General features: G+C 46.4%; 1 protein-coding gene across 1 annotated transcript; it reads right to left on the bottom strand.

Moving 5' to 3' along the window:
- Positions 1-35,825: 35,825 nt before the first annotated feature.
- On the bottom strand, positions 35,826-57,761 carry AGRP (agouti related neuropeptide). The gene is made up of 3 exons (XM_075326733.1): positions 57,590-57,761; positions 39,137-39,225; positions 35,826-36,162 (listed from the first exon to the last, which is right to left on the bottom strand). The coding sequence occupies exons 1-3, from the start codon at positions 57,759-57,761 to the stop codon at positions 35,980-35,982; spliced, it is 444 nt and encodes a 147-aa protein (XP_075182848.1). The 3' UTR covers positions 35,826-35,979.
- Between the last annotated feature and the right edge of the window lie 14,328 nt (positions 57,762-72,089).

The raw sequence follows: 72,089 nt of genomic DNA, 5'->3' as shown, positions 1-72,089 counted from the left end.
TCGGCACACCGACGCCCGTCCCACAAAGCACGTGGGCGTCCAGGAGTCATCAGCGTGCTGACGTGCACGGCAGATGGTCCTGGTGGACGCCAGGTGCCAGCAGGAAGGGCGTCAGGGAGCCAGCGCGTGCACAGGCAGGAAGTCAGAGGTTCCATTGGAAGTTCGGGCAAAGTGTGGGCAAACATAATAGTAGTCCAAATATATATTATATAGGTCGCCTTGATATGTTGCATGATGAAGATGTTTAGTCATATAAATCAGGAACCATTATCTTTCTTCTGACCGTGGGAACCGCCGGATCTATAGAAATAGTATAAAAAGTATAAAATGAATGTCATGGTACAAACGTGATCAGACCCATCATCTACTAAACCGCAGTGTCATAATTTACATATCGGATACATAGTATCAAATAACTCACCATGAGTATATCATGGAATTATATAGGAGGCATATAGATTTAAAGAAACATGGTGGAAATAGAGCAGGATTTATTTTAGAAAGGGCTTAAAACTCACGGCATCGTTAAGACCCCTAGGTTTAACGGTGTCAAGGATAGTAATCCAACGAGCCTCCTTATTATGTAGGTTGTTGGTAACATCACCCCCTCTAGCTCCCATGTTAATCTTGTCAATACCCCTAAACTTCAACTGCCTACAATTACAACTGTGCCGCTCCCTGAAGTGTCTTGGTATATATATTTTTTTTTTTAATTGAGCTATTTCTTCTGGTTCCTGAGCCTTTACAGCATTTGTCGCGGGCGGGGAGGAGGGTGTCAGCACACCGCGCTCACCCCTTCTGCTCGGGTCCGGCAGCTGCTCCTGGTGGCTCGAGCTGTGGGCCGGATCCCGGGGTTTCTCGAGCGACACTCCTCGCCCGTGAGTGAAAGGGGGTGTTTGTGGTTGGATGTGGGGATTGTTATAGTTCGTGACGCCACCCACGGTTGTGGTGATTGCACCACCGCTGCTCAATATGGGGGTCCCGGGGATGGTGATGCGGAGCAGCCAGGTGTTGTCTTGCCCCTCCGTGGGTAGGGGTTGGTGATCCCGGGGCCCGGTGATGAGATGTGAAGTGTAGGGCCTGGAGGGCGCAGGGACGCGGGGGCAGCGCTATGCCTTGCGGCACTATGGTACTCACTCAGCCTGACACACGGACACAGTTTGTATGGTAAACCAAACGGCTGGTAGGACGGTCCCACAGACGGCTGCACCTGCACTCCCGGTAGGTGACGGTGATGTCCCTCTTCCTTGCACCTTTGTTTGACTTGTGGTATCGGTGGATTCCCTCCGGTTACCCGCTCCCCGGCTGCAATCTGGGCCGGAGGAGCTCTACACTTTGCCCGCAGGCGCTGGCCCTGGGGAAACTGGTGCCCTGGCGGTGGCGGTGTCTCCCCGGTTCAGGTTGGGCTGTTGCCTTCACTCGGGACTTGGTTGTTGGGGGAGCTGCGTCCCCGTCACTGACGGATTTGGCAAATCTGGCGACTCCTAGCCTTGCCGGGGTCCGAGAGGCCCCTGCCCTGGTGCTGACTGTCCTTCGGAACACTGCTCCAGACCACCGGGCACACAGCCAACGGGGTCCTTCCAGGAACTTCCAAACGGTCCCCCTCCAGACAGTCACCGCCGTTGCTGACCTTGCTATTCTGGCCCTCACAAAGCTGGACCCTTCAGGCTGTCCTTCTCTTCTGTCACTTTACTTGCTTTCCTCCTTTACTACTTTCACTTTCACTTTCTTAACTCCTCCACTTAACTCAACTTCACTCTTGCCCTGCCTGGGCTAAACTCTGTTGTTACTCCTTCCACTTCCTCCTCCTAGACTCATCTGCCTGGTTTCTTCCTGCCTCCAGAGCTGTGAGCTCCTTGGTGGGCGGAGCCAACCACCTGGCCCACCCCCTGGTGTGCATCATCAGACTCCTGGAGGAAGGCAACAAGGATTTGTAGGTTAGCTGTGATGTGCCTACCTGGAGTGTGGGGTGTAGTGGTGTTGTGACCTGTGTCCCCTGGCTTGCCCAGGGCGACACATTCCCCCTTAGCAAAATGCAGACCGTCCGCGGGCTGCCGTCCTACACCGGTTTTATTTTTCTGTAAAAAGGGGTAACAGGGTTAAGCAAACATAAATACATTTTTAATCAAAACTCTTCCCAAGACGGGAGGCACATTTACTTAAACGTTGCAACGGTATACGGTCACGGTTTCCGCTCTCTCCCACCCAAGCAACCTGGCCCTGATGCTGCCCCTAAAACCCAGGCAGCACCCCTTGACCCACAGTCCAGCACAAGTTACCCGAGCGGGATCTGTCTTTCCCCTCCAGAGGGTGGCCACCGGTTCCTTTGGTGGCTGGGCCCTGGCCTGCTCTGCTCAGGGCCCTCCCTCCAACCTGCCTCTCCGGAGACGGTATTGCGGAAACGGTAACGGTACCCAACATATTTACAAGCCACTTAACGTTTGTGGTGCCCTGCAAGTTCACGGGCTTGTCCATGGATAGTTCCCATGCAAAACTTTTAAACAGTCCCCACGGGGACAACGGTGCCAGCTCCTGCCGGTTCAATCATAAAGCAAATCTGGTTACTGTTCGGTAATCATTTTTCATCATTCTTTTTCAAACTTTCAAACAAACAACAACACTCTTTTACATTTGCGGACCCCTTTTACTCATAGAACGGTCTCCCGGTACCTAAGTGGGGGCCTACCTAGGTTAGAACGGGTGGACCTTCGGGGCCCGGTGTCAGTGGTGCTAGACAGTGGGGTAGAGGGAACAATCGGTTCCTCCTCCCTGCTATAGTGTGGAGCAGGCGGAGGTGCAGGGGAGCTGGGTACAGGTTCGTCCCTGGGCACTGGCACTGGTTCTGGCTCACGGTTAACCGCTTCAACTACTTCTTCATCCACGGGTTGTGGGAACAGTATCACTGGAAGAATCACCGCGCCGTTCTGTGTAGGCCAGTTTGCTGAGAAGTCACCCATTACAGTGTGGATTACCTCTGCTGCCTTTTCCACTGGTGGAGGAACCGGTACTTCAGCCTCTGCCTTCAACGCTGGGGGGCATTTTTTTAGATGGTCCCGAGAAACTGTGGCTAGGGTGCCCCCTTGGTCACGACTGATCTGGTAGGTCTTCCCATCTCCCCATTCTGTGGGTTGTATGACGTAAGGGACTTGCTCCCACTGATCATCCAGCTTGTGGGCTTTTCTCTTCCGTTTCAGCACCACATCTCCTGGCTGGAAAGGACCTGCGGGCGCCTTCTGATTGAACCGGTGCTCTTGCTGTTCTCGACTTCGACTGAGGTTTTCTTCCACATACTCCTGGATTTGCCGGTATTGTGCCCTCCTCCGACTTTCCCACTCCGCCGTTGAAGGGAGTGCTTCCGGGGCTTCCAATCCCATCTCCAGGTCCACCGGCAGGCGGCCAGGCCGAGCCCTTATCAGATACGCTGGGGTGCACTTCGTCGAGCTAGACGGGATATTATTGTACATGTCGACCAAGTCAGGTAGCTTTTCCGGCCACATGTTCCGTTCTTCCAGCGGTAGTGTCTTGAGGAGCCCCAGGACCAAGTGGTTCATTTTCTCGCACATGCCGTTGGTTTGGGCGTGGTACGGAGTGGTCCGGATCTTCTTGCAGCCGTACAACTGGCAGAATTCGTGAAACACCTCTGCTTCAAAAGCCGGGCCTTGGTCAGTCAGCACCTTCTCGGGGTACCCATGGGGTCGGCAGAAATAAGCCTGGAACGCTCGAGCAGCGGTTCGACCAGTTAGGTCCTTAACGGGGACTACTACCATAAATCTTGAGTAGTGGTCTACCATGGTCAAGGCGTAGGTGTACCCACTTCGGCTAGGGGTGAGCTTGACATGGTCCAGGGCGACCAGCTCCAGCGGCTGATGGGTGACTATGGGATGTAACGGTGCCCTCTGGCTAGTCTCGTCCTTTCTCCTCAGTGTACAAGGACCGCACTCTCGGCACCAGGCTTCCACCGATTCACGCATCCCACTCCAATAGAACCGCTCCCTCAACAGCATCTCCAGCTTCTTCCACCCGAAGTGGCCAGCACCATCATGGTATGCCCGCAGGACAGTAGCGACCTCAGCTTGAGGAACGATCAACTGGCATATTTTCTCATGGGTCTTCGGGTTGATCAGCTCACGGTACAGCCTCCCTTGGTGTAGGTAAAGTCGTTTTCGTTCCTTCCACAAGCGTTGGGCTTCAGCTGGAGCGCCAGGGTCTATTCCCATAGCACCTTGTTCCACCAGAGTCTTGACAAGGCGGACAGCCGGCGCTTGGTCCTGGGCGTCCTGCCACTCTTGACTAGGCCGCGGGTCCAGATCTACCCTTTGCTGGCATACTTGTACCCTCTCAGTAGGTGGCTGGTGAAACGCAGGCAACTCGATCTCCTCGAGGTCGTCATCCTCGCACCCCTCTTCTGACAAATGGGGCATCCGGGAGAGTGCATCAGCATTTATGTTGACACGACCAGCTCGGTACTTTATGGTGAAATCATAGTTGGCTAGCCGGGCTACCCACCGCTGCTCCAGTGCGCCCAACTTGGCTGTGTTCAGGTGAGTCAGCGGATTGTTGTCCGTAAATGCGGTGAAGGTTGCTGCCGCCAAGTAGTGGCGGAACCGCTCCGTGATAGCCCATACCAACGCCAATAGCTCAAGCTTGAAGGAGCTATAATTCTCGGGGTTCCTTTTGGTCAGCCGGAGTTTTCGGCTAGCGTAGGCAATCACCTTCTCCTTTCCATCCTGGACCTGGGATAGGACCGCTCCTAGCCCCACGTTACTGGCGTCCGTGTGGAGGATGAACGGGCGCCCATAGTCAGGGTACGCCAGGACCTCTTCTCCGGTCAAGGCCGCCTTCAACTGGCAAAAGGACTCCTCATGCTTGTCCTCCCACGACAGTGGAGCTCCAATGGGTCTACCACCTTTGGTCTGTCCCACGAGGAGATCTTGCATGGGGGCAGCCATCTTCGTGTACCCCTTTATAAAGCGCCGATAGTACCCCACCAGACCCAGGAACTGCCTTACTTCCCTCACTGTAGTTGGTCTCGGCCAGCTCTGGATGATAGTGATCTTCTCAGGGTCGGGGGCGACACCATCCGCACTCACCACATGCCCTAGATACTGCACCCTGGGTTTCAGCAGGTGGCATTTTGAGGGCTTCAACTTCATCCCGTACTTGGCAAGGGGCGCGAACACCTCGGCCAGGTGCTCCAGATGGGCTTCATACGTCTGGGAATAAACAATCACATCATCCAAATACAGCAGGACGGTCTCGAAGTTTAAATGTCCCAGACAGCACTCCATCAACCGTTGGAAGGTCCCGGGGGCATTGCACAGCCCAAACGGCATGCTATTGAATTCGCAGAGCCCCATCGGGGTGGTGAAGGCGGTCTTCTCCCGGTCCTCTGGGGCCACGGCCACTTGCCAGTATCCGCTGGTGAGGTCAAGGGTCGAGAAGTAGTTTGTAGTTCTCAGTGCAGCCAAAGACTCTTCAATACGAGGTAATGGATAGGCATCTTTATGGGTTATTTGGTTGATCTTCCGGTAGTCCACACACATCCGCATGGTACCATCCTTCTTCTTGACCAGTACCAACGGAGCGGCCCAGGGATTACAGCTGTCCCGAATAACCCCTGCCTCCTTCATATTCCTCAACATATCTTTGGCACACTGGTAATGTGCAGGGGGAATAGGTCTATACCTCTCTTTGATAGGGGGATGTTCACCCGTGGGAATGTGGTGTTGGACCCCCTTGATCTGCCCAAAGTCTAGGGGGTGCTTACTGAAAACCTGTTCGTACTCCTGCACCACCCTGTGTACCCCTGCCTTGTGATGTGTAGGGGTATCATCAGTGCCTACATGTAACTGTTGGTGCCACTCCTTTGCGTCCCCCTGGGGTGGGGGAGTGCTGACGGTAGGTGGGAGTGTGGATGGACTGGCTTCATGGATAGTGTGAGGGTCCAGGGTGAGCAGCTTGGCAATGGTGGCATACCGGGGGAGCCTGACTTCTTCCTCCCCACAGTTCAACACTCTCACGGGCACTCTTCCTTTCTTCACATCTACCACCCCGCGGGCGGCCACTACAGTGGGCCAGTGCTCGGAAGGCATGGGCTCCATCATCGCAGGGTAGTCACGCCCCTGAGGCCCTACTGCTGCCCTACACCAGATCATCATCTCACTCCTAGGGGGCACAGTCAATGGAGCAACATCCATCACTCTCACTCCACCAATCTCCCCTCCTGTTGAGCTCACATGCTGGCGGTACATCAGGGCGCGGATCTCACGCTGCACAGCCCTCTGCCGGCTCCCCGCCGCTGTAGCGGCTAGCTGTTGCAATAAGTTCAACACATCAGCCATGCAGTGTTCCATCACATTGGTTCCCAGCACTATTTTCGGGTTATGATCACTGGGTTCATTCATGATCACAATCATACCCTGGTGTTGCAGTTCAGCTTGCCCCACTGTCATAGCCACTTGTTTATACCCCACCTGGGTCAATGGGAGTCCATTAGCGGCAATCAAATTTATACTATTGTCTGGAGGTGCCAGCTCGTCTGTGGCCCAATACTGCTGATACAACGTGTACGGTATGGTAGTTACCTGTGATCCAGTGTCCAAGAGAGCCATCACCGGTATGCCGTCCACAGCCACGGGGATGATAGGGCGGGCCCCGACATATCGGTCTCGCCAGTCCGGGGGGCCACGGTGTTCTACTCCTGAGGATTGGCCCGGGGCCCCAGTGGTTGCTCGTTTAACGGGCACTGTCGGTAGTAATGGCCCGGCTTACGGCACTTGTAGCAGATCGGAGGTCTGCTCCGCGCGTTGTTAGCGCTTTTCCGCTGCATCCAGGGAACATCTTCGGGACTGTCAGCAAGCTGTATCTGCGCTGGGGGTTGAGGTCTGGTCAGAGGTTGCAGCGCAGCTAGGATTTTGGCAAGGTCTCCGTCCATGCGACGGACCTGGGCTGCCAGCTCTTCTACTGTGCTGCTCGGGGCTGCAGATATTAGGGAGGTTGGTTTGGTTGAGGCCGCCACAACGGGGGCCGTCTCGACGGGCCACAGGACAGGTTCCAGAGCTTCAACAGCTGGGGGCTGTAGTGCTTTGATAGCCCGCTCCTTTAACACAGCAAAGTCCACATCAGGGTGTTCCAGGGCCCAGAGCCGGAGTTGTTTACGATCCTCAGGGGACCTCATCCCCTGCGCAAATTGCTCCACTAACATCTTGTTGCTATCCGCCTCATTAATAGAGTTCACCCGCTTCAGCGTGCGGAGGGTGGTCTGCAGACGTAGAGCATAGTCCCGAATGCTATCCCCAGCTCGTTGCCGGCACTGGTAAAACTGCATCCTCAGCTCCGCTTCAGTCCGGGTCTCGAAGGCAGTCTGTAGCTTCTCGAAGATGGTGGCTACAGAGAGCCGGTCCCCCTCGGTCCAGGTCTCCGCTTCCTGCTCCACCGCACCGGTTAGCTGGCCTAGCACTATCGCTGCACGTTGCTTATCAGTCAGGGGATACAGCTCTAGCAACGGGTTAAGCTTTTTCCGGAAGGCCTGTAGGGCATCCGGTTTCCCGTCATACTGCGGTAGCCAGGCAGCTCCGGGCGCATAGGGCAAGGAAAACGGCATGACCTGAGCAAGCGCGGGGGCCGCGGCACCTCCCGCCGGTACGGCTGGGACCTGGGCAGGCCCATTCCCATCCGCGGGTGCCGCTGCGGCTGCGACCACCGCTCCTCCAGCGGCTCCGTCGGGCGCAGACATCTTGTTTCCGTCCCCCTTAGCTCTTTCTGGCCCCTCCTCTCTCGGGGCGGGGTTTTGGCCTTCGCGCCTCTACTGCTCGAGAAGACGCTCGAGCGGGAACTTTTCGCGCCAAAGATGGCGGCTTCTGAAATTTTTCTGCCGGATGCCTCCGGCGGTAACAAGGCGCACCTCTACCTGACGGCAGAGCGGTAAGATCCTGTTCGTGACGCCAAGTTGTCGCGGGCGGGGAGGAGGGTGTCAGCACACCGTGCTCACCCCTTCTGCTCGGGTCCGGCAGCTGCTCCTGGTGGCTCGAGCTGTGGGCCGGATCCCGGGGTTTCTCGAGCGACACTCCTCGCCCGTGAGTGAAAGGGGGTGTTTGTGGTTGGATGTGGGGATTGTTATAGTTCGTGACGCCACCCACGGTTGTGGTGATTGCACCACCGCTGCTCAATATGGGGGTCCCGGGGATGGTGATGCGGAGCAGCCAGGTGTTGTGTTGCCCCTCCGTGGGTAGGGGTTGGTGATCCCGGGGCCCGGTGATGAGAGGTGAAGTGTAGGGCCTGGAGGGCGCAGGGACGCGGGGGCAGCGCTATGCCTTGCGGCACTATGGTACTCACTCAGCCTGACACACGGACACAGTTTGTATGGTAAACCAAACGGCTGGTAGGACGGTCCCACAGACGGCTGCACCTGCACTCCCGGTAGGTGAAGGTGATGTCCCTCTTCCTTGCACCTTTGTTTGACTTGTGGTATCGGTGGATTCCCTCCGGTTACCCGCTCCCCGGCTGCAATCTGGGCCGGAGGAGCTCTACACTTTGCCCGCAGGCGCTGGCCCTGGGGAAACTGGTGCCCTGGCGGTGGCGGTGTCTCCCCGGTTCAGGTTGGGCTGTTGCCTTCACTCGGGACTTGGTTGTTGGGGGAGCTGCGTCCCCGTCACTGACGGATTTGGCAAATCTGGCGACTCCTAGCCTTGCCGGGGTCCGAGAGGCCCCTGCCCTGGTGCTGACTGTCCTTCGGAACACTGCTCCAGACCACCGGGCACACAGCCAACGGGGTCCTTCCAGGAACTTCCAAACGGTCCCCATCCAGACAGTCACCGCCGTTGCTGACCTTGCTGTTCTGGCCCTCACAAAGCTGGACCCTTCAGGCTGTCCTTCTCTTCTGTCACTTTACTTGCTTTCCTCCTTTACTACTTTCACTTTCACTTTCTTAACTCCTCCACTTAACTCAACTTCACTCTTGCCCTGCCTGGGCTAAACTCTGTTGTTACTCCTTCCACTTCCTCCTCCTAGACTCATCTGCCTGGTTTCTTCCTGCCTCCAGAGCTGTGAGCTCCTTGGTGGGCGGAGCCAACCACCTGGCCCACCCCCTGGTGTGCATCATCAGACTCCTGGAGGAAGGCAACAAGGATTTGTAGGTTAGCTGTGATGTGCCTACCTGGAGTGTGGGGTGTAGTGGTGTTGTGACCTGTGTCCCCTGGCTTGCCCAGGGCGACACACATTTTTAATATCTCGCAGATGTTCCAGCACTTGGACTCTTAGCTCTCGAGTGGTTAAGCCTACATAAATGAGGCCACATGGGCTTGTGTGCATTGTTTTTAAAATTCACCTTTTGCACTTTCTGTGTGTTCCTATGTCGCATTGCTCTACAAATAAAATATTTTGTATTTTTGCAAAAAACTTTTTTTGCACATTGCCGTTATTTTCTAAACATGTTAACAGAGTCAGTTTTAGTTTAACTACTGTTTATGGTGACTTCTGAAAAAATATAAATTGTTCTTGATATGGATCAGTGTATTCTTCTGTGGCTAATATATTGTATCTTTTTGGTGAATACAGATCTCCACATGGATTTTCGTAGTCGCGATGCGAACTGGGCCGCACAGGTCAAGGATGTTTTTGGTACAGACGTGAATCTGTCTACCACCCCTGAATCTCCTCCGCAGTGTCGTGAGTTACAAGTTAGATTAAAAAGCTTTATGCATGAAAGATTAAAGGCATGGTGGAATAAAGCCTCACTCGAACAATACCTTAGTAAAGATATCATCCCTCGTGGATTACGTGTACATATTTTTCCATCTTATGCCGTGGAAGATCAGACATTTAAAATTAAATGGGAGGAAACATGTAAAATTTGCTCCCGTACTATGATAGAATTATTAATTGGGGCAGATAAACATAGAATAGACGAACTTGAGATAGAAATAGAGAAAATAAATGGAGAAATTAAACAACAATTATCTGGAACATGTCTTACATCCTTTGAAGATGAACTTACTAAAGACATGGATAAATGGGAAAACGAAATTAAACAACTCAAAGGTCAAAAATTTCAAAGAGATGTAAATGATTATAAAAACGGCACTGTGTTTAAATGGCACCATAATTTTACATCCAAAACAAGCTCTGCAGGAAGATCTGTATCCCAAATTAACACCGAATCAGCATCATCTGGGAAAGGATCGTTCAGGATGCTAGGCCAAAGAAAAGGGCCGGGGAAATATGGCTATACCTTCAACAGAATGGAAACAAGAAACTATACTAAAAAGAAACAGCAACGTCAGGACAAGAAGAATAATTATGATCAACCTGATACTCTTAAGGTAATTAACCTTACAGACAGAATTTTAACTAAAGATCAGAAAAATGTATTGCAACTGGGATTGTCCTTCTCACCAGTTGCCAATTTTGATCCTTTTATTGCTATCAAGGATCTGCATCTTTTCAGTCGAAAAGTTCTACTCAAGAAATATTTTTCTAGAGGCACCAACTGTATAGATGCAGACCTCTCAAAGAAAGAACAGGAAGCCATTCAAATATTAGAATCATTGTTGGCAGAACAGGATAATATGAGTTCGGTACACTTCCCAAGTTCAGTAAATAAACGTTCTACCACCTTCCCGCCCCTATCGGCCTGCCCACCTATTGATCTATTCACTAAATTAGTTTCCAAAGAATTAAGACAACTGCCTACTAGAAGAACACATGATAACATGAGCAAACAACAACGTAAGGCTCTTATGGAACTACAAGCAATGGAAGATCTGGTGATTAAGCGGGCCGATAAGGGCGGAAATGTGGTTTTATGGTCTAAGGCACAATATGAGGCAGAAGCCTTTAAACAACTTAATAGTGTTTGTTACTCCAAACTCAAAACAAATCCTACTGCTAAATTCCAAAATGAGCTGTCAGATATTCTTCATCTTGCCTATGACAAAGGTATTATTCCAAAATCTATATTGGAAGGACTACTGATTCAGTTCCCAACAATTCCAACTATATACTTTCTTCCAAAAGTGCACAAAGATGCAATACGCCCGCCTAGAAGACCTATAGTCTCCGGCAATAATAATCTATGCGAACCTACCTGCAAATTTTTAGATCACTATTTAAAACCCCTGGTGATCACACTACCCTCATATATTCGAGACTCAACAGAATTTCTCAACAGACTCGATGGATTGGTGCTCGAAACTGATATTATAATGGCGACCGCAGATGTCGAGTCGCTTTATACCTCAATCAATCATGCTGATGGTCTTGAGGCTGTAGAGTTCTTTCTTCGAACCACTAATCTCGATGCTCAGCTGGTGGACCTCCTCCTATTATTATTACGTTTTATTTTAACCCACAATTTCTTTTTATTTAAGGACCGTTTCTATCTCCAAGAGAGAGGAGTTGCAATGGGGGCGTCTTGTGCGCCCTCATATGCAAACCTCTTTCTTGGATATTGGGAACGGTCCATCAATTTTCCGGATTTTGATTTTGGCGCAGTCCACATGTGGCTGCGCTACATTGATGATATTTTTTTAATTTGGCAGGGGGAGGTCCATCAGCTAGATACATTTATGCAATATCTCAATAATAACTCTAAAAACATTAATCTTACTGTTACCCACAGCACTGAGAGAATCGAATTTTTGGACGTTGTGGTCACCAGGGGTCAAGAGGGTGAATTGTGCACTGATATATTTCGGAAGAAGACTGCTATCAACTCTGTTCTGGATGCCAGATCTTCCCATCCTTTCAAGGTAATCAACTCAATACCAATTGGACAATTTCTTAGAGCGCGAAGGGTTTGCTCAAATGACTCTCTATTCGAAAAACAATCTTTGGATCTTGAAAGACGATTCAAAGCTAGACACTATTCATCTCAATCTATCCAGAAAGGATATGAAAGGGCGAAAGGCACAACTCGGGAAGAGCTTCTCAAGGTGAAAAATAGAACTGATAATGATACACTACGGTTCATCACTCCATACCACGCACAATGGCGTGAGATGTCTGCCATAGTTACAAAATATTGGCCAATACTTATGGCAGATCATGATCTTGCTCCCATCCTCCCCCCTAGACCAGCTATTACCCCCAAAAGATCTAGGACTATTGGGGGATTTGATTGTGAGGAGTCACTATATGCCACAAAGCATCAGCAATCCCTTCTCCACTCGAGGTTCTAAGTGTGGATCCTTTGCTTCTGGTGACTGTGGAGCCTACCCCCAGATGGAGCGAGCATTTAAATTTTGGGACTCTTCACAATCAAAAACATACAATATCCTCCAGGTCATTAATTGCCGTTCCATAAACGTTGTCTATTGGGCATCATGCCCATGTGGCCTCATTTATGTAGGCTTAACCACTCGAGAGCTAAGAGTCCGAGTGCTGGAACATCTGCGAGATATTAAAAACGCTGTAAAGGCTCAGAAACCAGAAGAAATAGCTCAATTAAAAAATATACCAAGACACTTCAGGGAGCGGCACAGTTGTAATTGGAGGCAGTTGAAGTTTAGGGGTATTGACAAGATTAACATGGGAGCTAGAGGGGGTGATGTTACCAACAACCTACATAAAAAGGAGGCTCGTTGGATTACTATTCTTGACACCGTTAAACCTAGGGGTCTTAACGATGCCGTGAGTTTTAAGCCCTTTCTAAAATAAATCCTGCTCTATTTCCACCATGTTTCTTTAAACTCTATATGCCTCCTATATAATTCCATGATATACTCATGGTGAGTTATTTGATACTATGTATCCGATATGTAAATTATGACACTGCGGTTTAGTAGATGATGGGTCTGATCACGTTTGTACCATGACATTCATTTTATACTTTTTATACTATTTCTATAGATCCGGCGGTTCCCACGGTCAGAAGAAAGATAATGGTTCCTGATTTATATGACTAAACATCTTCATCATGCAACATATCAAGGCGACCTATATAATATATATTTGGACTACTATTATGTTTGCCCACACTTTGCCCGAACTTCCAATGGAACCTCTGACTTCCTGCCTGTGCGCGCGCTGGCTCCCTGACGCCCCTCCTGCTGCCACCTGGCGTCCACCAGGATCATCTGCCGTGCACGTCAGCACGCTGATGACTCCTGGACGCCACGTGCTTTGTGGGACGGGCGTCGGTGTGCCGACGCGCGCCACTATTGGCAGGTAAATATCAGAACCGGGGATTTAAACCACCGGCAGCACACTCCCTGCACCTCCCGAAGAAGCGGAAGCGAAACACGTGTTGAGGTGCAGGGCAGCGTGCATAGCTGGGTGACCAATAGGAGGGTTATCGGTACTTCCCTGCAGGGTTTTTCTCTGTTAAAGCATGTGGCTTTAAACTTTTTTACTCCTATTGCTGCCATTATTAATTTCCACCATATTATGACATGATCTTTTGATAATGTAATGGGATGCAATGTTACTTTGGTGATAGCTGACCAACTTATATGCATACCGCTCATATGTAAATAGCCTCTGATTGCTACTATACAGATAAATAACTACACTGGTATATATGTTGCTGTTAGTAGTTTTTTTCATATTATCTGCTATTGTACCATGGTGATATAAAGATACCATTCAGGCCATTAACGGCATATCACTATAATCTCTATTGCATGGTATATTTCCATTATAACTGTCATTGCAGTCTTAACCCTGCATTAACCCTGTAATTGTCGATGATTTAACTATGTGAGACCTCTAGTGGCCAGGCTGGTTACATTGAGACTACTCATAATAATCATGTAATCAAACAGCCGTCCACCCTGACCATTTTTCTGATCTCCCACTAACTACATTGATTATACAGATGAGACCTGTACATATATGTAATCCTGACATGTATCGCTGTCCTGTTTATTGTGCTTGTGTGCATTGTTTTTAAAATTCACCTTTTGCACTTTCTGTGTGTTCCTATGTCGCATTGCTCTACAAATAAAATATTTTGTATTTTTGCAAAAAACTTTTTTGGCACATTGCCGTTATTTTCTAAACATGTTAACAGAGTCAGTTTTAGTTTAACTACTGTTTATGGTGACTTCTGAAAAATTATAAATTGTTCTTGATATGGATCAGTGTATTCTTCTGTGGCTAATACCCAGAGGTAGGTAGTTGGGTAACAGTTAGAAGAAAAGGTAGGGGGAAAAGTGTCAGGGAGCCTAGTCCTGACCTGGCACAACCTAGTAAATATGCCTGTTTGGCTGATATTAGGAATGAAGGGCCAGGACTAGGGTCACTACAGCAGGACGTTGCTCCTAGCAACCAGGAAAACAACTGCTGTAGGAAGGAGGGAAATAGGAGTGCAGCAAAGCCCAGACAGATGTTAGTGGTAGGGGACTCTATAATTAGGCAGACAGACAAGGTTATCTGTCGCCGAGACAGTGAATGCCGAACAGTGTGTTGTCTGCCGGGTGCTCGGGTTCGGCATATTGCGGATCGGATAGACAGATTGCTGGGTGGGGCTGGGGAAAACCCAGCGGTCATGGTGCACATTGGTACTAATGACAAAGTTAGAGGCAGGTGGAAGGTCCTTAAAAATGATTACAGGGAACTAGGAGAGAAGCTGAAGTCCAGGACCTCCAAGGTGGTGTTTTCAGAAATACTACCGGTGCCACGAGCGTCACTAGAAAGACAGCGGGAGCTTAGAGAGATAATACGTGGCTTAGAAATTGGTGCAGGAAGGAAGGGTTTGGGTTCATGGAGAACTGGGCTGACTTCTCAGTCGGCTGCAGGCTCTACGGTAGGGACGGGCTGCACCTCAATGGGGAAGGTGCAGCTGTGCTGGGGGAGAAAATGGTGAGACGGATGGAGGAGCTTTTAAACTAGGATCTGGGGGGAGGGAGGGCAGTGGAGCAAAAAAGGGGATAGAGCAGATAGAGACACTGAGATGGTAGGGGTCAATGAAGGATTAGGGGGGGGGGATGGGACATGCAAGGAACGTAGGGAGGCTAGGAGTAATAAAGGTGTTAATAGAATTAAATGTCTACTGGCAAATGCAAGAAGTCTTGCAAACAAAATGAATGAATTGGAGACTCTTATGTCAACCATGGATTATGATGTGGTGGGCATTACGGAAACCTAGCTGGATGAAAGCCATGACTGGGTGACAAACATACAGGGTTATAGTACATTTAGGAGGGACACGAAAGACAAAAAAGGTGGTGGGGTCTGTATATTTATCAAATCTAACCTAAAACCTGTGTTGAATGATGACATTGGGGGGAGCTGCAACAATGTAGAGTCAGTATGGGTAAATGTACATGGGGAGGGGAATAATGGAAAAATGCTAATTGGAGTTTGCTATAAGCCTCTTAACATACCTGAACAAATAGAGGGTGAAATGCTGGAACAAATTGAAAAGGCAGCTAATAATAATAATCGTGTTCTTATTATGGGGGATTTCAACTATCCAGACATACAATGGGACATAGAATCTTCTGGTTGTGCTAAAAGCTGTAAATTCTTATCTACCATTCAAGACAATTACCTCTCTCAGATGGTAGATGAACCGACGAGGGGAGATAATTTGCTAGATTTGGTCCTGTCAAATAGACCGGATACAATTTCAGATCTACAGGTCCGGGAGCACTTGGGCACCAGCGATCATAATATGGTAAGCTTCAACGTAATATTCAATAAAACATGTCAAAGGGGAAATGCTAAAACCTGGAATTTTAGGAAAGCTGATTTCAATAAATTAAGGGAAGAGCTTAAATGTGTAGATTGGGACAAAGTCATGGTAACTGGGGATACTGAACATAAATGGGGAAAGTTTAAGGATATACTGCTAGAGTCCTGTAAAAAACGTATACCCTCTGGTAATAAAATGTCCCGAAATAAAAAGAAACCACTATGGCTAAATAAGACTGTACAAAGTATAATAAAACAAAAACAAAGGGCGTTTAAAATCTTGAAGGCTGAGAATACAGAAATAGCATTTCAGGAGTATAAAGATATCAATAGGCAATGCAAAAAAGAAATCAAACAAACAAAACTAGCTACTGAAACAAAAATTGCCAATGATATTAAAATAAATCCCCAAATCTTTTATAAATACATTAATGCCAAAAGGAAAATAAAGGATAGTATTGGCCCCTTAAAATATAATAACAAGTTAGTTATAGAGGACAAACAAAAGACTGAGATATTAAATAGGCATTTCTCTTCTGTGTTCACCAAGGAACTGACTGTACCAGGCATCATTCAACAAGTGAAAAATCAAAGTTCACCACCCGATTTAATTAATTTAACACAAGAAGAAGTACGCCTACGTCTGAGTAAATTAAACATTGACAAATCCCCAGGGCCAGATGGCATTCATCCACGAATATTGAGGGAATTGAGCTCCGTAATTGACAGACCGCTGTATCTTATCTTTTTAGACTCGCTTGTAACAGGGTTGGTGCCTCAGGATTGGAGGATTGCTGATGTGGTACCGATATTTAAGAAAGGTAAGAGGGTAGATCCAGGCAACTACCGTCCAGTAAGCCTGACATCAGTAGTATGCAAAGTTTTTGAGAGCATTTTAAGGGATGACATGCAAAAATATGTTGCAGAAAATAATATAATAACTGACAGACAGCATGGATTCATGAAAGATAAATCGTGTCTAACCAACCTGTTGGGGTTTTATGAGGGGGTAAGTGCAAACCTGGATATTGGTAATGCAGCTGATGTGATTTATTTGGACTTTGCAAAGGCATTTGATACTGTACCACATAATAGCCTTATACTAAAGCTCCAGAAGCAAGGACTAGAGGGGAACTATATGCAACTGGGTAAGGAATTGGCTAAAAGATAGGAAACAAAGAGTAGTCATAAATGGAACATTCTCTAAATGGGCCATAGTCAGCAGTGGGGTGCCGCAGGGATCTGTGCTAGGACCGATTCTTTTTAATCTCTTTATTAATGACCTTGTGGATGGGATTGATAGTAAAGTGTCAGTCTTTGCTGATGACACCAAACTATGTAGGATATTAAAAACTGACCTTGATAGTATAATATTACAAAAAGATCTGGATAAGATGTCAGAATGGGCAGATACTTGGCAAATGAGATTTAATGTTGATAAATGTAAAGTAATGCACCTAGGACGGAGTAATCCTATAACTGCATATACATTAAATGGAAGTAAACTCGGGATTACAGAACAGGAGAAGGACTTGGGTATTCTCATTACAAATAAGCTGAGCAGCAGCACTCAATGTCAGGCAGCAGCTGCAAAAGCAAACAAGATTCTAGGGTGTATAAAAAGAGAGATTAGATCCCGTGATCCCAACGTATTGTTACCCCTCTATAAATCACTTGTAAGGCCACATCTGGAATAATGGATTCAGTTTTGGGCTCCACATTTTAAAAAGGACATTCAGAAGTTAGAGTCAGTTCAAAGGCGGGCAACTAGACTATTACAAGGAATGGAAGGCCTCCCATATGATGACAGGTTGAAAAAGTTAGATATGTTTAGCTTAGAAAAAAGACGTCTCAGAGGAGATCTCATTTATATGTATAAATACATGTGTGGTCAATATAAAGGACTGGCACATGACTTATTTCTTCCGAAGACAATACTAAGGACCAGGGGGCATTCACTGCGAGTGGAAGAAAAGCGATTCCGACAGCTAAATAGGAAAGGGTTCTTTACAGTTAGAGCAGTCAAACTGTGGAATGCCCTACCACAAGAGGTAGTAATGGCCAATACTATAACAGCTTTCAAAAAAGGGCTGGATGATTTCCTCAGTACACAAAACATTGTTGGTTATAAATGACTTTGTGACCAAATGTAGAACTGGTGGAGGAAGGTTGAACTAAATGGACCTAGGTCTTTTTTCAACCTTAGTAACTATGTAACTATGTGAGTGGCGTCACAACACATACAAAATCTGACATACCTGTTTGCCATATTAAAAGAAGACCCTGTGGTGTCCCTGAAGCTGGATCGACGTAAAAGGGGCGACACATAAGCATCTCTGGGAACTCCTTCAAGACTGTTGGAAAATTATTTCCGGTGGCTACCTCTTGAAACTCATCAAGAGAATGCCAAGAGTGTGCAAAGCAGTAATCAAAGCAAAAGGTGGCTACTTTGAAGAACCTAGAATATAAGACATATTTTCAGTTGTTTCACACTATTTTGTTAAGTATTTCATTCCACATGTGTTAATTCATAGTTTTGATGCATTCAATGTGAATCTACAATTTTCAGAGTCATGAAAATAAAGAAAACACTTTGAATGAGAAGGTGTGTCCAAACTTTTGGTCTGTACAGGTGTTTTGGTGAATAACTGTAAAGCACGAGGTTATATTTTTCCCTCAAAATATAGTCTATGATGTTCCCTGAGTCAAATGAGGTGTCTGTGCAAAATATCCTGATTGTAAATGTAATGGTGCGGATTCCTTTAGTGGAAACACATACACACACACATACATACACACACACACACACACACATACTTACACACATACTTACACACATACATATACACACACTCAGCCTTACATATTACAAATATATATACTGTGTATATATATATATATAGACTATATTTTGAGGGAAAAATTTAACCTCGTGCTTTACAGTTATTCACCAAAACACCTGCCTCCATTTAAGTCAATGGAGCTGCGAGCTACAGGTTATTGATAGTAGCTGTGATTAGTTGCTATAGGCAACGAAGGACATTCATAGTATATGAAGTTTGTGTGAGGTAGGCTATGTGCCCAGGTTGCGTTCTGTCCCTGCAGAAATTTCTGTAGCCATTTGAACAGCACACGTGCGCTTTAAATCGCTGCAGAAACAGTCCGTAATGAAAAGCCGATTTCATGCGCTCTGGATGCAGCCTCTGCCATAAACAGAGCGGGACCTGCATCCAAAGCGCATGAAAGAAGTGACATGCTGCTTTTTAGAACGCAGCGCTTCGGCAGCAGCCGAAGTGCTGCGTTCTAATTAGAGTTGAGCACGGTTTGCGGTTCGAGGTTCTCCAGTTCGCGGCTCGAGTGATTTTGGGGGCTGTTCTAGATCGAACTAGAACTCGAGCTTTTTGCTAAAGCTCGATAGTTCTAGATACGTTCGAGAACGGTTCTAGCAGCAAAAAGACAAGCTAATTACTAGCTGGCTTTCCGCTGTAATAGTGTAAGTCACTCTGTGACTCATACTATTATGAAATTTCAGTGTATAGTGTGCGGGAACAGCGCATTCAGATCACTGCTGTTTGGATAATGGCGATCGCAATTTTTTTTTTTTTTTTCCCTTGTCTTCCTTCCCTAAGCGTGTGCGTGTAGTGGGGCGGGCCAGCATGTCAGCCAATCCCAGACACACACACAGCTAAGTGGACTTTTAGCCAGAGAAGCAATGGCATGTGTAATAGGATGTCCATGTCACATGTCCCTGCATTATAAATACGGGCATCTGCCCGTCTGGACGCCATTATCTGCCTTCTGCGTCTGGGTGTCAGTCACCGCTGACGTAGCTCCTTTCTCCGATACTGCTGTGTACGCTCTATACACAGCGCTATACAGAATAGGGATAGAAGTTTCTTTCAGCCCTTGTAAGGGCTAATACCGGCAGGGTCAGAGCCATAGGTGAAAGTCAGGGCCGTGAAAACAGATTTTAACAGCTACACAAGATGACAGCGTCTGTGTAGCTAAGGTCAGGGATTTCCTCGCTGCATTTCCCCATTAGGAGGGATAGAAAGGAAGGCTTCCTTTCCTCTACCCAGACCGACAATCCTGCCACTGTACCCTCCTGCCCTTTGCACACTCAAACTCATTGTTACTAAGCCATTATACTACCAAACACTGAGGAAAGTTAGTGGCATCCTAAACGTGGCTGTTGGACTTCTGTATTGTCCCACTAGTGCAAAGATATTTGCAGCACGTCTGCCTGCATTGCACACTCAAACTCATTGTTACTAAGCCATTATACTAGCAAACACTGAGGAAACTTAGTGGCATCCTTAAACGTGGCTGTTGGACTTCTGTATTGTCCCACTAGTGCAAAGATATTTGCAGCACGTCAGCCTGCATTGCACACTCAAACTCATTGTTACTAAGCCATTATACTAGCAAACACTGAGGAAACTTAGTGGCATCATAAACGTGGCTGTTGGACTTCTGTATTGTCCCACTAGTGCAAAGATATTTGCAGCACGTCTGCCTGCATTGCACACTCAAACTCATTGTTACTAAGCCATTATACTAGCAAACACTGAGGAAACTTAGTGGCATCCTAAACGTGGCTGTTGGACTTCTGTATTGTCCCACTAGTGCAAAGATATTTGCAGCATGTCTGCCTGCATTGCACACTCAAACTCATTGTTACTAAGCCATTATACTAGCAAACACTGAGGAAACTTAGTGGCATCCTAAACGTGGCTGTTGGATTTCTGTATTGTCCCACTAGTGCAAAGATATTTGCAGCACGTCTGCCTGCATTGCACACTCAAACTCATTGTTACTAAACCATTATACTAGCAAACTATGCTGCCAGTTTAAGGGCCGTAGTTGCATTGTCAGGGATAATTATTGTTGTTTATTCTGCTGTTAATAAAGCTAGACCACCGCTGAAATCTACACCACCTCTCAATTTTTACTACCACATTTTAAGTGCACAATTGTTGAGGAAGTTCTAGATCCCACCTACTGTCAACCCACAGTCAGGCACTCAAGGAGGTCAACAGAGGCGGTGGAGGAGGATGCAACCGACGACGAAGTTACCTTGCGCCTTCCTGGACAGAGTCGGAGCACTGGTAGCACGTCTACAACTGAATCCTCAGCCACCACTCTGCCTCTGAGCACTAGTCGGGGTGGATCAGCAGGTTGCATGCCCTCTAAGCCTTGCCTAGCCTGGTCCTTTTTTGACATAGAAAAAGATCGCCCAAATTATGTGATCTGTAAAATTTGTCGTGATTCTGTTAGTAGAGGGCAAAACCTCAGCAGTTTGACAACTTCTTCCATGAATCGTCACATGAATAAATATCATATGTCCCAGTGGGAAGCTCACCGTGCTGCAATGCGGCCTAGCGGAGAGAACCATCCACCGCCTGCCCCTTCCAGTGCATCCGCGCGCTCTTCATCTTCTAGGACTGTGGAGACAGCTGTCACACCTGGTTTTCCACGCACAACTTCCATCACTGTAACCGCAACAGGCAGTTTGCTTGGTAGGTCGTCAGTTGGTTTGGAAGGGGAAACAAGTGCGTGTGTACAGCTCTCTCAGACATCGATAGCACCAACGTTGGATGAAGGCAACATCATGTCTACGCCTGCACTTTCCTCACAAACCTGCATTTTTCCAGGGACACCCTACTCAACACCGTCTACACACAGCAGCCAGATCTCTGTCCCTCAGATGTGGACAAATAAAAGGCCATTTCCTGCGACCCATGACAAAGCTAAGAGGCTGACTTTATCCCTCTGTAAGCTCTTGGCTACGGAAATGCTGCCTTTCCGCCTGGTGGACACACAGGATTTTAGAGACCTTATGTCTGTCGCTGTGCCCCAGTACCAGATGCCCAGTCGCCACTACTTCTCTAAGAAAGGTGTGCCCGCGCTACACCAGCATGTCGCACAAAACATCACCGCTTCCTTGAGAAACTCTGTGTGTGAACGGGTGCATTTCACCACCGATACTTGGACCAGTAAGCATGGACAGGGAAGCTACATGTCGCTGACTGGGCACTGGGTAACTATGGTGATAGATGGTGAAGGGTCTGCTGCACAAGTCTTGCCGTCCCCACGACTTGTGTGTCAATCCTCTGTCTGTCCAAGTTCCTCCACAGCTTCTGCCTCCTCCACCTAATCTGGGTCCTCCACCTCCGCCCCAAGCCTGCCTGGTCAGGCCACCAGCGTTCTCACTGCGCAGAAGGAATCACGCACCATTACTATGCTGGCAGCAGAGCGCAATGGCATCAGGCGGTCTTTAGCTTGACATGTCTTGGAAATAGGAGTCACATAGCGGATGACTTGTGGGCAGCTCTGGAGACTGAGTTTAATAAATGGTTGTCCCCACTCAACCTGCAGCCTGGTAAGGCCGTGTGCGACAATGCTGCAAACCTGGGTGCGGCCCTTCGCCTGTGCAAGGGGACACACGTGACTTGAATGTGTGTTGAACCTTGTTGTCCAGCAATTTTTAACACACTATCCCGGCCTAGATGGCCTTCTGACCAGGGCACGTAAACTGTCTGCTCACTTCCGCCGTTCAACCGCCGCAGCTGAGCGACTTGCATCGCTCCAGAAGTCTTTCGGCCTGCCGGTTCATCGCCTGAAATGCGATGTGGCGACACGCTGGAATTCGACTCTCCACATGTTACAGCGACTGTGGCAGCACCGCCGAGCCCTGGTGCAATACGTCATGACGTAAAGCCTGGGCCATCGAGATGCAGAGGTGGGGCAGATCACCCTGATGGAGTGGTCTCAGATCAAGGACCTATGCACCTGTGGCGCCCCTGACCCGGTCAGGCACCACAGAGTATTGCACCCATGCGGGAGCAATGCTTCCAGGTAATCTCCAAAGGCCAGGATGAGGTGCACACACAAACATATAGTGACCAGGCCTCCCACATCACCAGAGGGGACCCTTGAGTAGCCAGAAGGAGTTAACTTTCAATTCCCAGCTGGGGGTGTGTTCAGGGGCTGGTTGCTAGGAAGCAGGGCAGAGAGAGAGAGGAAGAGGAGAGTCTGGAGGAAGAAGTTGAAGTGTGAGGAAGCAGGGCAGAGGAGCTCTAGAGTGTGAGACAGGTCCTGAGGAGTGCAGTAGCTGAAAGCGGGGGAGAAAGGAGTACCGTGGGTCGGCCTGAAAATCATCCAGAGAGAGGGGTGGCTGAGTACGGAGATCCCGGTATCCGAGCACACAAGGGGAACTAGGTCCCCAGTACAGGCAGCAGATCATCCAGAGCTGCTTAACCTACAGGTGGGGGGGGTACTTCATGCCCTCACCACGACTACACAGAGCTTGAGCCAAGCAGCAATCACCAGGCCCATAAGGGGACAGGGCCAGAAGCCATCCCACCAAGGCCACGCTGCCGGCAGACGAGCCAGAGAGAGGGGAGCAGGGTGGTAACAGCTTCCCTGGAGGGGTCCTACCACGCTTCAAGCAAAGGATCCTCCTAAAACAGAAAGAGTGCAAGGAAGGCGAGTGGACAGCTACCCTCAGAACGGCCTCCTGGAATTCCTGGTTCCACCTGGTTATCACAGTGTCGCCCGGGCATCTCACCGTGACCTCCAAACAGTGAGTAAACACGTTGAAAGACTTCTTGGACTGTGTTTGAGTCATTCTGCGACCTGTGGTCCCACACACATACACCGGGGCCTGGGGCTTGCCTCACTCTCAGGGGGCTAATATACTGACTGCACCCACCATCAGCCCCAGGCATCCCTTAATCTGCAGTGGCGGTCCCCGCTGACCGCAATACTGAGAGTGGCGTCACGACAATCCTAAAAGAAGGTTCCCTACCTGTGACCAGACTGTTCCATCCACGTGGAGTCCCTGAAGGTACTGCACCGACACATACTAGCGGGGCTTCACAACTTCTGGCGTCACGAACAGGATAAGGACTAGACCTGTTCAGACAGGTGACCGTGTGCCTCAGAGGTCCGACCGCAAAAATTGAACCGCCGCCATATTGCCATCTTCAAAAGCGCGCGCTGCAGCCCGCGCGAGGGAGAAGAGCACCGCCCACGAAGAGGTGTGGCCGCCCCAGAACCCCCACAATTCGGAGAGCGTTCTGACCCAGGAAGTGGAAAGGGAGCGCGGAGATTTTTGAAGAAAAATGGACGCTGCAGGAGGTAATGCCCCTGGTCAGGGCGACGCAGCCCAAGCGATGCCAGCCCCCGTCGCGCTGGACGCAGCAGCGCCTGGTGCCGGTGCCGCGGTCGCAGCCGCGCCGGCCGAAATCTCCCCCATAATGCCAGTTTCCTTGCTGTATGTCCCAGGAGCGCAATGGCTGCCCCAATACGCCGGTAAAATAGACACGCTGACCGGGTTTAAGAAGAAGATCAACACCCTGCTAGACATGCACGCGATGACTGGTAAGCAGAGGGCCGCTGTGGTGCTGGGACAATTGACTGAAGCAGCAGAATTGGAAGCTGAGTCCTGGACCAATGATGACCGGAGCTCTGTTGAGACCATCTTTGCCAAACTAGCAGCTGCTTTTGAACACCGCACAGAGGGAGAGCTGAGGACGGACTTCTATAACTGCCGTCAGAAGCCCCAAGATAGCATAAGAGCCTATGCCCTCAGGCTGCAGGCTGCACTACGGGCTCTCAAGCTGGTGGACCCTGTCAGTGATCAGGAAGGAAACCGGATGATGAAGGAACAATTCTTGCGGGGCCTGCGCTCTCCTGAGGATGGGAAGCAGATGAAGCTGTGGTCCCTGGAACACCCTGACGTGGACTTTGCCATTCTGAAAGACAGGGCAGTGAAAGCACTCCAACCTCCTGTGGACACAGACCCCGTCGCACCAGCATGGCCTGCCAGTTCCACGGCTGCAGGAGCGGAATCCTCCTCGCAGGCCCTGGTAACTGCAAAAGGACTCAACACGCCAGCAGAGACCATAAATACACTATCCTCCCAGGTGCAACAGCTCACTAAGGACGTCGCACAAATCCTGAAAGCAATGCAGTTGCCCTCAGAGACCAAAGTCCCTCATCGGATCCTGCTAGCTGACAACCCAGAGGACGTCCCTTGGATGCGGAGGAGAAGAGGTCCCCCAACCCGAGGCAGGAGCAGTGATCGCTATGACTCATCTGGACAACCCATCTGTCGTCGTTGCCAGGAGGCAGGACACTATGCAAGGGCCTGTCCTTTAAACGAGCCAAACCTGGGGCCGGGGGCCAGTCCTCAGGATTAAGAAGATCAGGCCCAAGTCGCTGCTGTGATCAGTACGTGGGTGGACGTCCTGTCCTGTCCATCGTCCTGGACGGGATCCCTACCCCGGCGTTATTGGACACCGGCTCTCAGGTCACCACGATCCCGTATGTCCTTTATCGGAGGTTTTGGTCGGACGACGATCTCCGACCACCGGACCCCTCCCTCACCATCTATGCTGCCAACGGACAACCTATAGACCAGATCGGGGTCAAAGAGGTAACCATAAAGGTGGGAAGGCAGGAAATGAAGGGACAAGGACTGATTGTTGTGGACACTGATATTAGAGAAAGGAACCCGCAAATGATTTTAGGCACTAATGTCATAGAAAATTGCTTAGAGGAAGTGTTGTTGTTGCTTCACCAGATTGTTGAAGGTGCTGAGGGCAGGTCGCAAAGAGCCTTGCAAAAGGAGATCCGAATCATTCTGAGGAAGCAACAGGTAAAACAGACTGGCGGTGAGATTGGTAGTGTACGGGTGATGGATGCAAACCCCATTGTGATACCCCCACGGAGTGAAATGATGATGTGGTGTAGAGCAGCGGTAGGTCTCAGAGGACAAGATTACCAGGCTGTACTAGAGCCCACTCATTCAGACCACTGGCCCACGATTCTGACAGCCAGGGGGGTAGTTGATGTACACAAGGGACGAGTGCCTGTACGAGTGTTGAACTGTGGGGAGGAGGAAGCCAGGCTACCAAGGTACGCTACCATAGCCAAACTGTTTACATGCTCAGATGACGCCATAACACCTGTAGGTCCCCTGACACAAGCTGACTCAACAGAGGATGAGACCTCCCAAAAGCAGTTAGAGGACTGGTGCCAGAAACTACACGTGGGGACTGACTCTACACCCGACTACCAGAAACATGGGGTTTACAGGGTCGTGCAGGAATACGAGCAGGTCTTTAGTAAGAACCCACTAGACTTTGGTAGGATCAAAGGGGTGCAACATCACATACCCACAGGCAGTCATCCTCCCATTAAGGAAAGACATAGGCCTATTCCACCAGCCCATTACCAGCGCACAAAGGACATGCTGAAGGACATGAAGGAGGCAGGCGTCATAAGGGACAGTTGTAGCCCCTGGGCGGCTCCCCTGGTCCTGGTAAGAAAGAAGGATGGCACGATGAGGATGTGTGTGGATTACAGACGGATAAATCAGATAACACACAAGGATGCCTACCCTTTGCCAAGGATAGAGGAATCCCTCGCTGCCTTGAAAGCCTCTAACTACTTTTCTACCCTAGATCTTACTAGTGGCTACTGGCAAGTATCTGTAGCAGAAGAAGATCGGGAGAAGACGGCCTTCACCACCCCAATGGGCCTCTGTGAGTTCAACAGCATGCCATTTGGACTCTGCAATGCCCCCGGGACCTTCCAGAGGCTTATGGAATGCTGCCTAGGGCACCTCAACTTTGAAACCGTCCTGCTCTACCTGGATGATGTCATCGTGTACTCCAAGACCTACGAGGACCACCTGAAACACCTGGCTGAAGTCTTTGAAGCACTATCCCGATATGGAATGAAGCTGAAACCATCCAAGTGCCATTTACTGAAGCCAAAGGTCCAGTACCTAGGTCACGTGGTCAGTGCAGAAGGAGTAGCACCGGACCCAGAGAAGGTCACAGTCATCCAGGAATGGCCCACACCTACTACCGTCCGGGAGGTACGTCAGTTCCTTGGCTTGGTAGGCTACTACAGAAGGTTCATCAAGGGCTACACGAAAATGGCAGCGCCTTTGCAAGAGCTCCTGGTAGGCCACCCAAAGAAGAGAGGAAAGATCTCCGGCCCGCCATTTCACTGGGGAGAAGCAGAAGAACACTCCTTCAGACAAATGAAAGGGGCCTTGACGGGTGAAGAGATCCTAGCCTACCCTGACTACGGTCTGCCATTCGTACTGTACACAGATGCCAGTAATGTGGGACTGGGAGCAGTGCTTTCACAGGTGCAGGGAGGCAAAGAGCGTGTGATTGCTTACGCCAGCAGGAAGCTCAGGCCTACTGAAAGAAACCCGGAGAATTATAGCTCATTCAAGCTAGAGTTCCTGGCCATGGTATGGGCTATCACAGAGCGGTTCAAGCACTACCTGGCAGCCACCAAATTCACTGTCTTCACGGACAACAACCCCCTGACCCACTTGGATACTGCTAAATTGGGTGCCATGGAGCAGCGTTGGGTAGCCCGACTGGCGAATTATGACTTTACTGTCAAGTATCGAGCTGGCCGCAAGAACGGCAACGCAGATGCTCTGTCCAGGATGCCTCACCTAGCAGACGAGGGTGAAGATGAAGATGATCTTGAAGAGATTGAGCTGCCAGCGTTCCATCGCCATGGAGCAAAACAGTGTCGGCAGTCACGTGCCAACCGCCAAGAGGTGACCCTGAACCCACTACCTCACTACAACTGGAAGGAGACCCAGGAAAATGATCCAGCGGTAGGCTTGGTAAAGAAACTGATCAGCCAGCCTGGCGCCAGCCTTGACAAAGGAGCCCCACCTGAGGCACAGTACCTATGGAAGGAGAGGGGTCGATTATTCATCTATCAAGACAAACTTTACAGGAGCATCATTGACCCGAGGACGCATGAAAAGGTGTGGCAAGTGATTGTACCACAGAAGGATACGAGGATGGTGCTAGAAGCCTATCACAATGGTGCAGGCCATTTTGGTTGGAAGAAACTGGAGGCCCTACTTAAAGTAAGATTCTACTGGGTGGGCATGAGATCTGCCCTAGAGAAGTGGTGTCGAAACTGCGGGCCCTGCAATCTTAGAAGAAAAGACCAGCACAGCCAGAGAGCACCACTCCAGCCAATCCAAACTAAACGGCCCCTGGAGATCGTGGCCCTGGACCATGTAAAGTTGGCACCCAGCAGACAAGGCTACAACTACGCTCTCACTATGGTTGACCACTACTCCAGATTCCTGGTGGTAGTACCAGTCAAGGACTTGACAGGTCAAACTGCAGCCAAAGCTTTCCAGACACACTTCTGTCGACCACATGGCTATCCAGATCAAGTGCTCACTGACCAAGGACCAGCCTTTGAAGCTGAAGTGTTTAAGGAGTTTTGTAACCTGTACGGCTGCCAGAAGATCCGTACTACGCCTTACCATCCTCAGACCAATGGCATGTGTGAGAAGATGAACCACATCATTCTCGACCTTCTGAAGACTCTCCCACTAGAAGAACGAAGTCAGTGGCCAGAAAAACTGCCCGATCTAGTGGACATGTATAACAACATCCCTGTGAGTTCCACGAACTGCACACCGGCATACCTGATGAGGGCCAGACCAGGGAGATTGCCAGTAGATCTGGAAATGGGAGTTGAGACCCCTGAAGACCATCTACAAGGTGCTGATTGGGATTCCAACCGCCAAGCCCAATACAAGAAAGTACAAGAGTGTGTGGAGCGAAGCCTGACTCAGCAGCGTGAGAAACAAGAAAAGGCCTACAATCGAAAAGCACCTGCTGTTCCTTTGATGCCAGGAGATATAGTTCTCAAAAGAAAGAGAAGACGTCATAAACTTGACAATCACTGGGAAGAAGAACCCTATACTGTGTTACCATCGACGCTTAGCAATGAAAAGACATGCCTTATCAGCAAAGATGGAGGAAAAACAACAGCTGTCGTTTCTAGAGATCGCTTAAAGAAATGTCCTGAACAACTAAGAATCCCTGAAGAAATTCCCAACCCTTTGCCAGTTCAAGAACCAAAAGAAAAGATGATCCATACTGTACTTGGAGATTTCCCAGCAAGTTGGCCTCAATACAATGGAGCAGTAGTTATTCCAGTCATTACATTCCCTCAATCTAGAGAAGTAAGAGAACCAGAAGAACCTGTCCAGAACCTGGAAGAGCCAAATGTAGCTGAAGCAGAAGACCATGCACTGGTATCAATACCTAGCACACCTATTATTCACATTGAGACACATACATCGGGTGGGAGGACACAACCTCAGACAGATGACAGTATAGTACTGCGTAGATCAACCCGCAGCAACTTTGGTCAGCTCCCATTACGCTATAGAGAAAGTACAGTTTAGTTCAAAGTGACGGTATGAAATGTAATGTTTAACCTGTTTACAGTTAAGTAACGTTTAAGTGAAATGTGCCCACAAGGACTATTGTGAGACCTCTTTAAAATGTTTTCTTTGCACTAGTTTACGTGCACTTTAAAAATGGACCATCGGTTATGAACTGGCTTTAACCACAAACTCTTGCATTGTAAAAAGTTACCTCCTTGGTATCAACCACAGAGTCTGCCTGTTGAGGGGCATGGCTCTGCACCAACAAGGGGGCACGCCTGTTTATGGGGCCTGCCCTCCAACACTCGGAAGCGGGTACGCCTGTTTATGGGGCCTACCTTACACCACTCCCCTCAGGAGAGGAAGATTGGAGGAAAGGTCTGGGGAATGTGATGGCCCAGACCTGGTCACCAAAAGGACCGGCGACCTACCTCCTGGAGGTTTTTGGGTGGGTTTCGGACATGTGGGTGGTTGGTGGTGGAATGGTACCTGGTATGTTTAAATGTAAATAATTGCCCCTGCGTGGGAAAAGTTTGTATTTACCTTTTTCTCTTGTCTTTGCAGCCCGAGGACGTGCTGATGATAACTAAGGGGGAATGTGGCGCCCCTGACCCGGTCAGGCACCACAGAGTATTGCACCCATGCGGGAGCAATGCTTCCAGGTAATCTCCAAAGGCCAGGATGAGGTGCACACACAAACATATAGTGACCAGGCCTCCCACATCACCAGAGGGGACCCTTGAGTAGCCAGAAGGAGTTAACTTTCAATTCCCAGCTGGGGGTGTGTTCAGAGGCTGGTTGCTAGGAAGCAGGGCAGAGAGAGAGAGGAAGAGGAGAGTCTGGAGGAAGAAGTTGAAGTGTGAGGAAGCAGGGCAGAGGAGCTCTAGAGTGTGAGACAGGTCCTGAGGAGTGCAGTAGCTGAAAGCGGGGGAGAAAGGAGTACCGTGGGTCGGCCTGAAAATCATCCAGAGAGAGGGGTGGCTGAGTACGGAGATCCCGGTATCCGAGCACACAAGGGGAACTAGGTCCCCAGTACAGGCAGCAGATCATCCAGAGCTGCTTAACCTACAGGTGGGGGGGGTACTTCATGCCCTCACCACGACTACACAGAGCTTGAGCCAAGCAGCAATCACCAGGCCCATAAGGGGACAGGGCCAGAAGCCATCCCACCAAGGCCACGCTGCCGGCAGACGAGCCAGAGAGAGGGGAGCAGGGTGGTAACAGCTTCCCTGGAGGGGTCCTACCACGCTTCAAGCAAAGGATCCTCCTAAAACAGAAAGAGTGCAAGGAAGGCGAGTGGACAGCTACCCTCAGAACGGCCTCCTGGAATTCCTGGTTCCACCTGGTTATCACAGTGTCGCCCGGGCATCTCACCGTGACCTCCAAACAGTGAGTAAACACGTTGAAAGACTTCTTGGACTGTGTTTGAGTCATTCTGCGACCTGTGGTCCCACACACATACACCGGGGCCTGGGGCTTGCCTCACTCTCAGGGGGCTAATATACTGACTGCACCCACCATCAGCCCCAGGCATCCCTTAATCTGCAGTGGCGGTCCCCGCTGACCGCAATACTGAGAGTGGCGTCACGACAATCCTAAAAGAAGGTTCCCTACCTGTGACCAGACTGTTCCATCCACGTGGAGTCCCTGAAGGTACTGCACCGACACATACTAGCGGGGCTTCACACACCCTTCTGCACAGTTTCGACATGGCGACGAATATGTTTAGCGCTGACAATGCCATTATCAGCATGACAATTCCAGTCATTTACATGCTGGAGCACACGCTAAACACTATTTGGAGTCAGGGGGTGGGACAACAGGAAGGGGAGGAACTACAGGAGGATTCATATGCGCAAGACACAACATCACCAAGGTCCAGATGTTCATCATCACCAACGCGGCAGGCATGGGACCATGGGGGACAGGGATCAACAAGGTCGCATGGTAGCAGGCGAAATGTTGAGGAAGGTGCAGGCGAACATGAAGAAATGTAGGACGAACTGTCCATGGACATGGAAGACTCAGCGGATGAGGGAGACCTTGGTTAAATTTCAGTTGAAAGAGGTTGGGGGGAGATGTCAGAGGAAGAAAGAATGGTTAGCACTTCTATGCCACAAACACAGCGTGGACTTGGTCCGCATGGCTGCGCAAGACACATGAGCGCCTTCTTGCTGCACTACCTCCAACATGACCCTCGTATTGTCAAAATTAGAAGTGATGATGACTACTGGCTTGCCACACTATTAGATCCCCGGTACAAGTCCAAATTTTGTGACATAATTCCAGCCATAGAAAGGGACACACGTATGCAGGAGTATCAGCAGAAGCTGTTACTCGATCTTAGCTCGGCTTTTCCACCAAACAACCGTGCAGGTGCAGGGAGTGAATTTCCCAGTTGTAACTTGACAAACATGGGACAGTCTCGTCATCTTCAACAGTCTACCCGTACCAGTAGCACCGTATCTGGTGCTACTGGTAACAGCAATTTTATTGAATCTTTTCATAATTTTTTTAGACCCTCCTTTGCAAGGCCACCAGAGACAACAAGTCTGACACATAGTCAATGGCTGGAGAGAATGATACAGGAGTATCTCTAAATGAACATCGATGCCATGACTTTGCAAATGGAGCCTTGCTCATTTTGGGCTTCAAATCTTGAAAAATGGCCAGAGCTCTCCACTTACGCCTTGGAGATTTTGTCGTGTCCAGCTGCCAGAGTTGTCTCTGATCGTGTCTTCAGTGCTGCTGGGTGTGTGCTGACAGATAAGCGCACGCGTCTGTCCAGTGACAATGTGGACACACTAACGTTCATCAAAATGAATAAGTCATGGATCCACAAGGAATTTACTACCCCTGTGTCATCCTGGGGAGAGTAAATGCTTGTGGATTTGGAATGTGCTTGAAGCAAATCAAAACATCCTGTTTGCAACTAGGGCACAAGTGCTGCCACTGAATGGGTGAGTGTCTGTGTGGCCCAATTTTTTGAAAAAAAGGGAGACTCCGCTTGGAGTAATCCTTGCTTGCTGTGTTTTTTAAAAGGAGCCAAGATGAACAAGTCATGGTTCAGCAAAGACTTAGCTACCTACCCCGGTGTCCTCCTGGGGACGGTTAAGAATGGCGTATTTTTGAATGTGCTTGATGCAAATCTAGCTGTGAAGTGTACAACTGGGGCACAAGTGCTGCCACTGAATGGGTGGGTGTGTGTGGGGCCCAATTTTTGGAAGAAAAAGGAGACTCCGCTTGGAGTAACCCTTGCTTGCTGTGTTTTTTAAAAGGAGCCAAGATGAACAGAGCTGGGATCAGGAAAGACTTAGCTACCTACCCCGGTGTCCTCCTGGGGACGGTTAAGTATGGCGTATTTTTGAATGTGCTTGATGCAAATCTACCTGTGAAGTGTACAACTGGGGCACAAGTGCTGCCACTGAAGGGGTGGGTGTGTGTGGGGCCCAATTTTTGGAAAAAAAGGGAGTCTCCGCTTGGAGTCACCTTGAGGTGTTTTACATGATTTTAGAAGGGCGTGCCATGCCTATATCTGTGTCTCCTCCTCTTTTTCCTTGTCCAGCTCTTTTGTTTTCGCATGAGTATATGTCCTTGTCACTTTCCCATGTGTTTGTGTTGTGAGTTGTTTGTCACCTTTTGGACACCTTTGAGGGTGTTTTCTAGGTGTTTTTATATGTTTGTGATTGCCTGCCATTGTTTCCTATGCGGTTTGAGTTCGGTTCGCCGAACTGAACTCGAACGAGACCTCCGTTCGACGAACCGAACTCGAGCCGAACCGCGGCTGGTTCGCTCATCTCTAGTTCTAATACGCCACGTGGGCATGGATTAGGCACAATCTTTATAGATTGTGCTGGGGACGCAGGACGCCTGCAGTTACGCTGCGGTGCAGAACGCAGCGTAACTGCATGAAAATACACTACGTGGGCACAGAGCCTTAAGATTATGTTGGTGGAGAGATGGATATAGAGTAAGAGACAGACACAGACAGAGAGAGACAGAGAGAGACAGACACAGACAGAGAGAGACAGAGAGAGACAGCCAGACAGAGAGACAGACAGAGAGACAATATCTGTGACCACCTTGCGAGTAGATTTGCTTTGGGTAAGAATTTAGATTGTATAAAAATTTTGCTGCAAAAAAAAGTCTACAAAAACCGACCAGATGTTGTAATTAGGGTTGATCGAATACCACAAATATTCGGCTTTGCGAATATTCGCCGAATAGGTCGCCGCGATTCGACTATTCACGAATATTCGATGGGCAATGTAAGTCTATAGGAAACCCGAATAACACCCGAATAACAACTATTCGGGCTTCCCATAGACTTACATTGCGCATCGAATATTCGCATAGCGGCAACCTAGTCATCGGATATTCACGAAGCCGAATATTTGTAGTATTCAATCATCCCTAGTTGTAAACTTCGACTACGGAGTTGATTTAAAGATGTACTGTAGCAAATTTGTCCTCCAGCACGTCCCCCTGTGATAAATTTGGTGCATCTTGTCTAGTTCTTAGCTGTCTAGTTTTCATACAGTTTTAGTAAATCTGCCCCAGTGTACTGGTGACAATGTTTTCAAGGTATTGCAACTATTTGACTAGTTGACTTATTCATGCTAGAGAGGAATTATGGGATAATATTATGGGGGTTTGTGCCTAATGTATTTTTAGTATTCCTTTACTTCATCCAAGAGCTTACCATTCATTTACGTTTTAGGTGTGTGTCAAGTAATGCTGCTTTCAAAACAATTTTTTTTTATAGAGACACACAGATGGCTTGTAATTTTCTGTTTAGACATGATATTCAAGGAATTTTAGCTATAGTTTTGTCATGGCAGGGAGGAAGTAAAGGGCTGCAGAAACAAAAAATGATTTATTTTTCTTTTCTGTATTGAAGTGAATAAAATGTGAACTTTTAAAGTGCCTAAAATGAACAAAAAAAAATAAAACAGTTTTTTTAAACAAAATTTAGCTCCGAAATTTAAATTGAGGCAATCTACATATTCTATCAGGCCTTTAGGTAAATTACTATATGAATGTCAGGAAATATATTAGCAGTAAGTAAGTTGCTGTAAGTACAGTAATGCTAAGTTCTAAGACCATATTCCAAATTGTTTCCCTTTCTGAACTAATCACTGGGGTCTAAGGGGAAAACTATTTCTTCTTGCGGAGACAGACAAACCAATCTTTCCGGCAGTGAGGAGTTTTATAGCCGCAATGCTCCTCTGGAAATAAGCAAATTGTCTCTTTAGGGAGGAACTAGATGAACTCTAGTGTCACCTATTGGAAGTAGCAATCCTAAAAGTAAGTCACAATTGACCCTTAAGCGAACCTTGTCATATGACTTAGGATTTATGTCAGATCAGAACCTCAATTTGCAGACATGGCGTTTCGGGGTGGTTGCCCCTCGTCAGTGCAAAGTATGAGATCTGATCTGGCTGTACTTTTCTCCTTGCAGAGACTGACAAACCAACCTGACAGTCAGTGAGGAGTCTTATAGCTGCAATGCTACTCTGATTTGTCAGTCTCCGCAAGGAGAAAAGTTTTCCCCTTAGACCCCACTATAGCTTCTCATACAGCCAGATCAAATCCCATATTTTGCATTGATGAGAAGCAATCACCCCAAAGCACAGTGTCTGCAAATTGAGGTTCTGCTCTGATATAAATCCTAAGTCATATGACAAGGCTCGTTAAAGGGTCACTTGTGACTTTTAGGATTGCTACTTCCAATAGGTGGCACTAGAATTCGTCTTCTTCCTGCGTAAAGAGGCAATTTGCATATTTCCCATAGGAGCACTGCAGCTATAAGACTCCTCACCACTGAGAGCCAGATTGGTTTTTCAGTCTCTGCAATGAGAAAAGTTTTCCCCTTAGACCCCACTTTAGCTTCTCATACAGCTAGATCAGATCTCATACTTTGCACTGACAAGCGGCAATCACCCTGAAACACTGTGTCTGCACAATGAGGTTCTCATCTGGAATAAAGCCTACTTCATATGACAAGGGTAGTTAAAGGATCACTTGTGACTTTTAGGATTGCTACCTTCAATAGGTAGCACTAGAGTTCGTCTCCTTCCTCCCTAAAGAGACAATGAACTAATCAATAAATTTGTTCTAGAAAGTGTTGGCCTAGTTAATGCTTGTATAATATTGCATCATTCTATTTTTGTAATTTGGTTTTATTATTAGTTTATTCTCCAATTCATTGTCACATGGTGTTCGACTTTGCACTCACCTGATGCCATGGCGACTTCTGACCTTGTTCACACTGCATAGTATGACACACCACCTGGTGCTTTTCAGTTGCACAGTCAGACTCAGGAGTCAACCAGTTGTGTGTTTATTAGTGATCAGTCTAGTAGGAGTTAATTTCTGCCAGTCTGAGGATTACTGCTAGTGTCACAGGTTCCAGGAGACCGCTCACAGCCACTTCTGCTGGTAGAGCCTGTTCTTCCATGCTGATCATAGCTTCATTTGTGATACCAGTCATTGTGCCGTGGTGATCTTGTTCTGGTGATCTCCTGTGCATTATTTTGTGTGTTGTGGAAATATTCTCATGGTCTGTTTATTTCCTCCCTGATTCTTTATTTCCTCCTGAGCAGGAACTGTCTTACCTCTGTGTGAGGTAAGTGAGTTTGAGACTTGTTTTTTCCCTGTTTGTTTGTGTGGGACAAAACCACTTCTGTCCCAGCCTTCTATGGGGGTGAATGAGAAGGGGTATAGACCAGGGCTATTCAAGAGCTAAGGGTAGAAATGTGGCCCAAACATCATCACCATTAGGCCTAACTTTGGAAACAGGGACAGCTAAGGCCACCCTAGCCCTAGGGCCAATGTAGGTGCCCCTGCTCTAAGTTATCTTGTCACACCCGTGACATTCTTCTCACTGTATAGATTAAAAAAAAGACCATTCCATAATATAAATCCTTTATTTCTAGCGAGACATAGTATCTAGAAATTACAATTAGATGAAAACTGCATATAATCATATCCTAGAGATAGTTTGTGTAAGACAAGTAATAAATTCTTGTAGAGAAAATATAAGTAAATATACAGGTTGGTAATCTTACATAGCATAATATAGTGATGCATCTTTCCGGCTAGTTTTTGCCCGGCTGACAGTTGGTGCTAGTTTTTCTGCAGTAGCAAATTGCATTGAAGAAGCGGCAGTAACAGGTGGCACAAGGGCTGCAGCAGGGCAGGTGCCCGACACAGGACTCCAGCAGCTGGACGCACCTCCGGGGCGAGCGCTCTTCTCGGGAAGATACCGCCAGTGACAGCGTCTGAGGGAGGGAACACAACATATTTGTAACCAGTACAGGAGTTTTATATACCACCATAAATAATACTGGTAGCAACCACAAATAGGCTTTCTATTCTTTATTTTTGCCACATTTTTTCCCGCACATTTTTTTTTTAATCAGCGCATGCGCCGCTGCCGCTCATTTTCATCTTTACAGTGTCTTCAGTAAAACGGCATCGGAGAGGGCCGTACGCACATGCGCTGATTCCGGCACCATTTTATTGAAGACTGGGAGAAAAACTTGAAAATAGTACTGCACATGCACCAGACATAGCGCTAATTGTGGTGGCAATGGGGAAAAATTTAAACAGGGGATACAGGCTGCCAGGGGAGGAAGCATTACTGAAGACCTGACCCACATAGTCCTGCCCCGATGTTCAAGGCACTGCATGAATTACGTCATTTTCAAATGTTTGGACAAAGATTTCTCTGTAATCAAGACTCAGCTTTACCAGCTAAAGGTATCATTTTAAGCAGCATCCTCACACCACACCAAACCTTGCCCAAACCTTTAGTTTTTTGGGCAAAAACCTGGTGGTTGGTTCCCTATAAGAATGCTTTTTTCATCCATATTCACCAAAGAACTGACTGTGCCATTCTGCCAGACAGAAATAATAGTTAACCACCCAATAACACTATCTTCTTAGACTCTCTTGTAACAGTGTTGCTGCCTCAGGATTGGAGAATGGCTGACGTGCTACCAATATTTATGAAGGGTAAGAAGGTGGATTCAGGAAACTACCATCTGGTAATGATCAGAGCATGTTTCTGTACAGTCAGACACAGCCATTACACAGTACATAGCAGGGGCACATATATAAGATTATTTCAGCACAGGAACATTTTATATAATATCCAATTGTGTAAATTATTATTATTCCAAAATCTATTGATTAAAATCAATCAATTATTGATGTCAATATTGATTGTCATAGAAAATATCACGCCTGTTAATAAGAACGTCACCTTACTCACTAATGTTGAGTACCAGATTTTCTACTTGTACAACTAGGGGGTTGGACACTATCCAAGCACCAGCTGCAAAGATTTGAAGGGCCGCATTTAATAATAATAATTGTATTCATTTATATAGTGCTATTAATTCCACATCGCTTTACATACATTGGCAACACTGTCCCCATTGGGGATCACAATCTAGAGTCCCTATCAGTATGTCTTTGGAGTGTGGGAGGAAACCAGAGAACCCAGAGGAAACCCACGCAAACTCCTTGCAGATGGTGTCCTTGGTGGTATTTGAACCCAGGACCCCAGCGCTGCAAGGCTGCAGTGCTAACCACTGAGCCACCGTATTTCCACAGTAAATATTGATGTGGAAAAAATTCTTGTTTGTGGCACTTCCATGAAGAATATGGCAAATAGGGTTGGAACATTAGAGCACACGTGATTAAAAGTGCCCTGTATATAGTCTTTATACCGTATTTATCACTATATACTTATATATTTCACATTATTTTGAATATGAAATATATAGAAAGTTTATGGAGATAACTTTTACAAAAAATGTAGTGATATGATAAGTTCTTTAACATGCGACTACCCTATAGTGACCACATTAATAGCTGACTTCTTTTCATGTAAATGTATCATTGAGGCATATAGATGTGGAATTTTATTTGGGCAGATGTAAAACCCCTTCCATGCATCACTCTAAACTTAGCATCTGTTTTTCAGAATGTGTTCTATCAATTCTCTAAAGAAACTTCATTGAAACATGTGAAACTCTTGGTTTGTAGACCAAACAGTGGATATACGTACAGTGGGTACAGAAAGTTTTCAGACCCCTTTAAATTTTTCACTCTTTATTTCATTGCAGCCATTTGGTAAATTCAAAAAAGTTCATTTTTTTCTCATTAATGTACACTCTGCACCCCATCCTCCATCTTGACAGAAAAAAACAGAAATGTAGAAATTTTTGCAAATTTATTAAACAAGAAAAATTGAAATATCACATGATCATAATTATTTAGACCCTTTGCTCAGACACTCATATTTAAGTCACATGCTGTCCACCTCCTTGTGATCCTCTTTGAGATGGTTCTACTCCTTCATTGGAGTCCAGCTGTGTTTAATTAAACTGATAGGACTTGATTTGGAAAGGCGCACACCTGTCTATATAAGATTTCACAGCTCACAGTGCATGTCAGAGCAAATTAGAATCATGTGGTGAAAGGAACTGCCCAAGGAGCTCAGAGACAGAATTGTGGCAAGGCACAGATCTGGCCAAGGTTGCAATCATGGGAGAAGAGCCTTGGTGAGACAGGTAAAGAAGAACCCCAAGATCACTGTGGCTTAGCTAAAGAGATGCAGTAGGAAGATGGGAGAAAGTTCCACGAAGTCAACTATCACTGCAGCCCTCCACTAGTCGGGCCTTTATGGCAGAGTGGGCTGACGGAAGCCTCTCCTCAGTGCAAGACATATGAAAGCCCGCAAAGAGTTTGCAAAAAAACACATGAAGGACTCCCAGACTATGAGAAATAAGATTTTTTGGTCAAATGAGATGAAGATAGAACTTTTTGGTGCTAATTCTAAGCGGTATGTGTGGAGAAAACTAGGCACTGATCATCATCTGCCCAATACAATGCTAACAGTGAAACATAGTGGTGGCAGCATAATGCATAATTCCCAAGAAGACTCATGCCTAGCTCAAAAGGGTGCTTCTACTCAATACTGAGCAAAGGGTCTGAATACATATGACCATGTGATATTTCAGTTTGTCTTGTTTAATAAATTTCTACATTTCTGGGGGGGTTTCTGTCCAGATGGGGTGCAGAGTGTATATTAATGAGAAAAAACATGAACTTTTTGAATTTACCAAATGGCTGCAATGAAACAAAGAGTGAAAAATTTAAAGGGGTCTGAATACTTTCCGCACCCACTGTATTGCTTGTATGTCAATGTCCTTTAATTCTTTCTCTGCTTACTAGTTGTCTTACCCTTGGGTCCACCATGCTGTAGTCTTCCATCACATTCTCTTCAGCAGCCCCTGTACTCATTCTAAAGATGTCTGATCTTGCGATGTTTGCTGAGCAGATGAGATAGAAAACATACTGTATTATGATGAAGTGTTGCAAATCAGTTTTTCACTATCAAAAACTGCTATAAATACTGGAAGCTTCATGGATGCCACGAACATATGGGACACAAATATGTTATATTATACATTGACAAGCAACCGGGTAACAATGTTTTGAACTTTTGCCTTTCAGGTTCCATATCTTACCATCCACTACAGCTATGATCGTGAGACGACCTTCATTATATAGACAAGCACCTTGGCTATCTCATGCATAAATTTGACTTGCAAATTTGATTAATTATGCAGATTCTTGTCACTGGATTGTTACTGTTTTGCTCCTACTGTTTGAAATATCTTTTTCTTCTTTCATACTATAAATTACAACCTGTTCTCACATTCCCTAATAGTTCAGTGTGTTATTAGGTTGATTCCCAAATGAAATGTCAATGGATCGAATCAAGAAGCAGCATGAAGCAAAGAATATTGCCAAACTGCATCATGTGAGGCCATTATAGTTGGAAGAATGCACCAGAAAAAGTGGAGTGCACAGCAAGAAATAACAATTTGTAAATAACCGTGAGGGTGCAGGCCCATACGTAACTGAGAGCTATGAAGAAGAGCAGATATGAGCCAAAAAGCACTCAACTCACAAAATATGCAAAAGTAACAAGTTTATTGATTTAACACCATTAAAAACACTTCAAACCAAATTGTAACCATCATGTGCATTATAAACATTAAATACGTGACATAGACATTAAGTCCATACAATAATCCACAAAAATATTGATACAATTCTGCAATAGTGGTCAAAAAAATCAACAATCCAAATATCACTGAAACAGCACATATGTATACTTCAAAGAGCCATGTAATCCCAGACTAATAAAGAGCATATCAAGATTGAAAAAAATATACGTATATAAAGAGCATAGCATTGCAATCAAGTAATGCCTCTATAGAAATCTTAAATATCCCAATATCAAGTAGAGCAAGTAGACTATTAAACCCAAATAGGAGCCAAGATTTCTACCTCAAAATATACCTGAGAGGAAAAGGCAAATCAGGATAAACACCATATGTTACGCTCAATTATTTGTAAACATGGCCTGCACGTGATGGTAGGTATGGCACCCAACCCTACGCGTGTCGCTCTAAAGAGCTTCATCAGCTTCTCCTGATGAACAACAGCAGCTGCAGGGAACAAGAGCACATCCCTCCCCAGCAAGCACAAAATCTTTCCCGCCACGCAGGAACCCGTTGACGCATAGACTCAGTTTTCCCGCCAAAGTTCTCAGCAGTCCACAGCTGAGCGCACAATGTCTATGACCCGGGCATCCTCAGTCAGCACAAGGTCCCGAGCAAGCTGCTCTAACAAGCCTTCAGTGAAAGACTTTGCTGCTCTCGCTCGTGCAGAAGCTGTAGCCGCAAAAGTAAAATCCTCCATCCCTGCACAAGAGATGCAACTAAAGCTAAGACAAGCAGACCGAGAAGCAGAAAGTGCATGCCTGCAAGCAGAACGAACACGCTTGCTAGCAGAACAAAAAGCTGAAAAAGCATGCCTGCAGGCCTCTCTGGAAAAACTTATTGCAGAGAAGGAGGCAGCAGCGGCAAAAGCCAAAGCAGAGTTCCTGAAGGCCATGGAGTATCCTGAATCCGATGAACGCAGCAACGTACTGGGACCAGACATAGAGCAACAGGATCCAACCCAACGCATCCCAGAGTATGTCCACCAGCATCCCGGAATAGATGACAACCCTGATCCACGACACCGATCATCCTATAACGAATACGAGAGATCCCATCCCGGACTGCAGTACTGTAAGCAAGAAAGTATGCAACAGATCGATTTCGACCACAACTACAGTTCTACAGATCAGAAGGTACCACCTCCATTCCGACTTAGAGGGACACCCTTCGTTTCTGAACAGTATTATGCAGACTACCCTGAGACTGAAGCTCCTAAAAGGTATGGTGATACACCACACATTAGTCATGACAACAACACACTGGCTCGTACCAGCACCAACCAAGCCACCATGGACTTTGCAAAGTTCTTTGCTCGGTGAGAGCTGGTCACCAAGGGACTTGTAAAGTTCACTGACAAAGCTGAGAACTATAGGTCATGGCGAGCCTTATTCCACAACGCCATTCAGGGTCTGGACCTTTCTTGTAGCGAGGAGTTAGATCTCCTAGTAAAGTGGCTTGGGAACGAATCAGCTGAGTATGCCAAGCGATGAAGGGACATTAATATAAAGAATCCAGCCGTGGGCTTACGTAAGGTGTGGGAAAGACTTGATGAATGCTATGGGTCCATAGAAGTCATAGAAAATGCTTTATACCAAAGAATTGATGATTTCCCTAAGATAGGGCCTAAAAGTTATCAAAAACCTAGAGAACTGAGTGATTTGTTGAGAGAGTTACAGGTTACCCAGGAGGAAGGGGATTTGCCCAGATTGGCATTCCTGGACACTGCCAGGGGAGTTAATCCGATAGTGCAGAAACTTCCTTACAACCTACAAGAAAAGTGGGTCACATGTGGTTCATGGTACAAGCAAATTCATAACATGCCTTTTCCTCCTTTCACTGTATTTGTAGATTTCATTGCTCAACAAGCTAAAGTCAGAAATGAACCCAGTTTTGACTTCACCCTGTCGTGTCCCACTACCCCCAGTATCAAACTCAGTAGGACACCTGTGGCAGTCCATAAACTTAACATTGCTTCCACAAGACCTTCTCAACATGCTAGTAAGCCACCTCCAGAAGGGAACAGACCTCAAGATGTCAGTAAGCAATGTCTCCTACACAGGAAACCGCATCCTCTACTAAAAGGCAGAGCCTTCAGGGAGAAGTCTTTAGAGGATCGCAAAGGTTTCCTCAAGGACAACAACATCTGCTTCAAATGCTGTACAACAACATTGCACCTTTCCAGGAACTGTGAAGCTAGTGTTAAATAGGTGGATAGAAGAGCGACCAAGATTATTAGAGGAATGGGTGGGCTGCAATACCAAGACAGGTTATTAAACTTGGGGTTAGTTAGTTAGGAAAAACAAAGGCTTAGGGGGATCTAATCACAATGTATAAATATATGAGGGGACAGTACAGAGACCTTTCCAAAGATCTCTTTACACCTAGGCCTGCGACTGGAACACGGGGGCATCCGCTACGTCTTGAGGAAAGAATGTTTAATCATAATCACAGATGAGGACTCTTTACTGTACGAGCAGTGAGACTATGGAGCTCTCTGCCGTATGATGTTGTATTGAGGGATTCACAAGTAAAATTTAAGCAGAGCCTGATCGCATTAATTGAAAAATATAATATTACCAGTTATGTATATTGGATTTTATGACAGGGTGTTGATCCAGGGAACTAGTCTGATTGCCGTATGTGGAGTCAGGAAGGAATTTTTTTCCCCATTGGAGCTTATTTGACACATTGGGGTTTTTTTGCCTTCCTCTGGATCAACATGTTAGGCTACGGGTTGAACTAGATGGACTTAGAGTCTCCCTTCAACCTTAAAAACTATGAAACTATGAAACTATGAAATGTGCAGAATGCAGCATCACGGATCACAATACAGCCTTACACCCTGGACCACCCCCACGAGTGTTGTTGCAAACAGAGGAGCTCAATGCAAAGCAGAAGGATATTGATATGGACTCCGCTGAGGTCACCTTTCAATGTACCGAGATCTGCGGAGGACCCGTAGGAGGAAGATCCTGTTCAAAAATCTGTCTTGTCCGAGTCTACCCAGCAGGCCATAAGGACAAAGCGATCAAGATATATGCAATCCTGGATGACCAGAGCAACAGGTCTCTAGACACATCTCTCTTCTTCGACAATTTCAGCATTGTAGGCCCCGGTTCTCCCTATTCCTTGAAGATTTGTGCAGGTACCGTTGAGACGACAGGGAGGAAAGCAACTGGATACAGAGTGGAGTCTGTAGATGGCCAGATCTGTCTATTGTTACCGATCATACTGGAGTGCAGTCAGATTCCCGACAACAGGCTTGAGATACCTTCACCGGAGGTAGCAACGCATCACTCCCATCTGTAGCGTATAGCTCACCTGATACCTGAATTAGACCCAGAAGCCCCAATAGCTTTACTCTTGGGAAGAGATATACTACGAGTTCACAAGACTAGAGAATACATCAATGGCTTCCAAAACGCTCCATGCGCACAGAAGCTCGATCTTGGATGGGTCATTATAGGAGACGTCTGTCTAGGAGGAGCACACAAGCCAACCTCAGTCAACAGTATGCTCACCAGCACATTAGAAAATGGGCGCCTATCTCTCTTCCAGCCATGTCAGAATATTCTGCTGGTATAGGAGTTGCCATACATCACCCCTTTGCTTTGCCCCTTCTCAGTTCCTTCCAACGAAGACCACGCTTGTGAAGGCGAACAAAACCAGATAGGGTGTACAGTCTTTCACAGGACAAAGGAAGACAACAAGACAGCGATGTCCATAGAAGACAGGATGTTCTTGGACACCATGGATCGAGAAATAGTCAAAGACAAATCCAACAGTCCTGCAGACCATGCAACTAGATCCATTGAACCAAGTCATCTTAAAGACACTACATGGTTCACAGGTCCTGCCTCCTTGTACCGTTCGACGCTCGACATCAAAAGATCTGATACATTCGAACCAGTGGACCCAGATGATGATGAAGAGCTTCATCCTCAGGTGTCCGTTCTACATACAGTGACCTCAAATCATTGCCTCCAATCTCATCAATTCAGCATTTTCTCGACTTGGAAGTCACTCATTCGAGCAATCACTTGTCTACTTCATGTGGCTCAGTCCTACAAGATAACACTACCTACAAGTCAGAGACCTTGTAGAGGATGGCATCACTGCTAGCATGCGTTCACCGCTTCTAACCTGGAAAGAGCTAAGATCGCAATACTCCGCGTTATACAAAATGAAACCTACACCAGAGAAATAGACAACCTCAACAAGGGACAACCCATTCCCAAAGACAGCGTTTTGAAGAAGCTCGACCCGTTCATTGACCAAGAAGGACTGCTGAGAATAGGTGGTTGCCTTCAAGAAGCCAAGGTAGAAGTTTCAGAGAAGCGCACAGTAATAATCCCTGGACTTCATCACGTCACCACCCTGCTCATTCAGCATCATCATGTCTTAGTGAAAAAACAATGTGGTCTGTTTATTGAAGGGAATCTATGAGCAGCTGGACTATGGATAGTCGGAGCGAAAAGCAATGTGAGCAAACTCATCTTCAACTGTATTATGTGACGCAAACTTTGTGGCATGTTCCAAAATCAGAATCGACAGACTTAGTACTGAATCTCCCTTCACCAATGTTGGGCTAGACGTATTCGACCCTTGGTGTGTGGCCATAGGACACACTACGAAGATCCATGCTGAAGCAAGGTGCTGGTTCTATACACTTATCTATACATCAGAGCTGTCCATATCAAGGTAATCAAATCTATGGACACTTCAAGCTTCATAAATGCTCTTCAATGCTTCATCGTGATTAGAGGCCCCGTTAAGCTTATTCATTCTGATAGAGGAACAAATTTTGTTGGAGCAGCAAGAGAACTCCAAATCCTTTCCCATCTGGATATAGTTAATGTAGAAAGGTACCTAGGTGAACAAGGGTGCACCTGGACTTTCAATCCGCTACATTCCTTACGCATGGGAGGAGCCAGGGAAAGAATGATAAGGGTAGCACGCAAAATGCTAGACTCCATCTTCTTACAAGCAAACACCAGATTTACACACGAACGTTTGACTACGTTCCTGGCCGCAGTTTCAGCTATCATGAATGCTAGACCGCTGACAACTTTTCCTGGTGATTCCAGAGACCTGACCGTCCTTACTCCTGCTATGTTACTCATGCAGAAGACTCGTGTTCCAAATGCTCCACTTGGAGAATTCAACGACAAAGACCTCTATAGACGAGAATGGAGGCAAGTGAAAAGTGTAGCAAATGCCTTTTGGGACAGATGGAAAAGGTAGTACCACACTGCAAACCAGAATGAAATGGCAGAAAGACCACCCAAACCTCAAACCCGGAGATGTTGTAATGGTGAAGGACAGTCAAGCACATCGGAATGAGTGTCCACTTGGCCTAGTCACCAAAACTTTTCCCAGCAAGGATGGGAAAGTACGTAAGGTAGAGGTCAGAGTGTGCAAGCTTGGGGAGAACAAACTGTTCCTCAGGCCAGAAACCAAACTCGCATTGCTGTTTTCCCCGAAAGAACCAAATAGTGGCATCCATTGACGCCAAGCGGGGAGTGTTCTGCCATGTATGGCAGCTAGATAATCCCATTCATTGTAGTTCTTGTTACAACCCCTAGAGGTCGTGATTACCCTTTGTATTGTTGAGTTTCTCTTTATGCGAAGTGTACTCTGGGTAAAGAAATGCCCCCTTTGTGCTCTGAGGAGAAAGCCTGCAGCCATTTTCTTCCCTGGATTTGTGAGGGAAAAGACCTGTTGCCTTGTTCTCCTATCTCTACACTCACCGCCTACCTTGTGTAATCCGGTGAGTCAGAAGCAAATCACATGTGTTATTGTGTTAGAATCTTAGATAGAAGACTGTATATTAAATGCATTGTACTTTGTAATTCTACAGTGCTGACCCTGCTCTGCTTATATAGATAAGATTCTGTATGGTGTGCAGCTGTAGACGACCTTTTCCCCAGATACTTATGATGACTCCATCTTATGTACTGTTATGCTGTGTTATCACTGTACTTAACTATGAACTGACTGTGAACACTTTCTTGTTATAGTTTTTACCCTTATCCATGTATTGCATATACTCCGTACATCCAGCAATCAAGTTCATGTTACCAGCTAATAAATCAAGACTACTGAACTCCTACAGTCTGTTTATTGTAAATGGGAACAAGGGTTTAGCTGTATGCCAGATATTCACAGTGTTACGTGAAAGAAAGCAGAACAATTTCAATGCGGCTGTCACGCTCAGATCAGGAGAGCAGACAGCCAGTCCAAGGATAGTGATGTGATCCTCGGGTAATACAGCAATGTGATTGCACCCAATCCCTGACACCGCTGCAGAGGGAAGGGTGGGGGAAGGGGTGAATATTAATTTTTGTATTAACATACATTTAACTATCTGGGGTGTGACTATAATTTTTCCTTATAGCTTACAGCAGAAAATTAGGGCAACGTACAGCAATTTCAATTATAAGACATCCACTGAAAATAAGTCCTAGTGCATCTTTCAGACCCTGTCTAATTTTTGGTGAAACACGGTAGCTATGTGCTAAAAGAGGACCAGTCATCTAAGTATGTACATGTTGGAAATACAGCTGTTTTCCTGAACCTGGAGAAGTGTTTTTTTATTTATTTATTTATTTTGTGCATTTGCCTCTCCATTTTTGAGATATAGCTCCTTATTCCCTGTATGTAAATCTGGTCTTTTTAGACAAGTGGGCATAGTCATCAAATCTTCCCTGTGAACATCTTGTTGAGGACCCTGCCCAAGTGGCTAAAAATATATATAGGACCAGGAGATCACATCTCAGGAATGAAGCGCGGCAGTAACAAAAAATAAGCCACGGGGGCGGGGCGATGTAGCTGACCAGAGAGGACGCATGGGAAGAGAGCTCCTATAATCCTGATCTTATCCTGGCCATTTACACCCGGTTACCTGACCCATTTACTCACTGACCTGCTGCTGTGACAGGAGACACCATCTGGAGGCTGGCGATTCCCATTGGAGCTATTCCCTGACTCTTGCACGGCGTCGCTGGATCTCCTGTGGCTAGAGAGTGTGGAGCAGCAGCCATCTTCCCTACAGCCTGCATTTTCACAGTGAGCAGCAGAGCATGACTCCGGAGAGTAGTGAGGAGTGACAGATTTATGGCCAGAGGTGAAGACCCGGGAGCGGTGAGCACAGGGAGTTAATCCCTTAGCTGTGTAACTGGCAGTCAGTGAGCAGCACATTAAGGGGCCGGCGGTTTTGCAGGAGACTTTAACCCATAGAGTGCTGGAGGGTCTGGAGTGTGTGCCTTGAAACACAGGCCCTGCAGATTCTCCCTGACACATGAAAACAAAGATATGGCACATATTGAACTCTCCACGATGCGCAGGCCTGCATCATCCTGATAAATACACCCTGAGTGCTGTGCTGCCCTGGGACTCCCTTCATTCTTATTATCCACCATATAAGTGGCTGTTTTCCGGCTCTCTGGACGTGGTGAGGAAGTGGAGACAGACATATTACTAAATATACATTATAAAGGCACAGATTCAGACGCACGATAAGAGAGGGGTGCAGAATCAGCAAATCCCCAGTGTATCAATATGAGTCCCCCTAAACAAAGTGGAGCTATTGACAAACTTAAGGAGTTTGCAAGGGGTGGTCAGGCAGATGCCCCTAAAGCCAAGAGAAATGCCACCCCAAAAGGTCAGGCACTATTGGATGACGGGTCAGAGGATCAAGATGATTTAACCTTGAGGCAGGTGTATGAACAGCTTCTACAAGCAATTTCTACAAGCAACAGTTCCCTCACAGGGAAGATTGAGGAGGTACATTCAGAGATGGGCCTCCTGCGTCAGGACATGCAATCCCTGAGGACCTGAACAGCGGAAGTCGAGACGCGAGTGTCTGAACTGGAGGATCATACTGTAACACTAAAAACAAAAATGACCACAATGGCCGGATCGGCAAATGCATGGTGCCAGAAAGCAGACGATCTGGAGAACCGCATGCGTCAAAACAATATACGAATCATAGGACTGCCAGAGCGCTCGGAAGGCATCCGGAACAATTCCTGGAGGAGTGGCTGAAATCTAATCTTGGAGATGAGTTCTCCTCGACATTTGCGGTGGAGAGGGCGCACAGAGTTCCAACGAGACCTCCTATTCCAGGCGCGCCACCACGTCCCTTTTTAGCAAGGATGCTCAACTGCATAGATAGAGACACAGCACTCCGTCTGGCCCGACAGAAGAGCCCACTCAAGTTCAATAATGCTGCGCTCTCGATATTTCCGGACTTTTCGGTGGACCTCCAGAAACAGAGGGCCCACTTCATGGAGGTGAAGAAGAAATTAAGGGAGCGGAACATCATCTACTCTATGCTGTACCCTGCCCGGCTCCGCATAGTGCATGAATGGTCGTCTCTGTTTTTTACTACACCTGCTGAGGGTGAGGACTGGCTACAGGTACACCTGAAACCTAAGGGGCAGAAGCAATGAGATTAATTTCCTAGGTTACATTTTCTGTGCCCCCTGGCGACCCTCTTCTTCCATGGTTGCTTGAAGCCCCCTTTGGAGACAGATGGGACTTGCCCGTGCCTCAAGTGATGGAGGAATTGGCCAGGAATTGGTTCTTGTGAAATGGGAGCCCTATCTTGTGCACCCTTATACCACCTATACCAGGACACTGTATTCAGGGGTGGTATCCCCATTGATGTTTGAAATGTTTTATAGGACTTATCGGAAAGGTCCTATGTAACTATGTAACTATGTAACTATGTAACCTCACTTAATTGCAGGGCAGAAAGCGCCTTATACCTCAGATCCTGGTTTTATAAAAAGATTTATGTGATATGGGGTCAGAGCTGATATTTATATATGGAGATAAGGTATGCACACCAGTGACTATGCAAGGGGAATACATGTAATAGCAGAAACTGCTGTGTGAATACTGACATGAAAAATTCAATAGCTATATGTAAGAATGAAATGGGAAAAATGAAACCTGCATTACTGCCATGAATATATGAATAAAGAGAAATTTAGCTACTGAATTGATCAATGCAAGAGAGCCCCAACACTACGCCAAAGTATTTCTCTACGTTGGGGTCCCTAGCTTGTGTGTGTCCTCTCATGCAGTTAAAAACCTTAACGTGTATGGGAAGCTGAGACCCAGGCTATATATACGTATCATGTGGATTGGCAATAGGTGTGAGTGGGGTGGGTTCACAAACGAAAAACTACTAACAAATAAGGAATAACGTTTGGAACTCCATTCTATGTCTGAACTGGGTGCAAAAACCTAAAAACACATCACTATATGGCGATAAGGTATGCACACCAGTGACTATGCAAGGGGAATACATGTAATAGCAGAAACTGCTGTGTGAATACTGACATGAAAAATTCAATAGCTATATGTAAGAAGGAAATGGGAAAAATGGAACCTGCATTACTGCCATGAATATATGAATAAAGAGAAATTTAGCTACTGAATTGATCAATGCAATAGAGCCCCAACACAACGCCAAAGTATTTCTCTACGTTGGGGTCCCTAGCTTGTGTGTGTCCTCTCATGCAGTTAAAAAAATCTCCATATAGTGATTTTTTTTAGGCTTTTGCACCCAGTTCAGACATAGAATGCAGTTCCAAACGTTATTCCTTGTTTGTTAGTAGTTTTTCGTTTGTGAACCCACCCCACTCACACCTATTGCTAATCCACATGATACGTATATATAGCCTGGGTCTCAGCTTCCCATACACGTTAAGGTTTTTAACTGCATGAGAGGACACACACAAGCTAGGGACCCCAACGTAGAGAAATACTTTGGCGTAGTGTTGGGGCTCTCTTGCATTGATCAATTCAGTAGCTAAATTTCTCTTTATTCATATATTCATGGCAGTAATGCAGGTTCCATTTTTCCCATTTCATTCTTACATATAGCTATTGAATTTTTCATGTCAGTATTCACACAGCAGTTTCTACTATTACATGTATTCCCCTTGCATAGTCACTGGTGTGCATACTTTATCTCCATATAGTGATATTTTTTTAGGTTTTTGCACCCAGTTCAGACATAGAATGGAGTTCCAAACGTTATTCCTTATTTGTTAGAGCTGATATTTATGACCTGGAATGTCAGAGGCCTTAAATCGCCCAAAAAACGTATTAAGGTATTCTCCCAAATTAAGCAAGTCAAGGCTCAACTGGTGGTACTGGTAGAGACTCACCTAACACGGGACACAGCCAGACTAGTAAACAAACTGTGCGTACAATAGTTGGCACATGCGTTCCACACCAGCTACTCCAGGGGTGTCTCTCTATTGGTCCATAGACATATCCGTTGGGAAGTGAAGGTGATGAGGCGTGACCCGGAGGGGCGATTTGTGTTTCTATATGCATCTATAAACTCTAGAGATTATGTGCTGTTATGTATTTACAACCCCCTGCCAGCTCGCATCTCCATTCTTAAACAAGCACTGAGCTTTGCCCTCAATTATCCAGATGCGTATGTGTTATGTATGGGGGATTTTAATCTTGTGATGATTGAGTAGCAGGACAGGTTTCGGATGGATGGAGGGGGACAACATTCAGCCACACACTTGACTGATTTGCAGCAATGCACGGAGGGAGGTGGGTGGATTGACCTTTGGTGACTCCGGCATCCTAATACCCGAGAATATACATGTCATTCCTCTACTAGACGCACGCTGTCCCGACTGGATTATATTTTTGGGTCGAGCAATATCGCAACCTGGGTGGATGACGTGGTACATGCGGTCAGGGGCATATCAGATCACAGCCCAGTGATTCTTACTATGAAGACTAACCAAGGTGTTGGTAAACCCTTTTGGAGGTTAAACCCCTTTTGGCTGAAACTAATAGATCAAAGTGATAGAACTCTGACCCAAATAGAGGATTTCCTGGAAGCCCACCCTAAACCCTGGAATATTAACTTGGTGTGGGACACTCTTAAAGCCTACCTTAGAGGGTGTTTGTCTTCAACCATGACATATCTTAAAAGAGTGACTAAAACTGAGGATGATATAGTAGAGGGGAGACTTAGGGACTCAGAGACAATATATATATCGGCCCCAACTGATGGAAATAGGGCGGCCTGGATGCAATCATATAGGTTATATATGCAGCACTCTGAGACCAAGTCCAAACGCAAATTGTTCTTTACCCGACAATCATATTTTGAGCTTGGAAATCAATCCAGTAAATTATTGGCATATATGGTTAGGCAACACAACACTTAAAATACAATATTGGGTATACGGAGGATGGATGGCTCAATAGCTACATCCCCTGAAGATATTTTAGAGTGCTTTTGTGAATACTATAAAACCCTATACACTTCTAGAAATCCTTATGGAGTTCAAAGTTGCGTGACGTATTTGTCGGATTTGGAGTTTCCCACTTTGAATGGTTCACAACGGGAGTCTCTGGAGGCGGACATCACACTGGATGAAGTGATTACTGCCATCTCGGATATGGCTAGGGGGAAATCTCCAGGTCCAGATGGCCTTCCCATAGAATTCTATAGTAAATATTGTGACGTATTGGCCTCAATTCTTTTAGAGGTTTTCTCCCATTTTTCATTCAGCAACTCTCTCTCTACCTGCCTCCTTGTACGAAGCACATATAGTCGTGCTGAGGAAGGAGGGTAAAGACCCACTAGACTGCGGTTCATACCGTCCTATATCCCTAGTTAACGTGGATTACAAGATCTTTACCAAAATACTGGCGTCCAGGCTTAATTCAGTCATATTGAGTATAGTTCACCCAGATCAAACCGGATTTATGCCTGGGAAAAACACCTCTATAAATATAAGACGGGTCCAGTCCATAGTGCAATATAGCACAGTGGTCTAAGAGAACAAGTGGGCCTTGGCCTCGCTGGACGCGGCCAAAGCATTTGACTCGGTAGAATGGCCATTTTTATTTGCCTGCCTCCAGAGATTCGCCTTTGTGCCTAAATTCAGTAATTGGATTCATATGTTGTATAGGTCCCCGACAGCCAGGATACTAGTCAATGGTGCTATGTCTACACCCTTCTCATTGAATCGGGGCACAAGACAGGGATGCCCTCTGTCTCCAGCATTGTTTGCACTAGTTATTGAAGCTTTGGCAATTAGAATCCGCTCTCATTCACAGATCACTGGAATCACTATAGCCGACCGCACAGATCAAATAGGATTGTATGCGGATGACATGGTTGTCTTCTTAGATCGAGTGCCAGAGACTCTACTGGTGGTAAGAGACACTATAGATAAATTTGGGGAGTTTTCGGGACTACGCATCAACTGGGATAAGTTGGCTTTGATGCCATTAATGACTGAGTCTGGAATTTCAATGGAGGGTAGGTCATCTCTGCAAGTGGTAACTAGCTTTAAATACCTGGGAATACACATACAGAAAGACCATACACTAGACCTGCAGACGAGTATAACACCACTTCTGGAGAACGTTAAACTTAAATATAACTTGTGGAGCAAGCTACCCCTGTCAGTGTTTGGCAGAATAAATTTAATCAAAATGATATTACTTCCAAAGCTTAGTTATTTACTACAACATAGTGCAGTATCAGTACCCAAATCCTTCTTCTCAATGTTGAACTCGCTTACTACCTCTTTCATATGGGGGAGATCCAGGCCCAAACTGCGGTTATCCATTTTACAGAGATCCAAAAGACTGGGAGGGATGGCTTTACCGGAGTTTTTCCTCTACTACCTCGCAGGACAGCTTAGGGCACTAGAGACTTGGATGCCTGAATGTCAGCTGCCAAACTCTGAGAGTCACTTGGCACACGCGGCTGGGACTGATTGTTTAGTGGGTTTTCTGGAATCAGATGGACTGAGAACACCACGGCAATTAACCCTCCTCAGGTTGGCAAGATTAGTCTGGTGACAAGCCAAGAGGGTGGTACACTTCGAAGGGGTGGTGACGGAACTCCCATTATGGGGGAATAGCCACTTCCATACTCTGAGAGATAACCCCTCGGCGCAATTCTGGGCCACTCAGTGTCAGTGCATTAGGTGATCTTTTTGTCCCGGGAACCACAACCTTCAAGTCCTTTGAACAAGTCCAGATTGAATATAGTGTTCCAAGATCACAGTTTTTTAGATACCTGCAGATTCGCACAGCGATTCAATCCCACAAACAGAAAATTGGAGTGAGGAAATATATATCATCACTTCCTATGATAGGTATTCTAAAATCACAAGGACCTCGAGGCCTCATCTCAGCTATATATACTTACCTGTTGTCGGTGGGGGTGGAGTCGGACCCCTTGCCAGCCCAGGATAGCTGGAAATCTCTAATTCCCTCTCTACAGGGAGAGGAATGGGAAGAGATATTGGAATCTCCGACTGCGGTATCCCCTTCGGTTAATAATAAGTTGATTCAATGCTACATTGTCCACCAGGCATACCATACTCCAACTCCATTATTTAGTATGGCCCGTTTTTGTACATTGGAGTGCCCGAGGTGTCATCTCTCAGGGGCAAATTTCATACATATGATTTGGAGCTGTCCCAATATATCTTCATACTGGCGGGGAGTGACATCTCTACTGACATCGATTGTGTCGATTCCTGTTTTGTGTGACCCTTTGATATGCCTGTTTGGGGTGGTGGAGGAAGAGTCCTGGGATCATTGCATGACAATATTCCTCAGAGAGGCATTGTTTCTGGCTAGGAAATTAATAGCTCTGAGGTGGATGGGAGATTCGAATCCAACTGTGCGGTCCTGGGTTAAACTAGTCAATGCAACCATAGTCTATGAGCGGGTAGTATATTATAATAGGGGGTGCCCGGAAAAATGTAACAAAATCTGAGGTTTGTGGAATTCTTCTGCAGACACACTTGCGGAGGTTTGAGGGAGAGTATGCGGATAATGGTGGTTCCCGTTAGATGTTGGGATATGAAACACTGTCCAATGGTATATTGAGATATAATAATGCAATGTGGCTGTTGTTCTTTCTTTCTTCCTTTTTCTATTCCTCTTTCTATCTTATTTTCAAAATATGGTCATGCTGATAGTTAGAGCTGTTCTTATGCTCAATATAAAATTAGATATATATACAAATGATAAGAAGTATGGATAATAACATTGTTCTATCTTAAGTGCTAAAGATATTATGGACTTTATATGACTGTTCATTGTTATATTCAAATATTACTATCTATATACTGAGCTATTTTTATATGGCAAATGTCAGTTGTACCATGTTTGAAATTGTTAATAAAACGAAGTTAAAAAAATAAATAAAAATAAAATAAACCACCAAATAAGGACTCACAAATAAGGTGGAGGAATTAGAATTAATATTGTTGGAAGAAAATTATGATATAGTGGGGATATCAGAGACATGGCTGGATGAGAGCTATGACTGGGCTGTTAATTTACAGGGTTATAGCCTATTCAGGAATGACCGTACAAATAAGCGAGGGGGAGGTGTGTGTCTATATGTAAAATCATCCTTAAAACCCATCCTGCGTGACAACATATGTGAGGGTACTGAGAATGTAGAGTCCCTATGGGTGGAGATAAGGGGGGGGAGAATGAATAATAAAATACTGATAGGGGTGTGTTATAAGACGCCGAATATTATGGAAGAGGTAGAGAATCTCCTCATAAAGCAAATTGATAAAGCAGCGAGTCTCGGAGAGGTAATTATTATGGGGGACTTTAACTATCCTGATATAAATTGGGGAACAGAAACTTGCAGTTCCAGCAAAGGAAATAGATTTTTGATAACAATGAAAGATAATTACCTTTCACAAATGGTACAGGACCCCACAAGAGGGGGAGCACTACTAGACCTTGTACTAACCAATAGGCCAGACCGCATATCAAATATACAAGTTGGGGGTTACTTGGGGAATAGTGATCACAAAATAATAAGTTTTCATGTATTCTTTAGTAAGATGTCTAGTAGAGGGGCTACAAGGACACTAAACTTCAGGAAAGCAAATTTTAAACGGTTGAGAGATGATCTTAGTGCAATAAACTGGGATGATCTACTAAGTAATAAAAGTACACAAAGCAAATGGGAGACTTTTATGAGCATCCTGAATAGGGCTTGTGCAGAAAATATACCCTATGGGAACAAACATGCTAGAAATAGGAGGAAACCCCTATGGCTAAATAGAGCTGTAAGGGAAGCAATAAAAGAAAAACAGAAAGCCTTAAAAGAATTAAAGAGGGTAGGTAGTGATGAGGCATTATATAATTATAGAAAATTAAATAAAATATGTAAAAAGCAAATTAAGTTAGCTAAGTTTGAGACAGAGAGACTCATTGCGAGAGAAAGTAAAAATAATCCTAAAATATTCTTTAACTACATAAACAGTAAAAAACTGAAAAGCGATAGTGTTGGCCCCCTTAAAAATAGTCTTGGTGAAATGGTGGAAGGGGATGAGGGTAAAGCCAACCTGCTGAATGACTTTTTTTCTACGGTTTTTATACAAGAAAATGCCATGGCAGATGACATGACCAGTGGTACCATAAATTCACCCTTGAATATTACCTGCTTAACCCAGCAGGAAGTACGCCGCCGCCTCGAAATCACTAAGGTTGACAAATCTCCGGGCCCGGATGGCATACACCCCAGAGTACTACAGGAATTGAGTTCTGTGATAGATAGACCATTATTTTTAATCTTCTCAGATTCCTTAATAACAGGGTCGGTACCGCAGGACTGGCGCATAGCAAATGTGGTGCCAATATTCAAAAAGGGGACAAAAACTGAGCCGGGAAATTATAGGCCGGTAAGTTTAACCTCTACGGTTGGTAAAATCCTTGAGGGTTTCTTGAGAGATGCTATACTGGAGTATCTCAAGAAAAATAACCTTATGACAGAGTATCAACATGGGTTTATGAGGGATCGATCCTGTCAAATAAATTTGATCAGCTTCTATGAAGAGGTAAGTTCAAGTCTGGACCAGGGAAATGCAGTGGATGTTGTGTATATGGACTTTTCAAAAGCTTTTGATACGGTGCCACACAAAAGGTTGGTACATAAAATGAGAATAATGGGGATAGGGGAAAATATGTGTAACTGGGTTAAAAACTGGCTCAGTGATAGGAAACAAAGGGTGGTTATTAATGGTACGTACTCGGACTGGGTCTCAGTTCATAGTGGGGTACCACAGGGGTCAGTAGTGGGCCCGCTTCTTTTCAACATATTTATAAATGACCTTGTTGGGGGCATGCGGAGTAGAATTTCAATATTTGCAGATGATACTAAACTCTGCAGGGTAATCAATACAGAGGAGGATAATTTTATATTACAGGGAGATTTATGTAAATTGGAGGATTGGGCTGAGAAGTGGAATTGAAGTTTAATGTAGATAAATGTAAGGTCATGCACTTGGGTAGAGGAAATAACATTTATGATTATGTACCTAATTGTAGAACACTGGGTAAAACAGACACAGAAAAAGACTTGGGTGTATGGGTGGATGGTAAACTTCACTTTAGTGGACAGTGTCAGGCAGCTGCTGCCAGGGCTAATAAAATAATGGGATGTATTAAAAGAGGTATAAGTGTTCATGAAAAAAATATAGTTCTACCTCTGTACAAGTCACTAGTGCGACCGCACTTAGAATACTGTGTACAATTCTGGTCACCGATATATAAGAAGGACATAGCTGAACTGGAGAGGGTGCAGAGAAGAGCCACCAAGATTATTAGAGGAATGGGTGGGCTGCAATACCAAGACAGGTTACTAAACTTGGGGTTATTTAGTTTGGAAAAACGAAGGCTTAGGGGGGATCTAATCACAATGTATAAATATATGAGGGGACAGTACAGAGACCTTTCCAAAGATCTTTTTACACCTAGGCCTGCGACTGGAACACGGGGGCATCCGCTACGTCTTGAGGAAAGAAGGTTTAATCATAATCACAGACGAGGATTCTTTACTGTACGAGCAGTGAGACTATGGAACTCTCTGCCGCATGATGTTGTAATGAGTGATTCACTACTAACATTTAAGCAGAGCCTGGATGCCTTTCTTGAAAAATTTAATATTACCAGTTATGTATATTAGATTTTATGACAGGGTATTGATCCAGGGAACTAGTCTGATTGCCGGATGTGGAGTCAGGAAGGAAATTTTTCCCCATTGGAACTTGTTTGCCACATTGGGTTTTTTTTTGCCTTCCTCTGGATCAACATGTTAGGCTACGGGTTGAACTAGATGGACTTAGAGTCTCCCTTCAACCTTAAAAACTATGATACTATGATACTATGATACTATGAAATTCAGGATAACAGCGGCATTTACACCAAATGAAGAAAACACATTTATGCCACGTAAGGCCACCTGCAGACATTGAGTATTTGGTGAGATTTTTAAGGCAAAACCAGGAGTGGGTAAAAATGCAGAAGTGGTGCCTGTGTTTCTATTATACTGATTGTTCCACTCCTGGTTTTGTCTTACAAATACTGAAGTAAAAAACTCACCAAATTCTCAACGTGGGCACATGGCCTAACAGCTTCTCCCTAGTTGACATTAGTGGGTGTCACCAAGCTCAGAACATTAGAGGAAACAGAGGTAAAAGCAGGTTATGAGATAGGGGCTCATATAAAGTCAGGTGAAAAAACCTAAATACAAATTGTCTATTTGTAGTGACGCAAGAGAAATGAGTCCTACCTGGCATAAGTAACCCGGACTCCTTGACCTTATGTAGTAACCCTGGGTAGCTATATCTTCCAGTATTTGCACCAGAGTTGATGTCTTCAAACCTCCCATTGCTAGCATCTGAAGACAGTATGGCCTGCGTTGCCTGAACCATAGCCACACAAAGCAGGACGGTATTAAGCATCATGTTTGAAGATATCTATAGAAATGGAAAAAATAGACACAATCGAGATTGTATAAATGTAAATAGCAGTATAGTAACTGTGTAAAGTTTTTTATATTTTATTATTTATTATTATTATAGCGCCATTTATTCCATGGCGCTTTACAAGTGAAAGAGGGTATACATACAACAATCATTAACAGTACAAAACAGACTGGTATAGGAGGAGAGAGGACCCTGCCCGCGAGGGCTCACAGTCTACATATTATTAATTTATATTAATTTATATACATTATTATTTCATTTGTTTCGACGATCATGTGCATTTTAATGTAAGTCTTAGTAAAAGGTTTTGAACACTACAATCACAGAAGAGGGGTAAAGGAGAAAAAACAAGAAAGATAGATATAACATGGCACACACAATCTAATATCTACTAGAGAGTTTTAAAAAAAAAACAACTAATACAATTTTGTGCTGATTTTGAATTTTTTTTAAGTATTCTTGCTTTAAAGTGACTCTGTGAGCATAGAATCAGTGTTCAAACCAAGCGGGGGCGCTCTTGACATCATGTTGTGGCAAAACACTCGTATGTGCAGCTTCCAACCTGCTTGTTTTCTATCTATTTCCGGCCTTCTTTGACTCTATGAAGCCAGAGCTGTCAATCAGAGTAGAGGGTGGGCAGAGATAGAAGGGAAACAAGTAAGCAAGAAGGTACTGTGACACTGTGCCAACTGTCATGGAAGGCATCGGGATCTGTTCAGACTACTTCTGAAACTCTACCCGATCTTGTATCTGTAATCAACGCTGGTAGACTTGGGTGTTGACATGCAGAGTGGTAGTTCATAGGCAGGTGATGGTTACCTGATACACATCCTGTAGCGGCGAACTACGTGTATCGGGTAACCATCCCAACGAGGGAGGAACTTCCTCTGTCAAACACTACTCAAAGGCAGCGCGCTGACCAATCAGAGGCAAATGGCTCCTGCCTTTGACATCAGCGCTCTGTCAGCGGAAGTTCTGTCATCGGTCACGATGGTTACCCGATACACATCTTGTACGGGCGAACTGCAAGTCCCAGGAGGCCGGCGATGGAACGGAAGGTAAGGTGAGCATAATATGTGTGTGTGCGTTCGTGTTAGTGCATGTTTGTATGTGTTTGTGTTTACCTGCCATTGTTTTCAATGGTGTTCGAAGGTGTTCGAAAGTGTTCGACGAACGTTTGTCGAGCGTTCAACGAACACACCCGCCATTCAACGAACCGAACTGAACTTGAACACTAGGGTGGTGGCTCATCTCTACTAGATACTTCCTTCTATGCGAGCTGACTACTAAAGGTATGCATAGAATCAGCCTGATAGTGCCAGTATAGCACTAGATTTAGGTTATATTGGAAAATTCTGGTGATTGGTGTGCTTTAAATAACCAATTGTTTCAGAGAAAACATAGTTCAAAAACCTGGCCAGGGATTATAGGGAGACTAGTTTGGCTTAATATCCAGCCAGCAGATCTCGCTCCATGCAACCACATGGGAGAGACCTGTTAATTGCCTGGAGTAGTGCAGGGAGAAGCCAGATTGGGGTGAAGAAGGACTACTTGTGTCTCTCCCTATTTCCAACATTTCTAACTATATTTCCTCTGAAACATCCCAGTATTTCACAATAAAACATATCTGCTTGAAATTGCTTGAATCTATTCATAGGTTCCCTTAAATTTTACACATGCATTTTTTTATATATTTGGATGGAGGCAAGGAAAGTGTATCACAGGAAAATGAAATCAACTGCCCCCAAAATTGTCATACCTAGAGATGGGTGGATCTGTGGATGTTTGGGTTCGCTGGATTCATCTTTAGTTAAACGCTCGTTTAGTGACCCAGACTTGATCTAAACTTGTTTCCAGACCCTGAATCCCCTATAAGTCAGGGGGGAACCGAACTTACAGGTCGACTTGGGTAACGAGTATAATGGAAGTCAATGATTGGGCAGTTCAGCTCTGCCCACTTACGGCCCACCATAAACAGAGCATTCCTAGGGAGGGAGGAAGGGTTTTTGTTTTTTTTTTACACACAGTATTTGAAAATGTTGCATTTACCCCCAGTGTGAGCCATTCAGACATTGCAAGTGGCTCTCACTGGGTTGAGCACCAAGCTCTGGCTGGTATTGTGCTGTTTCTCACCACCATTGGTGAAGATAACTGTGGAAAGAAAAGGCGCAAAAATAGGGTCTTACCTGGTATGACACGTGGAGGTAAGTGTGGGTTAGAACACTCACCTGATGGGGTTGTGCAAGTCACAACCCCTATGAAGGCACGTAGCAAATGTGGAAGGCAGCGGTCCCGCAGTGTAGATATAATCCAAGAGGTAGAGCAGAAAGCAGGTTTAAAATTCTGTGCCAAACCATAGAGAATCCAGATGCTTGTTAGCAAATCCCTTTATTATTTTTACACAGGTCTACGCGTTTCGAGGACATATCCGTCCTCATCATCAGGACAATTTACAAAGAAAAACTACAGCATTTTAAACCTGGTTTCTGCTCTACCTCTTGGATTATATCTCACCATCATTGGCAGCTCTGCAATACAATAACAAGACCCCAATGGGTTGGCATGGCATCGAGGGTTAAGCTGATGAACCCCTGTTGCTGCCAAGACTAAATTCATGTGAATGCCAGCAAAGCGCCAGCACTCACAGGAGATCAGCATTTCTGCTGACCAGAGTGATGCAGAGGCAATGCTCTGATCAGCAAAAGCGATCAAACAGTAGAAGCATAAAGTCCCCTAAGGGGATAAGTCAGTTAAAAAAAATGTAAAAAAAGAGTTTTAAAAAATTAAAAAAACCTAAAAGTTCATATCACCCCCCTTTTGCCCGATTGAAAATAAAACAATAATAATAATAATAATAATAAGTATAAAAATATATACATATTTGGTAACGCCTCATTCAGAAATGCCCGATCTATCAAAACATATAATAAATTAATCTGATCAGTACACGGCACAGCGAGAAAAAATTTACAAACGACAATTTAACGTTTTTTGGTTGCCGCAACATTTCTTTAAAGAAAATGCAATAACAGGTGATCAGAACATCGGATCTATGCAAAAATGGTATCATTAAAAATGATAACTCAAGATGCAAAAAATAATTTGTCACTGAGCCAGAGATCCCAAAAATTAAGAAGTTACGGGTCTCAGAAAATGATGACAAAAGCGCTATTCTTTTTTTGGGCAAATTTCAGAATTTTTCTTTGACCCCTGATATAAAAGTAATAGTATACATGTTTGGTATCAACAAACTCATAACGATGTGAGGCATCACCCCGGACACATCAGCTCTACCATATAGTGAATGTGGTAAATAAAATTCCCCTCAAAACAGCACTGTTTTGCAATTTCACCGAACTTTATATTTTGTTTCCTGTTTTCCAGTGCAGAGCTGTTGTCAGAGCTCCGCCTCTCCTTCTTCTTCTATCTAAATAGAATCTCATGAGCACCAACTGACCTCCCCTATCTCAGTAATGGGAAAGTCTTCAGATTTTAGCTCAGAATTGAGAGTTTTGCTAATGAGTGATCATTTCTGGAGGAGAAAGAAGCAAATTTCTCTGATAATAAATATTATGAAGTTGCTTATTTCCATGTGTACTATTAATTTATGAAATAAAAATTAAAATGATGGGTATACTTTAAGCTCTTGCAGTGCATAATAGTCAAATCCTCTAACAAAACTTAAAAAAACTTAAATACCCTTTATATGTTAACCAAAATCCTGTGTCAAAAAATAACAAACAGTTAAGCAAGAACAGATAATTAATTTGGCCATGACAAGAAAGAAAGAGAGAAAGAAGGAAAGAAAGAGAAAGAAAGAAACACAGAAGGAAAGAATGAAAGAAAGAGCAAACAAAAGAAAAAGAAAGAAGGAAAGAAAGAGAGCAAAAGAAAGAGAGAAGAAAAGAGAGAGAGAGAAAAAAAGTGAAAGAAGGAAAGAAAGAGATAAATAAGGAAAGAAAGAGAGCAAAAGTAAGTAAGAGAGAAACAAAAAAGAAGGAAAGAGCGAAAGAAAGAAAAATAAAGAAGGAAAGAAAGAGCGAAAGAAAGAGAGAAAAGAGGTAAGAAAGAGAGAAAGAAAGAAGAAAGAAAATATTTCAATGTTGCCAAAATTGTGCTGACTGGTAGATTGAAGTTAGCATGACATTCATACTGTGCAGTGAACTTTGTGAAAACTAATTCAGACTTTATACTCACACGCGCACGCACACAAACACACGCGCATGCACACACGCAAACACACACATGCGCACATACACAGACACGCATACAGGACTATGGGCAGTTTTGACATGGCTACGTGATTTTTACATGACTAGTTTCACTACTGCTTTACTATACATGTGCTTTCCTCCTTTTCTGCATCCTTTTTTTTTTCTACGCATTTCGGAGAGTCTTTTCTACTTCTTCAGGAAAACATTTTCCTGGAGAAGGAGAAACTCCAAAAACGCATAATAAAATCACAAAAAAATAATAAAATCACTGAAACGTTCCTGGATTAGTCCTTACTACTGCGACGCGTCATTTGACCCTTTCTCTACCACCCAGTCTGGTGCTATTGGACTGGCAATTCCACTGGTAATTTGTGGCCTTAGAGGGGTTGTCCACCTCTGGACATTCAACTTTGATGTGATCTGTAGTCATATATGCCCAGAGGAGATAACAAAAGACAGGTAAGAGTTACAAACTCCCTCTTAGGAAATAATCGCGAGCACCTGAAACATTCTCAGTTAACTCATCCTGCAGACACATAATAGAGACTGTATCGTGGAGGTTATAAAGTGGCAAACAAACAATATTTGTAATGAGGCCTCACTAGAAAAATTATTTTTAGCACCAATTATATGCATTTAAATAAAAGAAAAATGTCCTCCAAAGGTGGACAGCTCTTTTATGGTATCATTTCCAATAATAACATGGTGGTATGCCTAGCATTAGCTTTACAGCTTTCTATTATATAAAAAGAAGATTACATTTTGGATTAGTAGAAAAGAAGATGTGCATTTAGAAATAATGGTAGCTTACATATGAGATGATGGAGAGTCACCAGGTTACTCCAACAGATGATGGTACAGACAGGGAAAAGACATTTTTATAGCGAGAGATCTCTGGACTATTGTGTTGACGTGAATGTGGACAACAACAAGTAGGAGGACTCTTCTTAATGGCAAACTGCGGAGTAGATTAAGGAGTCATTTATAAATTCCTCTCAGAACTCATAATATTCATTACTTGTCATTTATGGTAAAAGCTCCTGTAGTAACTCATTAGTCCTGATTGCATTTACTGTCACTGACAATTGACCACATACTATTTCAGTTGCTCGTTAGTTTGTTTTGACTTTGTGATGGATAGCGACACGAGGACAGATTCCTAGTTCTGTTTTTTTTTTTACCAGGTAGGATACCCGTTCCATAGGCAAAGCCTACAGTGCTTAACCCTTTGCCCCCTGTGCCTGGTTTTCACCTGCATCATCGGTCATTTTTTTCAATCCTGACCAGTGCCAATTTAAGAGGGTATAACTCTGGAACGCTTCAACATGTCCAAGTGATTCTGAGACTGGTTTTTTGTGACATATTGCACTTCATGATAGTGATACATTTAGGATGATATTTTTTGTGTTAATTTGTGAATATATAGGAAATTAAAAAAATCTCGCAATTTTCAAATTTTGAATTTTTCTACCCTTAAACCAGATAGTTATATCACACATAATATTTAACCCTAGAACGCATACCTGGGGCCTTGCAGGCCTGCTAGGTTACTTGTTTTCTATTGTAGATTCCTATGGTTGCGCGTTCTAGGGTTAATAATCAACATTTCCCACATGTCTACTTTACATCAGCGCAATTTTTGAAACATCATTTTTTTTGTTAGAAGGGTTCAAAGTTTATCAACAATTTCTCATTTTTCCAACAAAAATTATAAAACCATTTTTTTAAGGACCATATCACAACGGAAGTGATTTCAAGGGGCTATATGACAGAAAATACCCAAATGTGACCCCATTCTAAAAACTGCTTAAAATGAAACCCAAAAATGTAATTAACATTTGAGCTGCTCCACAGGAACTAAAGCAATGTGAACAGAAAAAAATAAAATTTTACTATTTCCTAAAAAATGTTTGTTTAGCCCCAAATTGTGCATTTTCGCAAGAATAATAAGAGAAAATTCACCATAAAATTTGTTGCACAATTTCTGTTGAATATACTGATACTCCATGTGTAGTGGAAATTTACTGTTTGGGCAAAAGGTAGGGCTCAGAAGAGAAGGAGCGCCATTTGAATTTTAGAGTGCAAAATTGTCTGGAATAGATAGCGGACGGCATGTTTTGTTTGGCGAGCACCTCATATTCTTAAACATTGTGGATCTCCTCCACAAGTAACCCTGTACCGCCCCAGCGTCAGCAGCCAAGACTGCTCGGATCAGGATCTGTGGTGACTTGATGGGTCTCCGGACCCGGGAGGGGTCGTGCAGCCACTCGAAATAAAAGGGGAGTATTTACAGGGGGTTTTGGTGTTTAGAGTTCGTTACGCCACCCACGGTGTGTGGTAAGGTGAAGTACCACTGCTGCTGTTGGGAGCCCCCGGTGGCGATGGGATGGCAGCCAGGTGTTTAACCCCTCCCTGGGTAGGAGGAATGCCCCGGGGCTCAGTGATGGTAGTAAGGGGATACCGTTGGGGAGGAAAGGGTCACTGTGTACTCACTCAGTCCAATAACGCTGACACCGACAACTTGTAAACCAAAATTCTGAGCCTCGCTGCAGCAGGGAGGGAGCACGCCTGGATCCCGTTCCCGATGGTGTTACTTGTTAGCCTGTGACCTTTCCCTTGGCACCTTCTTTATTGGTTGGCCCCTGTAGTATACTACTTAATATGTAGTATATCACCCGTATGGCTAACGGAGTGAGCTTGCTCTCAGGGTTCACGCTTGGGATTTTCAGGACTATGTATTGGAAAAGTCCTATCCCCCTCGTTGCGCTAGTATCCTGATTTTGGAGCGGGTGGAGAATGATTACTGAAGACTTTGTCCTCGTCGGGTGAATTACCAGTACGCTTGAAACTACTTTCCGGCCTAGGGTCCACGTACCCCGTCGTGCCCTGGCCCCTGCCTGGAGATGGCACAAGGCCGCCGGCTGCCCTCCTCGGCAGTTTCGTGCCCCTTGACACGATCCTCTGCGACCGAGGTTCCAGTTCCTACCAGGCCCAGACCAACATCTGCCACCTAGTAACCAAGGAACCCAGCTCCTAACTTCCTCCAACTGACTTGTGACCTCTCATCATGAGAGTCACCACTCAACTGACTGCTCCTGACTAGAGATGAGCGAACTGGTCGCGGTTCGGCTCGAGCTTGGTTCGCCGAACGGAGGTCGCGTTCAAGTTCGGTTCGCTGAACCGAACTCAAACTTGACCTCCGTTCGGCGAACCCCATAGGAAACAATGGGAGGCAATCACAAACACATAAAAACACCTAGAAAACACCCTCAAAGGTGTCCAAAAGGTGACAAACAACTCACAACACAACACAAACACATAGGAAAGTGACAAGGACATATACTCATGCGAAAACAAAAGAGCTGGAAAAGGAAAAAGAGGAGGAGACACAGATATATGAGTATATGCAAGTGAACATCGATGCCATTACTGTGCAACTTGAGCCTTGCTCATTTTAGGCTTCCAATCTGGATAAATTGCCTGAGCTCGCCACGTACGCCTTGGGGATCTTGTCGTGTCCCGCAGCCAGCGTTCTCTCGGAACCTGTCTTCAGTGCTGCTGGGGGTGTGCTGACAGATAAGCACACGCGTCTGTCCACTGACAATGTGGACATACTAACGTTCACCAAAATGAGGAAGTCATGGGTCACAGAGGAATTTTCTTCCCCTGGGTCATCCAGGGGAGGCGAAAGGCACGTGTATTTTTGAGAGTGCTTCATGCAAACCATCTTTTTCATTTTGAAAACGGGGGTCAACTGATGCCAGTCAAGTGGGGTGTGTGTGTGGCCCAATTAGTGGAAACGAGGGAGACTGTGGTTGGAGTCCCCTCGCTTTTGAAAAAAGAACCAAGATGAACAAGTCATGGGTCACAGAGGACTTTTCTTCCCTTGGGTGATCCAGGGGAGGCGAAGGGCACGTGTATTTTTGAGAGTGCTTCATGCAAAGCATCTTTTTAATTTTGAAAATGGGGGTCAACTGATGCCAGTCAAGTTGGGTGTGTGTGTGGCCCAATTAGTGGAAACGAGGGAGACTGTGGTTGGAGTCCCCTCGCTTTTGAAAAAAGAACCAAGATGACCAAGTCATGGGTCACAGAGGACTTTTCTTCCCCTGGGTCATCCAGGGGAGGCGAAAGGCACGTATGTTTTGAGAGTGCTTCATGCAAAGCATCTTTTTCATTTTGAAAATGGGGGTCAACTGATGCCAGTCAAGTGGGGTGTGTGTGTGTGGCCCAATTAGTGGAAACGAGGGAGACTGTGGTTGGAGTCCCCTCGCTTTTGAAAAAAGAACCAAGATGAACAAGTCATGGGTCACAGAGGACTTTTCTTCCCCTGGGCCATCCAGGGGAGGCGAAAGGCACGTGTATTTTTGAGAGTGCTTCATGCAAAACATCTTTGTAAGCTTGAAAATGGGGGTCAAATGATGTCAGTCAGGTGGGGTGTGTGTGTGTGTGTGTGTGTGTGTGTGTGTGTGGCCCAATTAGTGGAAATGAGGGAGACTGTGGTTGGAGTCCCCTCGCTTTTGAAAAAAGAACCAAGATGAACAAGTCATGGGTCACAGAGGACTTTTCTTCCCCTGGGTCATCCAGGGGAGGCGAAAGGCACATGTATTTTTGAGAGTGCTTCATGCAAAGCATCTTTTTCATTTTGAAAATGGGGGTCAACTGATGCCAGTCAAGTGGTGTGTGTGTGTGTGTGGCCCAATTAGTGGAAACGAGGGAGACTGTGGTTGGAGTCCCCTCGCTGTGTTTTACATGATTTTCAAAGGGCATGACATGCCTAAGAGGTTGAGTTTCAGCATCTGCAACTTGTTGGCAACAGAAAGGCTGCCTTTACACCCTTTTGAGACTGAGGATTTTCGAGACCTTATGCCCATCGCAGTGCCCCAAGAGCCGATGCCCAGTCGCCACTCCTTCTCCAAGAAAGGCGTGCCCCCGCTACCACAGCAGATCGCACACAACATCACTGATTCCTTGAGAAGCTCTGTGTGTGACAGGGTGCATTTCACCACAGATACTTGGACCAGTAAGCATGGACAGGGGAGTTACATGTCGCTGACTGGGCACTGGGTAACTATGGTGAGAGATGAAGAAGGGTCTGCTGTACAAGTCTTGCCGTCCCCACGAGTTGTGTGTCAATCCTTCCTCTGTATTTACAAGTTCCTCCACTGCTTCTGCCTCCTCAACCTCGTGTGGGTCCTCCACCTCGGCCCAAACCCTGTGTGGTCAGGCCACCCGCGTTGTAACTGCGCACAAGGAATCCCACACACTTCCTTACTATGCTGGCAGCAGAGCTCAACAGCATGATGCGGTCGACTCTTTACTTAGAAATGTCTGGGAAATGTCAGTCACACCGCTGAGGAGTTGTGGACTGTAAGCTCTGGAGAGTGAGACCGAGTTTCATCAATGGTTGTCTCCACTCAACCAGCAGCCAGGGAAGGCCAGGTACGACAATGATGCAAACCAGTCTGCAGCCCTTCTTCAGGGCAATGTGACACACTTGCCTTGGATCACGTCTTGAACCTGGTTGTCCAGCCATTTTTAAACTACTATCCCAGTCTACATGGCCTTCTGCAGTGGGCACGGTGTAACGCCTGCCTGGATCGACACACTCAGACGGGCTGTAAAGGATAGGCTAGAGGGAAGCCACTGAACAAGCAGGACCCCCAGAAACCTTAAACCCTTTAACCCCAATACAGGGATTTGGAATTACCCAGGGCCCAAGGTGATCAATACCTGTGGAATGCTGCAGTCCGAGAGAGTAGTAGTCAGGCAGGGTCAAAACATTAATTGAGGAACAGGAACAGAAGGGGATGGCCAGGACTTAATCAGAAAACAAGCACAGGTGAAATGCGGATTGGCCAACGAGGTACATAAACAGCAGGCAAGAAAAGTAGTCAGGAAACAAGTGTCGCAGGCGGGGAGGATGCCACCGCTGCGCGCTCGCTAACGCTCGGGTCCGGCGCTGCTGCAGCTGCTCAGTGGCTTGAGCGGTGGGCTGGTCCGGGGACTCGAGCGGCGCTCCTCGCCTGTGAGTGAAAAGGGTGGTTGGTTTGGGGGATTTAGTCTGTGACGCCACCCACGGGTCGTGGTGAAGATGGGCACCACCGCTGCTGGTGACGGGGATCCCGGGAGCGATGGTAGGGAGCAGCTGGGATGTTGTTTTCCCCCTCCGTGGGTAGGGGTCAGTGGTCCCGGGGCCCGGTGGTGTGACTGGGAGGCAGGGTTGGTGAGGTGCAGGGTTGCAGGGACAGCGCGGCGCGGTGCCGGATGGCACAGGTGTACTCACTCAGTAAGAGATGCACAAAGTCCTCGGTAAACCAAACGGCTGGATGGACGGGTCCCGCAGCCAGCTGCAGCATCTCTCCCCGGACAGGTGATGGCGGCCGTCTTTCCCTGCACCTTGATGTACTTGTTTGACTACTATGGATCCCCAACGGTAGTCCGCTCCCTGGTGTATGGATGCCGGAGGAGCCCGTTTGCCCGCAGGCGCTGGCCCTTGGGTCTCTAGCCTTAGGCGGTAGCTGTATACCCTCACGGTGTGGGCGGTTGCCTTCTATTTGGTCTTTGGCTGCTAGGAAACCCCTGGGGTTCCGGTCACACTCGGATTTGACTATTGTCGGCGGCTCCAAGCCTGGTCGGGGTCCGATGGCCCTGTCTGTGTGTGCTGGCTTCACTTCGCTCCCCGGTCGGTACCAGCGGGCCAATGCCCGACCCCGGTCCTACGGTTCCGCGTTGCTTCACCACTCCTGCAGACGGCCACCACCGTCTGCCAACCTTGCTGTCAGTGGCTGGGCCACAAACCCAGACACTCTCCACTTTGCTCCTCTCACTTCAACCTCCTCAACTGTTCTGTCACTTTTCCCGCCTCCAGGCCTGTGAACTCCTCGGTGGGTGGGGCCAACCGCTTGGCTCCGCCCCACCTGGTGTGGACATCAGACCCTGGAGGGAGGCAACAAGGATTTTATATTTGGCTAATGTTACTGTCTAGTGGGGGGTGGGGGTGTTTGTGTGTTACCTGTGACGTCCTGGCTAGGCCAGGGCGCCACATTCCCCCTTGGTGAAATGCAGACTGTCCGTGGGCTGCCCGTCCATCACCGGTTTTATTTTTTTTTTCAAAAACTGTAAAATATAAATTAACATGTCAACATCTCAAACATTTAAGCATTTTTGTTAGGTCACTTAAACGTTGCACATATAAAAACATTTTTAATAATGACGGATGGACGGATGTCTTCCGCTCTCCCACCCAAGCAACCTAGCCCTTATGCTGCCCCTAAGAAGTGGGCAGCACCCCTTGACCCCAGTCCAGGTTCATGCTGCCCGAGCGGGAACGGGTACGGTTACTCGCACCCGGCTGTCACTTCAGGGGACCCCACGTCCAAGGGGGACCCCTGACCCCCGGAGGATGGGCACCGGTCCTGGTGGTGGCCGGGCCCCAGCCTGCTCTGCTGCGGGCCCTTCATCCAATCTGCCTCTCCGGAGGCGGCAACGGTTTCCATCCCACAAAACTATTTACAAGCCCACCAGTTCGTGGGTGGCCTGCCAGTTCTCGGCCATGTCCATGAGTAGTTCCTCATGTGGGTGGTGAAAACACAGAAAGTCCCTCCGGGGACAACTTGCCGGCAACGGCCGGAATAATCACTGTAGCTAATCAGATGATCTTCGGTTGATTTTTGTCATTCATTCACATATTTACACACTTAATATATGACACCCCTAAATGGTAGTTTCCCTGTACCTAAGTGGGGGTTGGCCTAGGTTGGGGCGTGTGGACCTTCTGGGTCCAATGCTATCGGTGGAGGGCAAGGGGACAGAAGAGACAGTCAGCTCCTCTTTCCGTCTACTGTGTGGGGCCGGCGGAGACTTAGGGGGACTGGGTACAGGTGCAGCCCTGGGCACTGGTTCACTGGTGGTTACTTCCGTCTCCTTTTCCTCCACGGGTTATGGGAACATTATTACCGGAATAAGCACCGCACCGTTCTGTGTAGGCCAGTCCGCTGGGAAGTCACCCATCACTGTGTGGATCACCTCTTTTTCTTTCTCCCCGGTTGATCTGGAGGTTGGAACTTCAGCTGCCACCTTCAACGGCGATGGGCACCTCTTCAGGTGGTCCCTGGACACCGTGGCCAAAGTCTTCCCCTGGTCACGACTAATCTGGTAGGCCTTCTCATTCTCCCATTCAGTGGGTTGTATGACATACGGGGCCTTTTCCCACTGGTCATCAAGCTTATGGGTTCTTCTTTTTCGTTTCAGCACTACATCCCCAGGTTTAAAGGGGCCAGCTGGAGCCCGCTTGTTGAAGTACTGTTCCTGCTGTTCCCGGCTCCAACACAGGTTCCTTTCTACGTACTCCTGGACCTGTCGGTACTGCGCTCACCGCCGAGTGTCCCATCCAGCAGTCGAAGGGAGGGCTTCTGGAGCTTCCAAGCCCATTTCTAGGTCCACCGGCAACTGGCCTGGCCGAGCTCTCATCAAATACGCTGGTGTACATTTGGTAGAGCTAGAAGGGATGTTATTGTACATATTGACCAGGTCAGGCAGCTTTTCTGGCCACAGGTTCCACTCTTCTAGCGGTAACGTCTTGAGGAGACCCAGGACCAGATGGTTCATCTTTTCCACACATGCCATTAGTCTGTGCATGGTAAGGCGTGGTCCGAATCTTCTTGCAGCCGTACAACTGGCAGAATTCTTGAAACACCTCCGCTTCAAAAGCCGGGCCCTGGTCGGTAAGTATCCTCTCCGGGTACCCGTGCGGTCGGCAGAAATAGGCCTGGAATGCTCTAGCGGCGGTACAGCCGGTCAGGTCCTTGACTGGGACAACCACCATGAATCTCGAATAGTGGTCTACAATGGTCAGGGCGTAGGTGTACCCACTTTGGCTAAGGGTGAGTTTAACGTGGTCGAGGGCGACCAACTCCAGCGGCTGATGAGTGATGATTGGGCGTAGAGGGGCCTTCTGGCTGGCCTCGTCCCTTCTTCTCAGTGCACAGGGACCACACTCTCGGCACCAGGCCTCCACAGACTCCCGCATCCCACTCCAATAGAACCACTCTCTCAACAGCATCTCCAGCTTTTTCCACCCAAAGTGCCCGGCACCGTCATGGTAAGCCCGTAGGATGGTGGGCACACTAGCCTGAGGAACCACCAGCTGACGAACCTTCTCATGGGTCTTCGGGTTGATCAGTTCCCGATACAGTTTCCCCTGGTCCAGATGCAGCCGGGCTCGTTCTTTCCACAGCCGTTGGGCCTCAGGCGGAGCAGCAGGGTCCAGTCTAGTGGAACCTTGTTCAATCATGGTCTTGACCACTTGGATGGCAGGCGCTTGGTCTTGGGCTTCTTACCATCCCTGACTGGGCAGCGGGTCCAGGTTCGCCTGCTGCTGCTTGACATGCACCTGCTTGACTGGTGGCCGGTGAAATGCGGGCAGCTCGATTTCTTCGAGATCATCGCCTTCTGACCCCTCATCCGATAGGTGGGGCATCCGGGATAGCGCGTCCGCGTTGGTGTTCTTGCGGCCGGCTCGGTACTTGATCGTGAAGTCATAATTAGACAGCCTGGCCACCCACCACTGCTCCAGCGTGCCCAGCTTGGCCATGTCCAGATGGGTTAGCGGATTATTGTCCGTATAGGAGGTGAACTTAGCTGCTGCGAGGTAATGGCGGAATCGCTCAGTAATGGCCCACACCAGTGCTAGGAACTCAAGCTTGAAGGAGCTGTAATTTTCAGGGTTCCTCTCCATGGGCCAGAGTTTTTTGCTGGCGTAGGCGATCACTTTTTCCCTTCCGTTCTGGACCTGGGACAGGATGGCTCCCAAGCCTACATTACTGGCATCGGTGTAGAGGATGAATGGGAGATTATAGTCGGGATACGCCAGGATTTCTTCCCCTGTCAAGGCCGTATTCAGCTGGCGGAAGGACTCTTCATGCTTCTCTTCCCATGCCAACGGGGTTGCAGAGGGCCTGCCACCCTTGGTCTGTCCCACGAGGAGGTCTTGCATGGGGGCGGCCACCTTCGTATACCCATTAATGAAGCGACGATAGTAGCCCACCAGGCCCAGGAACTGTCTCACCTCTCTCAACGTGGTCGGCCTCGG

The sequence above is a fragment of the Anomaloglossus baeobatrachus genome, chromosome 10 (assembly GCF_048569485.1).
Source record: "Anomaloglossus baeobatrachus isolate aAnoBae1 chromosome 10, aAnoBae1.hap1, whole genome shotgun sequence".
Classification (NCBI taxonomy): Eukaryota; Metazoa; Chordata; class Amphibia; order Anura; family Aromobatidae; genus Anomaloglossus; species Anomaloglossus baeobatrachus.
Note: the sequence above shows the minus strand (reverse complement) of the source record. Positions and strands in the feature narration are given on the sequence as shown.

Excerpts from the sequence above, each read along its gene's own strand:
- AGRP (XM_075326733.1), bottom strand. The coding sequence starts at position 57,761 with ATGCTTAATACCGTCCTGCTTTGTGTGGCTATGGTTCAGGCAACGCAG. Across the intron at positions 39,226-57,589 it reads GTCCGGGTTACTTATGCCAG|CAAACATCGCAAGATCAGAC; the intron begins GTAGGACTCATT and ends TCATCTGCTCAG. Across the intron at positions 36,163-39,136 it reads ACAGCATGGTGGACCCAAGG|ACGCTGTCACTGGCGGTATC; the intron begins GTAAGACAACTA and ends TCCCTCCCTCAG.